Source organism: Nelumbo nucifera, chromosome 5 (assembly GCF_055504915.1).
Source record: "Nelumbo nucifera cultivar China Antique chromosome 5, China Antique-T2T, whole genome shotgun sequence".
Taxonomy (NCBI): domain Eukaryota; kingdom Viridiplantae; phylum Streptophyta; class Magnoliopsida; order Proteales; family Nelumbonaceae; genus Nelumbo; species Nelumbo nucifera.
The window spans coordinates 8,025,894-8,097,982 of NC_142653.1; the positions used below are offsets into that span (position 1 = coordinate 8,025,894).

Consider the following 72,089-nt stretch of genomic DNA (forward strand, 5'->3'; position numbering starts at 1 on the left):
ACTCGTTGATTGGTGGTTCCAGCACTCTGGTTAGCGATTAAAATTCTTAGTTCCAGAATCTCTGTTCTTCTCATTCGGTGAGTTGTTTTAAGCTTTTTCAATTTATTCCAACTATAAACTATCTCTGTCATAAAGATAAAATAAATTTGTTGAAAACAAAATTTCAACCTTTTTTCTTCTCTCTTTTATTTGCATGTAATACTTGGGGGTTGAACTTCGGTTGGAACTCAAACCGGTACAAATACCATCAACAGTGGGAGCAAACTGATATCAATGGATAATCAGTGAGACAATAGTCGTGGGCTGGCGTAACCAGAGCTAAGTACTCCTATTCAGATTACGGTTTTTTAGTTGCATATTGAATATGGCTAGTAAAGCTGTAGCTGTAGAATTAAGTAGAACTGAAAAACTTAATGGAACTAATTATCCAATCTGGAAAAGGAGGATTAGACAGATACTGGCACAAGATTGTTTAGATTACATATTAGATGATGATATTCCTCCAGTTCCTAGTGAAAATGCCACTCTTGCTGAAACTAGAAAACATAATAAATATGAAAAGGATAATAAGATAGCTCGTTCTACTATTCTGACTTTTATAGAACTTGATATTGAAATGTTATTTGAAGAATATAAATATGCCAAAAATATGTTTGATGCTGTTACTGAAACTTGTGGGAAGGTTACTGAATCTTACATCCAGTTATTGATAGAAAAATTTTATGGTTTTGCAATAAAAGAAGATGATCCTATTGTTGAAAATGTTAACAAAATGATTGTAATAGCTAAAGAATTAGCAGCTGTAGGAAATTCCATCCCAGACAAAGTACAATTATCTACAATTCTACATAGTTTACCTAAATCTTGGGAACAAGTAGCTATATCCCTTAACCTCTCTGGCCAAAACATCACTATGCAGAATCTCCCCATGTTACTTGCTGTTGAGGCTAAGAGAAGAAATAAAAAGAATAACTCTCAAGCCTTAGTTACTAAACCCACTCCATCTGAACCAACTAAATCAAGTGAGAAGCCTAAACCTAAATTTCAGAAGGGAAAAGGAAAGTGGTTCAAAAAGACTAACTTTAATAAAGGAAAAAAGAATGTGATTTGTTTCAACTTTGGTGCTCCGGGGAACACCAAATATAATTGCTCCAAAAAGAAACAAAATCCTGGTACTAACACCAAGGACATAATTTGTGTGGTTTCAGAGTCATTCATAGTTGATTCTGACTCGAGCTCTTGGTGGATTGATTCCGGATCATCTCAACATGTTGCAAGATCCAAAGAAGCTTTCCTTGACTTGAAAGAGATGCAACCAGGCTAACATAAATCATTTATGGGAAACAACTCTTATTGTGATGTCCTAGGGGTAGGGATTGTGAAAATTCTTGTAAAAGAAGAGACCAATTTTATTCTATCTGATACTTTGTATGTTCATAGCCTTAGGAAGAATCTTATTTTTGTACCTCGTCTTGATGAAAAGGGGTTTGAAGTCCGTTTTAGGAATGGGGAAGTATCCATAGGGAAACATGGGAGAATTCTTTTGTGGGGAACTAGAGAAGATGGTTTGTATCGATTGAATGTTAATAATAAAATTGCCAATGCTTCTGTTTATATTGATTGTGTTTTCTCTATTTGCTTAGATTCATATAAATGGCATTTAAGACTTAGCCATATGAATAGGGACAAATTAAAGAGGATGTGTGACAATGACTTGTTACCAAAAATGAATATAAACTTTAAGACATGTGAACCTTGTTTAAAGGGAAAAATGCATAGAAAACCATTTGGAAAGGCTAAAAAATCTGAAGAAATTTTAGAAATAATACATTCTGATGTTTGTGGACCAATTAATGTGAAAACCTATAGAAAGATGGAATACTTTGTAACCTTTATAGATGACTACTCAAGATACGGTTTTATCTATTTGCTAAATAAAAAATCTAAAGTCCTAGAAAAATTCAAGGAGTTTAAAACCTTAGTTGAAAATCAAGTAGGAAAGAAAATGAAAATACTTAGAAGTGATAGGGGTGGAGAATACACCTATGAATTGTTCAATGATTATTGTTTAGAAAATGGAATCTTACATCAGTTGACTATCTCTTACAAACCCCAACAAAATGGGGTAGCTGAATGGAGAAATAGAACCCTCCTAGATATGACAAAGTCCATGCTAAGCCATTCAAACTTAGGAAATCATTTTTGAGGGGAAGTAATAGCCACAACAGTCTATATTTTAAATAGAGTCCCAACAAAAATCAATAAACTAACTCCTTATGAACTTTGGATAGGAAGAAAACCTGATCTTACAAATATGAAAATTTGGGGATCCTCTGCTTTTGTATGGGTACCAAATCAACTTAGAAATAAGTTAGACTCCAAAAGCTCTAGAGCAACTTTCATAGGACACTCTGAAACATCAAAGGGATATAGATTTGTGAGACACAAATCTGATGGATCAATTGAACTAGTTGAAAGCAGGGATGCTGAATTCCTAGAAGACAAAGTTGACCCAAATGATCCAAAGAAATTAGTTGACATCTTTGAAATAGAAAAAGAAAAGGCTGTTGATAGTCCTAACACTAGTGAATCACCTAAAGTTGATACAATCACTAGAATTCAAAGAGAAAGAATTCCCTCTAGTAAATACAAAGACTTTTATACTTTCCAAACTGACTAGGGTTGTTCATAACAAGACCCAACCGACCAACCCAAGTTGGCCGGTTTTTCTTCAGCACCGGTCGGTTTCGGGTTACAAAAAAGCATAAACCGATGGTTCGGTTTGGTTTCAGTTTTCATGTGTGAAAACCAAAACCGAACCGACATATATATATATATATAATTTCTGATATATAAAATATCAGTTTTAATCCATCAAATCATTTTTAATTTCCAGGCATCCAGGCCTTTGCTTTCTTAGACTTGAATCCTTTACCGTTCACACCGAGAGAATCATTCACAAAACCGACCCAAACCGATTCAAACCAACCAGGTCGGTTTTACTTAGTATTGGGTCGGTTTTGGTTTCATTTCTAGGTAAACCGACCAGGTCGGGTCGGTTGGGAAAACGCCAATAAACTGACCCAACCCGACCCGTGAACGGCCCTAAAACTGACTACATAATTGATTATGAAACTGATCCTTTAAATTTTACTGAAGCAATGACTTCTTTTGATCATGAAAAATGGAAAACAGCCATGGATAAAGAGTTTGATTCAATGGTTAGAAATCATGTGTGGGATTTAGTCAAACCACCTAAAGGTAGGAAAATTATAGGCTGTAAATGGATACTTAAAAGGAAATAAAAATCAGATGGATTAATAGAAAAGTACCAAGCTAGATTGGCAGCTAAGGGCTACACACAAAAAGAGGGAGTTGATTTTGAAGAAACATATTCTCCAATTACTAGATTCACCTCTATTAGAATATTACTTGCTTTAGTAGCTTATTTTGATTGGGAACTATTCCAAATGGATGTAAATACTGCCTTTTTAAATGGAGAACTTAATGAAGAAATTTATATGCAACAACCAGAGGGATATGTAATAAAGGGATAAGAAGAAAAAGTATACAAATTAAAAAGGTCCTTGTATGGTTTAAAACAATCTCCTCGTATGTGGTATTATATTTTTCACAATGCAATTACAAAACTTGGTTTTGTTCCTAATACTTTTGATCACTGTGTTTATGTCCTAAATAGTGGGAGTTCCATTGTGTTGTTATCTCTTTATGTGGATGATATCTTGATTGCTAGAAACGATATGAATTTAATAGAAAAGACAAAGAGTTTCTTAAACTCTAAATTTGAAATGAAAGACTTAGGTGATGCTTCTTTTGTTCTTGGAATAAAGATAGAGAGAAATGGGAAAACAAGAACTTTGGCCCTATCACAAGAAAGATACATAGACTCCATCATTAAGAAATTTAGAATGGATGAATACAAATTGGTTGACACTCCAATAATTATGGGAACAAAACTAACAATAGAAATGTGCCCATCAAATGAACAAGAAAATGAAGAAATGTCTAAGAAGCTTTATGCTCAAGCTGTAGGCAGCCTTATGTATGCCATGCTCTGCACTCGGCCTGATTTAAGTTTTGTCGTTAGCTTGGTTAGCAGATTTCAAAGTAACCTAGGATTATCTCATCGGAATGCAATAAATAGAATTTTTAGATATCTCCAGGGAACTAAAAATACTAAGCTAACCTACTCTTGTGGTGAATTGGAACTAGTAGGGTATAGTGATGCTGACTTTGCAGGAGATGTTGATGATAGAAAATCAACAATTGGCTATGTCTTTCTCTTAGGAGGAGGAGCAGTTTCGTGGGCCAGCAAAAAACAAGGTTGTGTTGCTAAATTTACAATGGAAGCGGAGTTCATTACATGCAGTAATGCAGCCTCTGAACTTAAGGTGGAAGGCCTGAACTGTGTCTCAACCCTAATTTACAATGACAATGAAGCTGCCATTCAAACCATAAAGAACGGGAAAGTTGGCCCTAAGGGAAGACATATAGAGCTTCAATACAGATACTTGTTTGATATCTACCAAAGGAAAGAGATCTGGATAGAGTATGTGCCTTCTAGAGATATGCTAGCTGACCCTTTTACTAAGCCTATTACAGGTGAAAACTTCAAAAGGCATAAACTTAGTATGGGTCTCAAGTGCTAGCTGAAATCTCGAGCCTACATGGCCAAGTGGGAGATGTTGATCTAAGTGGCTAGATGCCCTCGATTCAGAACAACCTTGGTGTATGGATAAATCCTATGGTCGATGGCATAGCCTATACCAATGGGTAAATATTTTTTGTTTTTGACTCCCATTATTTGTGCTTATTTACAGATAAACAAATAATGACCACGTCAGCTATTTATTTGCTTGGTGTGGTCAGAATTTGGCAAGTTAGTTGAGAAAATCTGGGCGACTAATCCTACCTTGTGGGACACTTGTCCCTTGATGCAAGAGGCTGATCAAGTCAAGGTGGTTGGTGAATTGTCGGATAAGAAGGGCTCTCCCTTCTAATAGTAAAATTCTGTATTGTTGTGTGCTAGAGATACCAGTATAAATATGGCTCTCTAACAACATGTGCACAAGAAATATACCGAGAAAACTTCACTGTAGACGCAGCCTCCTTGGGTCATATTCACAATTCCCGGTTTTATATTGCAACACTTGAGCAAGTGTTACTGCCCGCTTGATTTATTCAGAGCTACTGTGTATGGTATTTGGGTATGACTCAATTGAGGGTATTTCGTATTTGGGTATGTTGAATGTATTGATATTGGGTTCCATATGGGTATGGGCCCCCAATTTACAATGTTTTTAGACTAACAGAGTGACAACAAGCAAGGAAACTTCTAAAAATTCCCCACACCCATAAACACCCTGATAGAGAAGGGAGAATGTGAAAAAGAGAAAAAAAAAATAAAGGAAGAGATAGATAAATTGACTTTCCCTCATGTCCACTTTTCCTCTTTTCGCTCAGTTTGGAAGGAGTACAAATGCATATATGTATAGTACAAATATATACAAAATAATACAAAATCTAAGATTTTGCACTCTATAAATTTGTATTTGTATTCCTTCCAAACTGAGCATTGAGGTAAATTCTAAATTCTTAGAGGTTTCTTCTCGTGTTCCAAATAAGAGATTGTTGAGTTAGGATCCCAATTTCAGGGACCTGTTTTGCCACTCCAATTTTCAAACACAGACAGACCAACCCATCCTCTTCTCCCACACACGGTTTTGCTGTAGCAAAAGTACGTAATTTGCTAGAGGCTTGGGAAAAGGCTACCCGCAGTTGTGTATCTCATATCCTGCATCCAATACCTCCGTATTTGAAGGAACAACATATTAAGGATGACAATTTTCATTCCCATTGAGTACCCAGCTTATGAGGATTGATAGTAATACTCGACTCGGGACCGGGATGGGAATGGGGAGTGAATTTCCTGCCCCTCTCTTGCGATGGAGGATATTTTGGTTTCATTTCATTTATGGCTGCAGGTGGTGTATTATCTTCTGTTGAAATTAAACAGTGAATATTAGGGGTGATTCATAGGCTGGGCTGGGCTTTGCGCTTATGATAAGGGCTATAACTTAGGTCTGGGCCCAGCCCGGCCCAGGGTTTTGGGCCAAGCTAGACTTGATTCCGGGCCAATGTCACTCATATATAAAATATTATATATCTATATATTAAATGATATAACATGTATATAAACTTATTTTATACATTATATAATATAAAATATTACATATAATATAAATTATACATGTCATGTTATAATATTTATATATTAAATATATAATATAATGTAAAATAGCATGTATACATTATACACAAAATGTGTAAGTTTAAATATATGTGAGTTGGGCCAGGCTTGAAGTATTAAGCCCAAGCCTGGCCCTAAAATTTGCAGGTCTGATGTAGGCTCGACCTTAAAATATGCCCTTAAATTGACTTTTCCAATGAGTAGGCGTTTATTCACTGCCTTACTGATGTGATGCCTAAGTGTCAATAAACAAATTCATTATTGTTTTTCTTGATTTTGCAAATAAATCAAATACAAATATTTAATGAATAAATGCCCACGATTCTAAACACACACAATTTCCGGATGATATCAAAATTATGTTGCGTTATTTTGATTATATTATGTTTTTTACTTTTTTTTTTCATTTCCCTTTTTGGCACAATGTATGATTAAAAAAAGTTAAGCCTATGAATTCAGTGCGAGTGGTGAGCTTTACCGCCTTAGTGGTTGTTCTTTTTTTCTTTTCCCATGAAAAGAGATTATATTATATTCTTGAAAATATTTACATCTAGCCCTTTGAAAGGTAGTTGAAACAGTAGCTGTGATCCTCTTCTACACACTTGCTGAGCTAGTGAGCTATATAGCATGAGCAAGTATGTTTTGGTTTCTGTTTATATAATAGTAATATCCTTGATTTTCCCACTTTTTGCTTAATGCATCGCGGAAAATAGTGATATCCTTAATGTTCCCACTTTTTGCTTCCTGTAATTCCAGGAGGATTGCATGCCACTCAGTATGAGATGGTTGGTTTGCTTGGATCGTAACTCCTGTTGCCAATACCTTGCAATCATTTTTTGAGTTAGTACATAAGCTGTTGAAGCTTTGTTAGCCTCATAGATAGGGCTGTCAATGGGTCGGGTTCGACTCAATGGATCCGATGGATCCAAATTGATTGTGCTGGTTTTAATTCCCGGAATTGGAACTGACGGGTCAATTATATATAATATATTAAATAAATAAATTATATATAGAATATTTAATATATACATTAAATATAAATATTTATTTTTTATTTATTATAATTGAGTCTATCGGGTCAGACCCGATTGTCCTAAGAACCGATTAGTTCGGTTTTGGGCCCAAAAATTATAGATCCTATTGGGACCAGTTCCGGGTCAGAATCCTCAACATTTCATGTTGGATTGGTTCCGGTTCTATCTAGCTCCGACCTAGACCCAACCCGTTGGCAGCCCTACATATAGATAGGGGTGTAAACAGATTGAATTCGAATCGGACCAGGCAATATTCGAGGTTGAACCCAATTAAAAAATCCGATATCTGAATTCGAATCGAATTCAACTAATTAATTATTTTAGGTAATTAGTAAATATATAAAATAAATATTTTATTTATATAAAATATATAAGTATATAAATTATTCATATAATTTAATTATTATATATAAATTATATTAGACATTTAAATATTTTATATATTATATATAAGAATTAAATAATCAATCAAATTTGGATATTTATCAAATCGAATTAGGTCATATCTGAATCTGAATCCGATTAATTATTCGGTATGAATAGAATATCTGAATTTAATCGATTAGACATTCAAATTATTTAAATCCGATTCGATTATATCGAATCTCGAATTCAAAATCGAATTTTCGAATACGGTTGACACCCTGTAGATAGGCTCCATCATTATTTAGATTTTAATTAATTTAAAGCAGTGTTCGATATATTCACATTGTATTGTCATTGTATTTTGACTCATCAATACAAATATATAAGAAATAATTGTTGTCACATCTTATATGAATATCATTTAATTAGAAAAATGATGTGAGAGAAATATCAAATATAACATTTAAATAGAAATATATATTGATTAACCCAAAACACAACAGCAGTGCAACACCACAGTATAAAACACCCTCGTTTGCCCATAAGATTCAACTTGGAAGGACTACAAATGCAAATTTATTGAGTACAAAATTTTCTGTTTTGTATTATTTTGCATGTATTTATACTATATATATTTACATTTATATTCTTTCAAACTGAGCCTAATGAAATTGGTTATTATCCGACCCATAAGTTGAACTGTCCATGTATCAAAAAGAAAGCTGAACTGTCCATCATTTATTTCTTGAATTAAAGGTAGACAACAGACGTGCATCACATCATATTGACTCAGAAGTCAAAATTTCTTATCGTAATGTATATCCTTTGAAACCCACAATCATTTATTTTGCTTTTTGGAAGGAAGAGGAAGGATCACCATCCATTACCCCACGTCAATAAACGCTTCTGCAAGTTAACAGTTAGGCAGGCGTAGAAAAAAAGAAACAAGAAAAAGGGAAAAAAAAAAAGAAACAAAGTGAAACAGTTATGAAGTGCTTTAGGTCAGCTAGTTGAGACCGCATCAGAAGTCTGATTACCAAAATTCTTTGTAATTTAATGGTTGAAGACAAAGAACCTGCATTTTGGTACGAGTATAATGTAAAATTGAGGACAATCTTTTTAAGCCAAAATTGATGAACTTCAATTCAGTTTTTACATCTATTTCTAAAAATGAAAGTCTGATGTTATTGCATTTAAAATGGGAACAAAATTTGTACCCAAAATTGGTCAATATAAAATAGTTAGATTGTTTTTTGTGATGGTCAAGTTGTGGGTTTCCAATGGGATCCCCAGGAGAAGAGTGGTATTTCCTATTGCGCATGATCATGTGAAGTTGGGATTTTAAGTATTGCCAATATTTATGTTATTTGGTCTGTTTGGACGGGGGAGCAGAGTCAAATTTCCTTACTAGAGAAAAATCCAACAAAGATGTTCTTTCGGGGAAGAAGAGAAAGGTTTTCTGGGAATAAGAATTACAAATTTGTTTGGCTTCAAAACAAACACAAAAGAATTAAGATCCCATGATAGGGATAAGGGTTGAACAGTACCACTACAAGGGTCTTAGAAGAAACTGTAGCACAAACCAAAAAAGTTAGAAACTTTTTGTTATGTAATGTTTCACTATAAAATATAAAACAAGTACAAAAAAATCAGGTAAAATATTTGAACTATATACTCCTCTCCATGAAAGTTATTCTTTCTTTTGCCCTTTAAAGAAGGGGGTAGAAAACAAAACTCTGGCTGTAAAAAATTGCAGAAGATATAGGTGAAATATTTTTGTAGGAAATTTGCCAGCACTATATAAAAAAAAGGGGTAAAAGACTTAAACATACCCTGAAGTTTTAAAATAGTCTTAAATATGCCTTTTGGGGGGCATTCTTTTTTTAGATTTTGAGAGTGGAAAGTAGGTCAATGGGATTTTGATTCCCATTGACCAAGAATATCATGTTCTTTTTTCAGATTAATGTGGGGATCTGGGAAAGTTTATTTTCCTAGGTATCACTTATCTAGGTAAGTGATACCCATCTTCTAGGTGGGTAAATAATTTTCCCACCTAGGGGGAGAGTTTCCAACACTTGAATGGGACAAAAATACCCCTTTTAATAATGAATTTTTATGGATAAAATGGTCATTTCCTTTTTTTACTTGGGAAATATAAGAACATGGGTAAGTGTTTCCCAAGGAAAACTTACCCAAATAATTGTATTTACTCGGGTAAATAACTTACCGAAAAGTGAACGGGGCCTTGGGATGACCCATTGGACTTAAATATACCCTCCATTTATGAAAACCTAACATGTGAATTAATTTTAAAATTTTAAAACCCAATTTTACCCTTTAACAGATAAGACTTGTATTGAAAATCTGATATAGGGATGGTAATTTTCCCCATTTCCAACGGGGACCCGATTTCCCCGGCCCGATGGGGCCAGGGATGGGGATTGAGGCCCCTGCCCCGCCCCGCCCCACCTCCAATTATATATGTTAAATGTTATTTATATCAAATATACTATTATATTATTTATATTATGTATATATCAAAACATATTTAAAACTTTATAATTTAAAATTTTTATACATTTCAGGAATTCGGCTCCGTACAAGGGACCCATCCCCGGTGGGGATTGGAGATGGAGGACAAATTTTATCCCCGACAGGGATCGGGGATAGGGATGGGGTTAATTTTAGAATCGGGGTCGGGGAAGGAGAATATGATCCCCGCCCCGTTACCATTCCTAATCTGATAACCGTAGTTGTTTGAGATTCCCCAGGTTTTTGAAGAATCTCTGTGGTACCTTTTTGACTGTTGATAGTTACTGAAGCTTAAGCTCCTATTTATAGAATTTCAGGAGGTTTGTTGACCATGCTGGTCTTCAAAAGTATGGAGATCTAGTCAAACAGGGATATAGGTGGTGAAGGCATCACAACATCATATTCTAGTAGGAATCTTCAAACCAAGCTTCTTCTCCTGGTGAATGATTGTGAGAAGAGGAATCTAAATTTACTTGGATTGTTAAATGAGAATTCAGATGGATTCAGAACAAATATAACTCTGTTGCATTGAGCTGCTTCAATCTGAGTTCGTTTCAACTCCCTACCAACATAGTCTGACACACATCTCATATATGATGGTCTCAGTCTATGAGATTGTGCAGTTTTAGATGATATTGGTAGGGGTTGGAACATGTTTTATTGGTAAGAGATTCCAATTCCTTCAATCCATGCTCCCGAAGGTACATTACATTGAAGTTCAAATCCAAAAGATTTTGTCCACAAAATTTCAGATCCTCATTTATTTAATTTTCCGGAATCTATGAAGGGTTAACTCGACAAGCACGGTAATTTATTTGCCAATCTGGATCAATCTGCTATAATTTGGTTTTGGACTGGAGTCACATTTTGCACTTGGTGCTAATATACCATCCCCTGGGGTGTAAATTGGATTGGAGTTCCAGTCTAATGTGAGTCCATTACAAATGGATCAGGTCCAATACAATCCAATGAATATTTTGGACCATTTTAGATCGGTCCAATTCAATGTCTGGACCATCCAATCTGTTCAAATTCGTTTTCATATAGATTGTTTTCAATCCAAACCATGTTCATTAATGCCTATATTCTTATCTTATATCAATGGACTAGATAATGGTTTAATCTAACCCAATCCAATATGAATTTATTACGGACGGACCAGGTCCAATCCAATCTAATAAGTAATTTGGACCAGATTGGTTTAATCTAATATGTCTTGTTGGTCCATCCAATCCATCCAAACTGATTTAGGACTGGATGGGGTCCAGTCCAAAACCAGTCCATTGACACCCTTAATTGCACCTAAGGCCTAATTTATTTACATGGTCTTCTCTTTGACTCTTATTGAAATTTTGAAAGGAAATAAAAGGTAAAAAAAATCACAAAATATTTTTAAATCTATTTTAAAACCTTCGGGTAAGTTTAAGTTTTTTTACCCTTTTATGTTGCAAATTATTAATTTTCTTTGAAACTTCATAGCTAAATTAAGGTTACCCATATAACCAATTGAGTGGAATACCATAATCTAAAAATATTGGAGATGGAAAATGTTATCAACATAAGAATAGCATCCTACTTTCGAGCCATCGTTTGGTAAAATCTTGGGCTGGCTAGCACAAGAATATGTCAAAGTTCAAACATAAAATCAATCACTTTGTGTAAAAAATGTCAAAGTTTTAGAATAATATTAGTCTATCCCACCTAAGACCCCAAAAAGCTATGACCGACGACATTGGGTAATAGCCTTTTTAAGAACAACTTGATATTTATTAAGCTTTTAGACGGAAGATTTAAGAAGAAATCAATCTTAATAACAAAGTTTGGATGCAACTAATTTGCCTCATCCTCCCTTATATATGTGTAGGGCTTTTTCTATTCTACCACCTAACCGGTAGCAGTCATGTGAATTTGAGTAACTACTCAAAAATAACTACATCCTCTTAGCTAAATGATTTATGGTAGCATGAGATTTTGGATATTATAGCAGAAATATTTAGAAATACAAAATACAAGGTTTTGTACAGTACATATGTATTTACACTCCTTTCCAAACTGAATCTTAATATTTGAGAATTGGGATGATCGGCCATTTTGTCATAACAACTTATTACTTGCTTCAGAAAGAAGTCTAATTGCTTTGAGCTTATTAAGGTTAGAGTCTTCCATCAATATGACAAAGAGCTGTTGTGAAGTATAATGCCATAAGGTCGCCATCAAAAAAGGTAAAATGCCCAAGTCTAGGAAGAATGATTTATATTTGAGAAAGGAACCATTGTGGGCGGAAATTATTGTATTTAAGAGATGACAAACTTCTAAGTTAACGGAAATGTACATTTTACCTCTTAATTCCCCCCTGTTTTATCTTTTGGTAGGTTGATATTCATTAAATGTGGGCCCTTAGAGTTGGACAGGATATCCCACAATCATAAACTCTTTTTTTTTTTTTTGATAAATCGAGAGATACAAAAGTGGCTACACAGCTTTGGGGTAGCACGTCCCCAATAATCCATACAACTGATAAAGGATAAAGCTCTAAGAATTGAAGCAGGTTATACAGAAGAAATATGGACTTGATTTGCTAACCAGTCTGCAAATTTATTGGATTCCCTATAGACATGCTGAGAGTCAAATTCTCATTGGAAGTTTTGGCATATCATCTTGTAGTCGTCAATGATGGTCTTCAATCTCCATAGCATCTTTATCCTGTTCTTAAGGCAGTCAATGACAGTTTGGAGTCTCCTTCAATTGATATACATCTATTGTTGAAAGTTCCTACTAAATTGTGGGCTTTCCAAGCAGCCCAAGCCTCAGTTAGGCTAATTGTAATTATCCCAATTTTATAGGCTTTTAAATCAATTAATTTCCCCAAATGGTCTCTTGCAAAGCAACCAATTGAGCAATTTCCATTCACGCAAGAGGCATCAAAATTAATTTTGATGGAATTTAAGCATCAAACCTAGAATATTTTATTGAGGGGGGCCAAAGCGTAATAAACATGGATAAGGGGCCAAAAGATGGGAACCATGGGTAGAAGGGGCAAAATATATGTGGGATTTAAATAGCTACTAGGGGGAGTTTCAAGGCATAGGGATGGAGGGGGGGGGATGGTTCCCCTCTACCACCCCTAGCTCTGCCCCATGGATTTCTCCATCTGGTTGGTATCCGATTTTTAATCTTGTTACTTTTTTTTCTTTAGTGACGCAGGATGGAAACCATGATTGAGATTGATATCGTGCAAGCTACACGCTGATAAGAAAAGACCTAGAATCCACTAGGTTGAAATTTTGGTAATGCGCCAGAAAATAAGAGAAACTCTCTAAAGAAATTGTATTTGAAATTCACTACTTGTAAACAAAGGCTTAGGGTCCCTTTTATATGCTCTTAATTACAAACTTAAACTAAGAAACCAATTCCTAAGGAAACAAATAGAAAATGAGACAACTCTACTAAGACTAGGAAACTCAAAAAATGAAACAAATAAGAAAGTTGCGTGTTTCCGTAGGACTATGCGTTTTCATCCTTTCATTCCTTTTTGGGCAATTTCTTCCTATCCAATTGCTCCATGTATTTATTTGCAAGATGCTCTGTATCATTCCCCTCCACTTGAAAGAAACTCATCCCTGAGTTAATCTCTAGATAAGCTGGACCATTAGATGGAAAGTACTCGTACAAATCAACAACATTGAAGGTCCTAGAGATATTCATGTCCTCAAGAAGATCAACAACATAAGTTTTGTCGTTGAGTTTCCTTAAGATCCAGTAGAGACCATACTTCTTCGGTTTCAATTTGCTGTAGGTACCAACAGGGAATCATTCCTTACGCAAGAACACCATCACCTAGTCTCCTACATCAAATACATTCGTTCATCGTCGCTTGCCAATTGCTGCCTTATACTTGGCGTTGGACTCTTCTAGCTTTTGTTTCACCTCCGCTATAGTAGCTTGGTGATGTTCAGCCATGGCTCTAGCTACGACACTCATGCCAAAAAGTTAGGCAACATTACCAGATCTAGAACATGCCTAGGCTCCTTTGTGTAGACGATGGAGAATGGAGATCTCCCCATTGAACTATAAACAATGCTATTAAATGCAAATTATGCTTGAGCCAAAGTGTTGTCCCACTGTTTAGGCTTGCTACCACAGATGCTCCTAATCAAATTGCCCAGAGTTCTGTTTATTACATCAGTCTATCCATCTGTTTGAGGATGTGCCATGCTACAGAAATTAAGTTCAGTATTGAACCACTTTCATAAAGTCAACTAGAAGTGAGCTATAAACTTACTGTCCCAATTTGAGGTGATGGACTTAGGCACTCCTTGCATGTGTACAATCTCCTAGAAGAATAATTTTTCCGCATGCGCTGCATCAGTAGTCTTGTGGCAAAGAATGAAATGCACCATCTTTGAAAATCGATCAACTACCACGAACACAAAATCTACTCCTCTTTGAATTTTGGGGAGTCCTAACGCAAAGTCCATAGATAAATCCTTCCAAGGTTCTAACGGCATTGGTAGAGGCATGTAAAGACTTGTGTTTTGAGATTGCCCATTTGCAACTTGGCAAACAAGACACTTTCCCACATAATTTTTGACATCCTTCTTCAGTTGAGGCCAATAATACCTTTCTTCCAAGTTGTTGATTGTTTTGTCTCTGCCAACATGGCCACCCAACATGTAATTCACGAATCACCTTGTCCTATAAGGATGTTCTAGGGAGACGCATCTTGTTTCCCTTGAATAGAAAACCATCATGTACAAGAAAATCACCCATATATTGTCTGGTGGTATATTTCTCCCATATGTTGCCAAAGTCCTCATTGGTTTCATAAAGCTCATTCAAACACTCAAACCCAACAACTTCATTACTTATAATGATGAGCAGAGTGGAGCGTTTGCTCAACGCATCAGCTACACAGTTCGAAGCTCCAGATTTATGTTTGATAACATAATGAAATTGCTCTAAAAAAGTTGCCCACCTGGCATGCATCTTGTTGAGGTGTCGTTGATTTCTGAAATACTTCAATGATTGGTGGTTTGAATAGATCACATATTCCCGCTGAATAATATAATGCTCCCAATTTTTAAGAGCTCGAATAACTACATACAGCTCCTGTTCATATGTTGACCACTTCTGCCGTGCCTCATTTAATTTCTCACTAAAGTATAGGAATGACAGCGGGGCAGGTTCGGGGTGGGGGTCATATTTCCCATCCCAGATCCCAATTCTGAACTTAACCCCCATCCCCGTCCCTGATCCCTATCAAGGATAAATTTTGTCCTCCATCCCCAATTCCCGATAGGATAGGTTCCCCATGGGGACCTGAATCCTCGAATTTTTTTAGATAATAATACTTTTTTGAAAAATAAATGAAAATCTTAAAATATATATAATGTTTTAAATATGTTTTGATATATACAATATAAATAATATAATAATATATATTAAGTATAAATAACATTTAATATATATATATATATAACCGGGCCAGGGCGGAGCGGGGATCTCAATCCCCATCCTCAACCCCAACCTCGACCTTGATCGAGGATTCCTATTAATCCCCGTCCCCGTCCCAGTCCCAATCCCCGCCCACTAAAACAATCCCCATCCCCGACCCCACTAAGTTGGGGAAGTCGGGTCCCCGTCAGGGATGGGGAAAATTGCCATCCCTACTAAAGTAGGCTATTGGTTTACCTTCTTGAGATAGAACACCACCGATTCCAACCCCATTGGCATCAAACATTCACACTCTAGCTCGAAGACTTTGTCAAAGTCTGGTAAAGCTAGTACCGGTGCAGAAGATAACCTATCCTTGATTTCAGCAAAGCTTATTTCAGCCTCTTTTATCCACTCGAACTTCTCTTTCTTCAAACAATTGGTGATGGGGGCCACAATGTTGCTGCTGAAATTTTGGATGAATCTCCTATAAAAAGTGGCCAAACCATGAAAGTTGTGTACCTCTGTCACAGTCTTTGGAGATGGCCAATCCCAAATAGCCTGGATCTTTTGATCATCCACATGTATCCCATCATCACCAACTATATAACCAAGGAACCTCAATTTATTAGTCATGAAGTGACACTTTTTTAGATTGACATAAAGCTCGTTCTCCTGTAGTACCATCAGTACTTCTCGTAGATATTGTATATGCTCTCCCTTAAATTTGCTATGTACCAAAATATCAATAAAATAGACCACTACAAACTTATCGATAAAGGGTTTGAGTACCTAATTCATTAGTCACATGAACGTGCTAGGAGCATTAGACAGTCCGAAGGGCATCACCAACCATTCATATAAGCCCTCCTTAGTTTTGAATGCCATTTTCCATTCATCGCCATGCTTGATACGGATATAATGATATATGCTCTTTAGGTCAATTTTGGAGAACATCGTGGATCCTCCCAACTAATCCAACATATCATCCAATCAAGGGATGGTAAATCTGTATCAGATGGTGATCTTGTTGATGGCATGGCTATCAACACACATCCTCCAACTTCCATCCTTCTTCGGTATTAGTAATGCAGGTACTTCACATGGACTAATGCTCTCTCGAATATGCCCCTTTTGTTGTAGCTCATGCACTCTCTCTTAGGATCTCACTTTCCTTTAGGCTCATTAGGTAATGCGGCAGATTTGGCAGGGTGGTAATAGGAATCAAATCAATCTGATGTCGGATGTCACGCATAGGGGGTATATGGTTTGGCTCCATAGTTAGGGCCTTGAACTCATCCAACAGGGGCTACACCTGCTTTGGAACTTCACTATCGGGCTCTGCCTCACCCTTGATCACCAAAAGCAAATGTCTCCTTGGCCTCTTTGGTATTTGCAAAAAAAAACACAAGTTTTAATGAAGATATTGAAAGGAAAAACTGCCCCTCCACTTTAGAAGCTTTGGGTGAGCCTCCATTTAGTACAAGAGCAATCCTCTTGTTCTCCCATCTAAACACATACATATTATGTCTACCCCTACGTGTAGAATCAACATCATATTGCCATAGACACCCCATCAACACATGACATGCACCCATATCTACTACATCACATGTGATAGTGTCTTTTATAAAATTTACCCAAGGAGAGAAGAACCTTACAAATTTCTATCACTTTAATGGCAGGGCCCTTCTTGATCCACCAAATCTGATAAGGGGCTGGATGTGGTTCTGTTGTCAGTTGCAAGTGATCAACTAGTGCCTTGGATACATAATTCTCGTAGTTGCAGCTATCTATAATCAGGTCACAAACCTTTTGGTTAACCGATTGCTTGGACTTAGGGGGTGGATTCGAGCCGAGCCGAACCGAATACTTGGCAATTCAAGCTCGGCTCACTCAAACTGTGTTAGGCTCGAGCTCAAGCTCGATTCGAGCTAGAGCTCGGCTCGGTTCAAAGATCTTAAGTTTGAGCTTGGCTCGTCTCGAGCTCGACTGCAAGCCAATTTTTTTTAAATAAAAATATACATATAAAAGTAGTTTTTTATTTTACATACAAAAAATTAAGAATTATAAAAATTATTTACTATTATACTTAAAAAATAAAAATATTATATATAAAATAATAATTATTTATTATGTATATGTATATGTATGTAATAAAAAAAAAATTTATTTATTATACTAGGCTCGCGAGCCGAGCTTCACTAGGCTTGAGCTCAGCTCGATTAGCAAATGAGCCTATATATCATGCTCGAACTCAGTTTAAACCGAGGCGAGCCAAGCTCAAATGGCTTGTGAGAAGCTCAGCTCATGGCCACCCCTACTTGGACTAGAAGATCTTCCGCTATTGTGAGATATCCTCATTCTTTGGTGTGTAGGGGATTCACTGCACCACACAAGTAACTGGTTCACTACTTGTAAACAAAGGCTTAGGGTCCATTTTATAGGCCCTGAATTACAAACTTACTCAAACTAAGAAACCAACCTAAGGAAACAAATAGGAAATGAGACAACTCCTACACCTTTACTAACTAATCTAAAAGAAAACAAACAAATTAGAACTCTAGTATGATTAGGAAAAAAGAAATAAATAAGAAAGTTGAGTGTTTCCGTAGGACTATGCATTTTCATCATTTCATTCCTTTTTTGGCAGTTTCTTCCTATCCAATTGCTCCATGTATTTATTTGCAAGTTGTTCCGCATCATTTAGACAAGCTTTAATTTCCAAAAAAGAGTTCATAGGTCTATCAAGTATGATGGCAGGAGGCAAACAAATATTTCTAAAGGATTTTTCTTTGAAGGAAGCTTATAACTTAAGAAAAGGTATAAGGAGGTCTTGTATTTTCGAGGGGTCTTCAGGCTCCAAATTTTTGCAATCTCAATGACTCCCCTAGGGGAATTGTTCACGAAATTACTGATCTTTGAATAGGTTGTTTTGATTAAAATTTCACCAGTCGTATTTGGTCTCCAAATCAATGTCTTTCCTTGGCAAGAAGGGTATGAAAGTGGTTCTAATCTTATCTCAAACCTGGGCGGGAATCAAATTTCTAATAACAGCCTCATTCCATATTCTTCTCTCCTTATCAATTACATCACTAACTTTCAAATCACTATTAGAAATTGAGGTTTCAATCTTTCATCAACCCTTTCCCTCATAGGAGTATCATTAGCCCAATTATTTTTCCAAAAGCTTATATCTTCACCATTACCCACCTCCCATCCAATGCTTTTCTTCAATAAATTTCTAGCGGCAAGTATACCTTTCCAAGCCCAAGAATTCTGTTTTTTCTTTATGGTTTCCCAAAAGTTATCTCTTTTTAATGCTTATTCGTGACCATTTGGACCCAAATAGTTTTCTTTTCATTAGGATTTTCCAACCAAGTTTAGCTAAACATGCTTCATTTACCCATTCAATTTTTTTAGCCCTAACCCAACCCATTTCTTAGTGGAACAAACTCGATCCCAATTTACGAAGTGAAGAGGTTTTCTTTCGGTGTTACTTGTCCATAAAAACTGTTTTTGGTATCTATTTATATCTTCAATCACACCCTTGGAGAAGAATTACTCTCATTAATTCTTCAATTAGTATGATGCCTCAATATATAATGAGATCATATAAAAGCCACAATCACATAATGAGATCATACAAATACAAATATGTAGAGTGTAAAACCTTATAATTTGTTTGTATTTGTACTGTAAGCTTAGTTTGGAACAGGTGCAAATACAAACATGTACAGTGCAAATACATGTTTAGCAAGGCTTTGTATTGTACATATTTTTATTTTATACTCTTTTCAAATTGAACCTTACTAACATCTCCTTACAAATTTAATATACATGTATCGGGTATATTTCCAATGTGTGACTAGATGTTATGTTTACAGAGGCTCTTTAGAACCAAGGAAAGACACCTTTTCAAGATGATCAACAATCAAAACTTCAAAGACCATGGTTTGTGACTTTGTTCTTCTAGGCTTCACCTTTTTCTTATAACCAGGGGTGCAACTTGGGTGGGCCCAGCCTGAGCCCAAATCGGCCCAACCCAGAATTTTACACAGTTCGGGCTTGGATTTTTGGTCCTTGGGCTAGGCTCGGGCTTTTTTATTTTTCGGGTCAATTGGGCTCAAGCCTAGCCCTTAGATAGCCCGAACCCGACCCAACTATATACATTTATACATACATATGTGTATATATGTAAATGTTGCATACATATTTACACACACACACTGACCCAGGCCCAAGCCCAACCCAAGTGCATCAAATTACAATTACAATGCTAGTTGGGAAAATCAGGCTTGACCTTGGGCTCAGACCTTAAACCCAAATTTTAGGGCTGGACCTGGGTTGACCATAAACCCAACCCAACCCGCCCCAACTTGCTACCCCTACTTATAACTAGTGTAAGAAAACATATCATACACATTTGCAAATAAGTATTAAGTATTAAATATATAGATATATAATATTTAGATTTAACTTTTATTATTTGCATACAACAGATAGATGATAGATGATAGATGATAGATACAATACATTTATTACTTGCATACAATACATTTATACATAGTATATATGCAAGTTATCGTATAGAATAGATAGATGATAGATAAATATGGTTAATTAAGGGCGTTAGGGATTTGGGCTATTCTCTTAGCCGACAAGGCATCCCAAGACTAAGTTCCTTTCTTTGGCATAAAACTGAAACTGATTCTTTGCTCTTGATACTCTGGTTCGGATGGGCTACAAACAAGGTTGTGTGCATTAGGCTACAAGACCAATCAACACAACAATGAACTCATCAGTGTTTGGTACACAAGATGTGGGCTCTAAACATTGACGTGTCCACTCTTGATTCATCGGGATATTTTCTTAATGCACAGTTGCAAGTGCGGATGTGAGGACCATTCTGTGGGGATGAAATATGGATTCTATTTTATTTATAACAAGGTCCATGTATGCCGAAAGTGAATTGAGGGCCCCTTTGATACAACTTCTACATTACAGCTGAATTGCAACCCTAGAGCCATGGTGGTTGAGTACTTGCTTTCCAAAGAAGCTACCTAGAGTAGCTTCATATTATAGGCGTTGCTTAGTACCATGATGACCATTTATTTTGACAAATACTTTGTACTTTTTATTTTGAAAAACGAGAAAGTGGGTAATAGTTTGACATTTAGATGCCACATAAACTCAACAGTAAAGAAATTACTGGGTGTTGGGGTAAATACGAAAAATGGTATCCCTTGAATCTGCTGAATTTTCAGGGGTAACCCTGGTTTTATTCTCTCTGTTTCGAAAGAGGTTTTCTCTCGAGTTTTCTCGAGGTTTTCTCGATCTCTTTGTTCGTTGTCCACTTCCCGCCTTAGAAATTTCTTTTGGGGTGGCTCCCGGGGAGTCCCCTTTCCCATTATCCTTTCTTTCTCCTCATTATTTTCTCTTTTTAGTTCATTTTCTTCCCTCCTCTCCTACTTTCATTCTTCGTTCTTCCTCCCATCTAGTTTTCTCCTTTTTTTCCTCGCCTTTCACTCCGTTTGTTTGTTCATCTCTTTCCCATTGTTCTTTTTTCGCCTCTTTTTGTGCTTTCTTTTCTTTGTACATGCATTTTGACGAGGGGATTACTTCTCTTAGATACTATATTGGGCGATCAATGCCGGTGGATGTTGCTTTACATTTTGCCATCCATATCGCGGTTCTCCGGCAAATGTAGTTCATGGTCAGTTCTGTTCGTAGTTCTCCAATGAAAGTAATTATGGATGACAGTTACAATCTTTGGTAGCCGTTGTAATGTTTGGGACTTTGTAGTCTTTTGCGGATCTCCTCCAATCATACTATTATCGATTCTTTGCCGTCTCTTTTGATGACCTCTCCTATCAGTTTTTCTCGCCATTTATGGTGGATTAGAGAGGTGTTTGTCTACTTCTGTTGATGATTTTACTTCATCTTTGTTTAATTGCAAAAGGTTTTTATGTTCTCCTTTATCCATTTATATATTTTATTCTTCTTGAGAAATTGTATCTTACTTTTCTGATCGGCCTTGACAATTCTCTGTATCAATTTCTTGAATGAATGAAATATACTGACTAAGGGCGTTTTAAAAAAAAATGGTATCTCCCTACTAGGCTGTGGCACCCTTTTCAAATAAACGGTCATAAAACCAAACACCATTGTGGTTCTCACTTCTCACCTATGAAGAAGCGCAGTGACATGCTTTCTCACCTAGCTTTCGATGCTCCTGTATGCGCCCAGCTCGGAATGCCAAAAGCCACGAATGGGTAGTGATTAGGTTTCCACGTGGTAAATGCAAAAGCTGATAATCTGATATCAGCTATGAAATGCCCACCTAACACCAAAGAATTCACATCGGAGTCCCACATGCACATCTCAGGTACTTCTCATTGGGAGATATTCCCATGTATTGGTTGGTGTGGGGCGCGCGCTTATGCAAATAACCCTCCCTTTCTTGTAGGTTCACCGGCAACACTTTCCAACTTTCAACTTTAGATGATCTACTACCGTAGGATAAGGATCGCAGCAGAGGGTTACAATGGGAAAAAATACATTAGTGTAATGAGTTAGTTAGGTAACTCAACTGTCGCCTATACTGCGTTGGAGTTGGAGGCTTGTGAAGGTGATGGTATTTTTCAAACACCAAGATGGCCGTGGGGCAGAATCCGAGCCCACATCAGTATAAGCAAAAGAGATGCAAAGCCTTAGAATATGCTTTGCTCTTCTCTTCAAAATCCTCCCTCTCCCAAACAAAACATCCACCTCCGCTTTCTTTCTTTTCTTTCCTTCTATTCTCAATATTAAATTAGGACAGCAAGAAGACGAAGGAATCAGTAGCCATGGAATTACTTCTGGAACTTTTCTTCACTGGTTTTCTTTCTCTTATCTTCACCTTTGTCGTAGCCAAACTCGTTTCAGTGGCTTCCGCTGGGGATTTAGAGGAGCGGGAGTCGATGTTAAGATCAAAAAGGGAGTTTGATGGTGAAATGGTTACAGAGGAGCGGAGTTTCGAAGGACAATTGATCAATCGAGTTTTAGAAACCAAAGAGATAGTTGAATTTTTTGGAGAAGCTGCAATGGTCGTTGAATATGAAGGACAGCTGGTTCAGGAAAAGTTGGAGATGGTTCATCGAGTCAATGAACTCGAGAAGGAAAGTCGTGAAAAGGTCGAGATTTTTGAAGACGATCGTCTTAGAACGAAGGAAGAAACTTCAGAAGAAAACGAAATTAAGGTTCTTGGAATATTAAAAGAAAAGTTTATTGAGGAAAGGCCTTATAAGGAGGAAGTGATAACCCATGTTTCTGATTCAGTACATGCTAAGGAAGAAACTTCAGAAGAAGATGAAATTAAGGTTATTGGAATATTAGAAGAGAAGTTTATTGAGGAAAGGCCTGATAAGGAGGTGGTATCCTGTGCTTCTGATTCAGGGCATGCTAAGGAAGAAACTACTCCAACTGAGGATGACCGGTTGGAAGACGACTTGGTTGAAGAAAGCCTCGAGAAGGCGGAGGTTCGTGAAATAAATATCGAATTGGTGGAAGGCGATAACATTCTTGCCAAGGTTGAAAAGGACGGAATTGATAAGCACGAACCGTATCAGAAGAATGTAACTGAAGGAGCAGAAGGTGGACAAAATGATGATGAGGTGTTATTTAGTGACGAGGATGATTGGGAGGGAATCGAAAGAACTGAAGTGGAAAAGCTTTTTGGTGCCGCGGTGGCATTTCTTTCATCTGGAAATAACAACGATCACTTGTCAAAGGTTGATAGTGATATTCAGATGCAGTTGTATGGACTTCACAAGGTTGCAACAGAAGGCCCTTGCCATGAGCCACAGCCTATGGCGCTTAAGGTCTCTGCCCGTGCAAAGTGGTACTAAACTTTCCCCTCTGCAATTCTCTTTGACTATGTATTACAGGGGCAACTTTATAACGGCTGAATTGGCTATACTTAATGGCTTATATTATAAATACCCTAGCATGCCATTCATCCATTAAGGAGCTCTTTCCCTTCTTCAAGATTTATTCTCTAGAAGGCGCCCAGTTCAGCTAATTCAGCTGTTATCAAATGGTTCCTTGTATACTTGCTGAATTAACTAATCCCCTTAAAAGGTTGGGTGCACTTAAGCTTTTAGAGGCAAGTATTATTATATTGCTGAATTGGTTAAAATAGGCATTGCAAAATAGGGCAATGCCAACCAAAACAATGTTGTTATAAGTCCAATCGTTTACAATTTAATGGAAAATAATGGTTCATGGATGCCATACACCATTCTATGTGGATATCCTAATTCAGGAGGCAAAACTGCTTTTGATTTATCACTTCATTAGTTTGTTTCATCTTTGTCATCCTTAACTTAGAGGAACCTTCAAAATTTGGGAGGGACATGGTCCTCAACTTAGGAACTAATGGTTGTATTTGAAGATAGAGTTTTGTCATCAATTCTATTTTCTGCCTGAGTTTCTCAAACTCAAGCAGGACAATGTGCAGAACACCATCACCTAGGGACCGACCCTTGACCAAAACTTGGTGTAGTTTGATTTCTGGCTATAACAACAGGGTTGAGAGATGCTATTTATAAGTGATGGAGGGCACTGATTTCATTGTGCAAGGAATGCTTGGCAACAGCTGGGGAACATGACTCCAGAAGTTGCAATGGAGCAGTACATCACTCTTCTTTCAGATATGGTTCCTGGGTGGATGGAAGAAAGTGCTGGAGTAAGGGATTTTCTTCTAAGACATGAGAATTTTTTTCTTTCATTTCATTTTTCATTGATTTCTCCCAGGAAGAATGTCGTGGTTCATGCTTTGAATTATTGCAGGGAGGCAGTAAAAAGGAATCTTTTGAAGGTGGAGCTCCTGATTTAGGAACATTTTTACATCATGAATCAGGTTCTGAAGATGAAAGGTAGTATATGAAATTTTAATTCCACACCATTTCTTACCAAGGACTGATATGAAAATTTCTCACCTGCTATCCTATTTGGTTCTTTAACTATTTTCTTGCCATAACTTCTCTTTCAGTGAGCCAGAAGAACCTCAATATTACATTGAAGGAGGGAATGGCAGTGGTGGCAAACTTTGTAAATAGGGTATGCCTGTTAATTCATTTTATATAATCTTTCTTTTTTACAGAATGACATGCAAGAAAAGGGGAAAAGGGGACAGCAATTGCATTCTGTTATATGGTTACTGCAATAATTGCTGTTTCAGTATCTTCTAAAATTTCCTTAATGATATTCTATAAGAAACTTTATGCAGGACAGCATGAGGCATTTTGAAGTGAACATATTTGTGAAACATGGGACAAGCTGAAGGAATGCAGTTCTCTTCAAAGAAAGCTGGCCATTCTTTTTTGGATTTCTTTTTTTTTTTAAATCTTTTTATGCTTGTGTCTTGAGTCCTACCCCAGACATTCAAATCTTGATAAGAATTCAGAGGTTTCTGTCAGCACTTGTGTTGGAAACCACTCAAACCAGTTACTGTAGTATGTGTGCGATTTAGACCGGTCTTATTATAGTCCAGGGTTACAGGTGCTACAGAGGCATAATAGACATGGAACTGAGGGAGCTATACCTAGATTGTATGAACCATCAATACATAGAATAGAATTTTTTACATGAAAGCATGTGTTCTTCATTTCTCATTGGTCTATATGGCTTTTCTCTAGAAAGTGAGAGAAAATCAACATAAAAAAAATCATATGTATACATCTGGTGCTCGCCTTTCAATCTCCCTGTATTGAATATGCATGCTTTCTCTTTTTCTTTCTCTTAAATATCGAATTATATTAACTGGGTTCATACCACTTCTTATTTCTGATGGGACAAATTTGAAAAATAATAAGGTATCAACTAGCCCCTTGCATCTTTAAACATAAAATATATGATCTGAGACCTAAAAGGTTGCCTCTTTTTTATACATTTGCATGAGGTGTAGATACAAAATGCAGCCATTAAGTATAATTGCTAATTTAAATACAAATACAAGGTTGAAAGTAGAAAATTTAAAACCTAATCATCTAAGCAAAGAATGGTCCATTACAGACTACTGCAGGCCAATAATTTCCTTCCATACTCATTTCATCTCAATGTAGTATTTTGATAATTTCTTTGAAATGTATTCCTATTTATTGAGTTGTCTCACTGTGCAATGTCAATGATGACCCATTGAATATCAACCGTTGGAGGTTGATGATTGATTATCCTTAGGTCATGAACCCAAGCATCTTCAGTTGATTAAGTATTATTTCCAAGGGCATTTTGGTTAGGGGTGCAAGTCGGGTAGGTTAGGCCGGGTTTATGGTCAGCCCAAGCTTGGCCCTAAAATTTGGGCTTAAGGCCCGAGCCCGAGGTCAAGCCTGATTTTCCCAACCCGAGCCCAGCCTGCCCTGTAATTTGATGCACTCGGGTTGGACTCGGGCCCGGGCCAGGCTCGGGTTGGTCAATGAACCCACTCTAAATTATACATATGTAAATGTATTTATACAAATATATATACATCTATTTATGTATGTATGTATGTAAATATGTATGTATGTATGTATGTATATATATATATGTATGCAACATTTACATATACACACATATATATCGGTTCGGGTTCGAGCTGGGCCCGCCCAAGTTGCACCCCTAATTTTGGTGGATGATCCTGGAGTACCACTTTATTTTTACCGATTCAGGGGCTTTTAACCCCACAGGTTGTCCTTTTGTATTGCTTTACCTCAATGTGATATTATTCCATTATTCCTTTGTCTGGCACTTCTATAAGCAAAAGTCGTTGTATTTGGTTCTTTATTTATTTGTCAAGAAAGTTTTTAATATTGAAAAGCCACTACCCTATGTCATCTTAACAAATGTACCTTACTTGACAATGAGATGGTTGACATTCTATAGGGATTAATTTACGATTTGAATTCCAAATGATGACTTTATACTTGGGTTTCCCTTAATTAGTATGACATTATAGAATTCTTTACTATTCAATAAGAAAAATATGTTTTCTTCACTAACTCTCACCAAACAGTTTGCATCTAGAATATTAGGCAAGTGAGTCTGATCCAGGAGCCAAAAAGTCGAAAAAAAAAATGTTTTTCTTTTTCGTATTTCTGTATTTTCAGATACTAAGGATATTTTTATCATTTTACATATCATCTTTGGGGTTCAGTCTAATAGTTTAATTTGTCTAGTCATAGTTTAATTGGGTTTAAACTTTAGAGTAATTGGTTTAGTAGTTATTGAGTTTCTTTTACACAAAATATGATAATTGCAATTCTATAATTTCTATTTTCCCTACTTCTAGTAGGATTTGGCACAAGTAGTGTCCATATATATGTATGATGAAAAACTACAATGCTAGATCAAGTGGCTCCACCAAGCTCTAGCCCAAGATCCAGATCACAGTAGCATACATTTCGTTTTCTCACTTGTTACAGTAAATTTCATGTATTGGTGCTCCATTGCTTGTTGCCCCCTTTTCTCTCTAGTTTCTTTGCTTGGTTTCAATGGCTTCCATGGATCAATCTTTTTATTGTTATCAATGGATGGGTGATAGTGTTGTTATTGCTTATGGTGAGTGATTCCTGTTTTAGGACCCCATTGTGTGATTCTGAGTTTTCTGTCTTCTTTTTCTTTCTATCTTCTCTCAAATTCTATTGGCAGCTGACAGCTGTTACAGCCATCAACATCTTAGAAAATTCTTTGTTGAATAAGTCTATTCAACACCCCTATAGGATTATAAGTAGTTTTGGTATGATTTATTTGAGTTTATATTAAAACCCAAAATTTTTGCATTTCAGTAGATTTCATCCTTTTGTGCTAAATCGTCTTCAAATGCCCTCATATTTGATTGCCCCCATAAGTTTCAGGACTGTTCGATAATAGATGAAGTGACTTAATTGAATGACTTATTGCTTTGCCTTTTAGTGGATAAAATAATTAAATAACAAAATATTCAAGGGTATATTAATCAACCCAACTTTGGCTTCTAGCCATTAAGGAGCTCTCAACCTCCTTAATAGCTAACTTATTCACTAAAAGAAAAAGTAATGTCATTCAGTTCAGCCTTCTCAGCTATTATCAAGTACCCCTCAATCACCTTTCATCCCACCAAATCTCATTTCAAAATTTCTCCTAGAAGCTAGAACCTTAGATTCTAGAATTTTCAGCTTTCCCCTTCCTTCAAAACAGAATTTTCATCATTTTGTGCAAAACCCTACCAAACTTGATCACCCCTTACAACTATATATTCCAAACCTACCTACAAATTTCCATTAAAATTTTTTAATCATAGACCTATCTTTCTCTTTCAATTTACAATTTTAGGACAGCCTCAATTTTTGTAGTTAAGTTTTGAGATCATTGTTAACCTAACTGATCTCTACCTTTGGTCCTCAACCCATCCCTAATCCCTATTTTAGATAATTAATACCTTCCTAGACTCACCCTTGGATCATATTTGTCTTACATCACTTGGTATCAGAGTTGCTGGCCCTTCATCAATTGGTACCAAAGGAGACAGTCACATTAATGAATCTTAGAGTGACTGGTCCTACTTCAGTTCTGAAAAGTACCACATTGGAAACATCAGAATCTGTTTGAGCCCTTTGTTTCACTTCATAGCAACTTTTGGGATATTTTTTCTCCTATATTCCTATGCTTATCTGCATCGAAGCTTAAATTAATGGTTAGTACATGTGACATTATAAACATGTGGTTGACTGCTGACTCAAGATTTCAGTGTTTTCCAATGTGGATTCACTGTTTTCTAGAAAGCAGGGCATGAGATAATTTATGCTTATTCAAGCATCCAAGTTTCTTTGGTTATGCTGACTGTTAGAGAATGTTGGTGTTTGAATCCTGCTCTTTCTTCTAACATGATGTTGGCATCAGAATTACAATCCCAATCTCATAGAACAACTTGACAACTCAAGATTTACTATAACTTTGACAGCCATCATTTATAAAGTTGGATATTTTCTCTTTCAGATATACAAACGAATTTCCAGAGTTTCAATTCTCTAAATTGTTTTCTTTAACTTCTTGACAATCTCTCAATTATCATCTATCATGAGTCTTGAGGAGAACAAAGCACTTAGTATGGTTTTTGATTTAGTCATCACCAGTTGAAGATAGATTACACATGGTTCACGTTTTATATATAAGACAACTATGATCTGTGTAAGTAATTTTGGCATTGCTATTAGAAGATTATCTCCAATTCTTTATAAATATTGTTTGGAGGTTCCAATCATTCACTATAAGTTTGAGTTAATTTGGCATACCAATATCAATGACTTGAGTGGTTCTGAAAACGGAAGTCTGCTTTCTGATATGTTTTAATCTGGCAATGTTCAGGCAACTTGGTTGCACCTTGTTTTTTGTGAGTTGAATCTCTATCAAGAAAATAGAATGAGCAAGAATGAAGAGAAATAATCAGTTGACATTTATGAAAATTTCAGTTTTTAAAGAGGGAAAAACACATAATTACATGTGTTTTATTTCCTAACAAGAAATAGATGGTTAAATGGTAAAATTTGTAATACCAAGTGAACTGGATTGTTATGCTTTTTTTTTTAAGATACATCTTAAATATGTTAACTTATTTTTGTCCTTTTTATGTTTTATTTTGTTTGGATGACACTGGTGAGCATATTCCTTTAGGTTGCTACACTGGAGATTGATGAAGGAAATAACTGAGCATTTTCTGGTTTCCTCTTCTCACATTACCTTGTGCTCTATTTCTGGTTATTTGCATACATGCAAAATCTATTAATACCAAAATATTACTTATTCGTGGTATCTGCTACCAAATAAGGAATACATGTTTTTGGTAATTCCTACATATGTGCTCCCGAGACCCCTCATAGTGGTTAGATCTGTATCTAGTCCACACCCCTGCCAACACCCTAGATAGAGGTAGGACCAACATTTGGTTTAGGGTAATGATCCTTGTATTTTTTCTCCCTTGGAAAAACAATGTCATGTGCAATTTACTAGGGAATGCAAATAGATGAATCATACAATTACAGTATGTAAATGAGGGGATTGAACCAAAGATTTTTTTGTAGAGTGGCATTTTCATCTTCAAGTTGAACTGGGGAATGAAGTTCTCTTAGAGCTTTATAATTGGTTTGTTGTCTTAGACTGTGGCTCATCGTTTTAGACTAAATATTGAATTAGGAGTGCAACTGCAAATGGGTGTGACTTAAATTGATTCTGTTACATTTTAATCATTCCATGCTATTTTAGTCAGAGAGGATGGTTGAATTTTTCTGTATTGCTACTAAAATGCTTATCTCAGTTGCATGTTTCACCATTTATGGTCTCTCCGTATTTTTATGATATCTGCAAGTTGTGCTGTAAGATTGAGTGGGGAAATAATTTTAGCTCTTTTGATTTACATGTATTCTTTGGTTATTTACTTGAATATTAGGACCCAAATCATTTATGTAATCACAAAACAATATCCTTTCTGATGTTGATATAAGCTGGTGCAAAATTTTCAGGGGAAAGACAAATTTGATGTATAGTCCTGTACTGCTTCCTCTCACCAACACCAAGGGGCATTCTCTTGGGTTCTCCCAAAAGAAAACTGGACTAGCTCTACTGCTCTAGTTGTCGAAAGTAGAAGCTTGTTTTGAGGACTGGAGGCTTTTATGGTGGTTATGTTACCTTTTATTTGTCCTGATAATATTCCAATGTTCTCTGCTTCAATAAGAATTAACATTCAGACATGTAAAAGATATTTATAGATGTGTTCTTTGAGTGTATGCCATACATTTTCTCTCAAGACTCGTTTTGGTACCTGTGGTTGATGGTAAAAAAGAACAGATTAAATGGTACTTACACGTAATTGTTAGTATGGCTGGCAGCAGAATGCAATTTTCTTCTCTTTTCTCCTTTTGTTGGTTTCATTTTGTTTTCAATGCTAACAAATTTTCATAAATTTTCGGATTTGGACGGAGCAAGGATTAGCTGAATGCAGTGGAACCAATGATAACGTTCGACGCTGGTAACAAAATATATGAGATTCATACCTTTTATAGTAGGGCCTATGAATTCATTACTGATGTAGAACATTAGCATTGGTTTGAACAGCCCATTTCGTTCAGCTAATTCGAATTAATTAGGACGGAGACTCAGAGCCACCAGCCCACCAACATTAAATATGAAAAATGTCGGGAAATAATTAATAAAATAATACAATCAATAAATATGAATATGCTATAAAATGTTTTTTTAATGAAATATACTGTGAAATATTTTTTATAATGATTAATAAAACAATTAGAGTATCGAAAAAATTTGTCCAAAATTCTAAGATTTTGAAAAAAAAAATCATGGACCAAGAGCCGGAAATGACAATAAATGAGTAAAGCTAAAAAAGATTAAATTATACCATTTTGAATTGCAGCCGAAGAAGGGACCCAGGAAACGAATCGTGTGGTGGAAGATATGGATGGATGGTCCACATAAAAACCACTGTATTCGGTAAATACTACGGGGTGTTTGGTACAGCGCTGTTGCGTTGCAGGTGTATTTTGGGTTTATCAATATAAATTTGTGAAAAAGTGTGATTGATCTATCTGAATATTTCTTATATAAGGATAAAATGATTTAACATATTAGAAGGATGAACAGATTAAATGAAAATTTGTATAAATAAAAGAGCATTACAGGTACATGAAAGTTGTATTATAGGTATGACATAACACATATTTGTATTATAGGTATATGAAATTTGTATAAATAAAAGAGCATTATAGGTATATGACATAACACATATTTCTGACAATTCGTATTCATCAGCCCAAAACACAGCAACAAGCTACAGCATCCCACAGTATATCCCGACCTCCTATTGGGAACATCTTCTGATGATGTCTCTCATACTATCATCGGGAGATGTTCTCAATACAAGATCGGGGATGTGCTATGGGACATTGTGGGGCACCCCCTTTTGGGGTGCTGATGTGAACTCACAAGCAACCTACAAACGAAATCACATCTGCCCTCCATAGAATGTGTCCCAAAAACGTTCCACAGCACCTCCCAACTGTATATGAGAGATGTTCTCAATGCACGGTGAGATGTGCATGTGGGGCAGATGTAATCTCCCTACAAACTGTACCAAGTGCCCTGGTATACTTGAATTGGGATCTCATGCCAACAAAATAAATTCTAAACCCTACCAACTTGATCTAATAATGCATATCTCATTATAAAACCGGGGCATGTTATAAAAGTGGGACCAATCATGTATGAGATGTAGTATCAAATGATGTTGGTAGGGTGTTTGAATGTATCTTGTTGGCAGATGATACAAGCTCGGTATACTTGCTCTCTCAACATTTTTTGTCATGGAAGTCCCTATCACAAAAAACCGATCAACATTCGTTCTCACGGGAATTTTTTATGGCAAAAAACTGATCCAACATGATCTGTGTCCACACATCTCACCATGAGACATAGACCTACCATCCTGAGATGTGGGGACACATCTCTTGAAAGAGGGTAGCTGGATGGGAGGAGATCCAACTCTTGTTGGGCTCTACTAGGCTCAGATCATCTACCCATAGGACATAACAGTTGCGCATTGGAAATATCTTCTCTTTCATTCATAGGGAGATGTTCCTAATACATGGTGGCAATGTTCAGTGGGTAAGATGTGGGAACAAGCAGTGGGTAGCAGATCCTTACACATTACTTGTTCTCACATCACCCGTGACACATAAAAGCTATGCATTGGGAATATCTCCCTTTTATTCATAGGGAGATGTCCCAATACACGGCGGTGGTTGTTTGTGGACATAGATGTGGGGAGACCGAATCTGCTACTCACAAAGGACGCCTCACACGCACATCCTACCATGCATTAAGAACATCTTCCGTACTTATAAGTTATTATTTACGGGAGATGGTGGATGTACCCGTTAGGCGCCCATGTGTGAGGAGCAGATCCGGTGTCAGATGTGGGAACCAGTAGTGAGTAGGAGATTGGAGGCACTCTTGTCATGATGCCTCGGCTCGGCTCGGCTCGCTCGCTTCATCGCTTGAAGTTGAAGCTGGGTAAAGTGACGACTGACGACTTACAGGTTATAGCTCTTCTGTACCTGAACAAACATGATCTAACAATCTTTCAATTGCGGAGCCATCTACACTGTCAAAAAATCTGGAGTGGAGCCAACCTCTCACCATTATTCGAATTCTTCCCCCTCGGACCTAGGTCGCTCTGCACTCTGCAATCTCGATTATCATTGGCGCGGTTTTCTTCAATAGTTCTATTTGACATTGCATCTTCTGAGGTTTTGAGATCCAAACACCCTCAATGGGGGTTGTGATCGAGACCATCGTGTGGGAACCAAAACCTCACTTGTATATCTTCCTCTTCTGCATCTGTTTCCTCTCACTTTTCTTAACTCCGTATTTCTCGAAGAACTCTAGCAGGAAAACCGGTTTTCTCGAACTTGGTACCGTTTCGACCTCGATCCCAGCTTCATTTCTTCGTTTCCAGAGAAGTTTTCTGCTCGTCTATTCCCTTGCTTCAGGTCGCTTCTTTATATCGTCATTTATTTCTTTCTATAAGTATCTATATTTTTTAAATCAAACTTATCATGTTTACTGCAATTTCCACTAACGAGAATTCTTGGTTTTAGATGTCAAATGGTTTTACTAATCCTTTTCTTGTTGGGTAATTTCCTCTTGCTTATACTTTCTTTCTCCAGTAATGGAAGGTCTGGGATCAGTCTTTGGGGAGTTTGAGTATGCATATTATGGTCTTAGCAAGGAGCAGATGGTAGTATCTCTATGTATTGGATCCGCTGCTTCTCTTCTTGTCGGCACTTCATTGGGCATACTTTCTGATGTGATGTGAGTAATCTCTTTATATATTCTTAAGTGCTACATCTCGGTTTCTGTAATTATCAGTTTGCATTCTGGTCCCGGAATGACACGAATGAAGAGTTATATTTCAAGCTTCTAAGATTACTTCATTTTTTTGAAATCAGCTATTACTAAACTTCTATATGTTGAAATGTCATCTTATTTTTCTAAAATTAGATAATGAGCAATGATGGAAGTGTGGTTTTACCAATCCTTTTGGTCTTTCTATTTTAATGTTTACTGAACTAAACAGCTCAAGCAAATTCTGACTGGTGAATCATTATTTACTTGTATGCAGAGGTCAAAAGAAAGTCTGCCTGTTATTTTGCATCCTTCACCTTTTGATTGGCATCTGGAAGGCTGTTTTCACGCATCCAAGTTTTTGGATGACAAGCATTTGTTTATCTCTTGCTTCTTCAATATTTTCATTTGGTTTTGAGTCATGGATGGTTGTTGAACATGATAAGGTTTGTCTTAAAAAGTTTTATTCTTCAGTTTTCATTATACAAGGAAAATTGTTTGGGGCAGGCAATGCACCATTGTCAAGATAAAAGGAACTTGGCTGTTGGGTGACTGCCCACTTCACTAGCATGTCTAGGATAGCTGTCGTGCTCTTGCTTTAATGCATGTTTTCTTTCTTTGCAGGTAGGTCATCGGAAGGATTTATTGAGCGACACCTTTTGGCTAATGGCTTTTTACGAGTCTGTATCTCTTATTGGAAGCCAAGTGCTCACGAATTGGCTGATTGACAGTAATGCTGAGAAAAGAATTATTTTTCCTTCCACTGCTGTTGTATTCTTGGCAATGATGAGTATTATCTATATAGTTAAACTATGGAAAGAAAGCCCACCATTAGCAGCCATCGAGGGGTACAAAGTGTCCTCTGTATGTATTCTTGGTGGTAAGAATGCATATCCTCAGGGAGCTCTCTCATGCTTTCTTTAGTAAAGCAGAGTAAAAAGTAACAAATAGTTGAGTTGTGGAGACAATGTGATATATAAAGAAGGGAAGAATGTATATAACATATAAATGGTGCACTTATCATCACAAGAATAATGCTGTAGAGAGAGATTAGGTTTTTCACATGGTGTTCTGGACATCAAACCAAGACAAGCATCGTATAGTAAAAATATGGAAGTACTAAATATTATTGTGACATTAACTTCTCAAAGAATATGAATTTCTGTCTTTTCTGTGAGCACATCTTGTAACTGATTCACTTGAAGGAACTTGATATACTTTTTTTATCACTATCTTGACTCTGCTAAACAATATAACTTGTATGTCTTTATAGAGATTCCAACTTTGTCAAAATTATTGGAACAATTGGCAAAACAATTTTTGCTTTCAGTAATAAATTTTGTTGTCTTTTCAATTTAGAAATTTCATTGTTTTTTGTCTTCAAAAATAAAGTTGTCAGTAAATGCTTCTTTCTTTTTCCATGTTCAAACCCTTTCATCTAGGGGTGCAAAAAGACTAGATCATGATCGAATTTGAATTCAAGTCTGATCCTTTCAGATATCCCTCTCTTGGATTTCTGGATCGGGTTGAAAAAACAAGATTCGTTTAAAAATCGATTTGTACTCGGATCACCCCTATCCGATCTGAAAGAATATGGCTGATATATATTCATATTATTTTTAAATATATTTATACTCCACTTTTGTAATTTGATTTTTTATATTATTTATGTTGTTTTGTAAAAAGACATGTATACCCTCATTTTATTTAAAATATAAATGAAAAAAAATGCTTGTGTTTTTTTCTTTGTAAAGACTAGACTTTTTTTTTCTGTTAATAATTTGTTAAATTTTACAGACCTATGGGTAATTAAACCGGATTGAATCAGATTCGTATATCCAACATCCTTGGTGAATTCAAATTCGGATTAATCTTTGTATGATCCACCGGGTCATCAGATCAGATTGGATTCGGATATACCCCAATTCTAGTCCAATCCGGTCCGTTTGCATCCCTACTTCCATCCTCTCTCTCTCTCTCTCTCAATTATTTCCTTTCATGAGTTCTTATTGTCATGTCTCATGATGATATGTCCTCTCATGCTACTGAGACTTGTTGGAGTGTATTTTCATCCTCCTAGCGGTTGTAGTCATGGGTGGTTGAAAAGGGGAAAGGACCCTGGAGTGGAATACAGTCTGGGAGAAACTTAGTTGTTGGGCCCACTGCTGTGCCATCCCATGGGATGGGGCATTCCTCTGTTACCCTGTACTGAGTTTTGTGAGCTGGAATCTTAAACTTTAGAGAAGACAATCTTCAAATTAGAACATCCAGGGTATTTTTGTAATTTCTGTTTCTTGGGACATTGTTGGTGGCTCAAGGCCGTTGGGTTATTATTGTAATATTCAGTCTAAGACTGATTTAGTTTTTTTTGGTACATCTTTTTCATCAATGAAAATATCAAAGAGTAATCAAATGAATGTTAAGAAAGCAAATAAGGAGAAATGCAGCCTTGAAATATAGGGGTTGACACTCAATTGCACATATTTGCAGAAAGATAATTTGGACATACCATTTTTGTTGTATTTATAGTTGACTTGTTACATTGTTCCTTATGCTTGACAGATAAAAGGGTGTGGCTATTGGTGTGGTCACAAGCATGCCTTCAATTCTCTGTTATGGTCTTCTGGATTCTATGGGCACCGATTATAATGGTACTCTCTTGCAAGTGGACTTTGATATAATGTGCTCTCATTTCAAGTGATTGTTGTCTTATTTAATTCTTGCATTTTGGAGCTGGATCAAGTAGGAAGCATGCTAAAGTAATCTGGTAGAGAGCACCTTGCCCTTTAGCCCCTTTTAAAAATTATATAAACAGGAGATTGTTTTATGGATAGATTCTATAAACCCTGCTGGATGACTTCCCCTTATTTTAGGGGAACTTTGGGATGTGATACCAGAAATCCTGTCCCCATTTCTATATTATGCATAATGAAATGAAAAATTTAGTAATACCTAATGTTGCTATTGTCAGTCCATGTATGTCAGCTTCTTTACTGGTCTGGCATCCCTTCCTGTTGTGGTATTTTAAGGAATCATTTCAGATGCATAATGTCAACTTCATATGATGTATAATCAGATGAAAATTAATGTCTCCAAAGCCTAACAATGACAATTATCAAAACCCATATGTTTAGCACCTTTTCTGTTTATTTCTTTAACATATTAGGTTCAATTGCCATTTATCATTTGGATAGTTTTTTAAAAGCCAAATTTCAGTGCCTGCTGGTATTGTTGCACCACCTTAAAGGAGAATCGTTGGATATCTTAGATTTATAGGTTCTTCCCCTTGTAAAATATTAAAAGAAGCACCTTTTTCTCATTTCTTTTTTGTACGATTCATATACAAATAAAAGCCTGAATCTACTTATTATCTTGAAATCCACATTACATATTGGCAATTCATGCTCTATTTACCTGATACTTGCCAAAAAAGCTCCAATTAGCTGCGAGGATTTTGTACTCCCTGGAGACAATGCTGGGTGTATTCTCTACTGCCCATGAAGTAAAACATTCTTTTACATTATTCTTGCAGTTTATGTGGTAGAACGGGGAAGAAAATCAAAACAATAGATTCTGTGATATCTTTTTATTTGTGGCAGATCAACTTACAATAGTTTGTATGCTTCTAATTTCTTTACATTATTTTGGCCTGGTTTCAGGCTGATGGACGAAAAGTAAATCTAGGAATGATATATCCATGTCTGTTGGGTGCAAGAATGCTTGGAAGTACAACAGTTCCATGGTTTTTTACTGGACCATCACCAGTTCGAACTGAGGATTGCCTGCTATTTGCATTCATTACCACAGGTTTTGTCTTGTCTGCAGTAGCTTATGATTACCAGGTATGGATGTAATGAATCCTATGTAGAAAAATCTGATCTAGTGCTGGAGCTAGGTGTTCACAAATCTGAAGTCTGAACTGTTTAATTTTGATTTGCAGGAAATCGGGTTCTTGGTAACCCTGTTTTGCTTATTCCATGTCTGTATTGGCCTGATTGTACCTTCACTAGCAAGATTGAGGACCATGTAAATAATATCAGGGTTTATCGTAATACTCTTATAAGATGTCACAAGTGATGCTTCTTTCTGGGAGTCTTAACATCTTGCCTTCTAACACCTTTTTTGCAGGTATGTACCAAATCACTTCCGTGGGGGGATGATAAGCCTGTCTGCTGCTTCTGCAAATGCAGCAGTTCTGTTTGTTCTGGTCCAAGTGCGTGCCTTTTTATCTAGAGGAACACTCGGGGAGAGGGGACATAGAGGGGACAAATGCAGCCCTACCTGTGCTGCAGGCATGCACTCAAAGTTAAAGTTTTGGGTCTATTTAATATCTTGGACTGAGGCAAAAAAGTTCAACGATTGGTGATGCTACCATGTAGACCTTCAAGCCATGAAAGCTTAATGGATTATTAGAACAATCTATTAAGCTATGTCGGAAGAATGTCCATAAATTGGGCAATTGTGATATGCAGAGACAGATTTTTTAATCCATGGATCTCTGTGAGATTTGACCTGACAAACTGAGTGCATGTCTTTTATGTGGCACTAAACCTAATTGAATAGCAAAACATGCATGATTACGAGTGCATGTCTTCTATGTACCTTATGGTAGATGTGACGAATGGTTTCTTCCTGATCCTGGGTTCTCATGAAAGTTATCTAATGCAAGTATTTTTCCCTAACTGACCTCTTATTTTATTTTTTTCAGAGAGGCTACTACAGGAACATTGGGAATGCAACAATGATGGCTTTTGCTGCTTTTGGTTTGTTCACTGCAGCTGGTTGCATGCATCTGCTGAAGCAGTGGGCGAAGCAATCTCACCATAACTGGCATAGGTCGTAGTTTGTACTCTTCTACAGACTAAATCTTCATGCTAAAATTGACCTGGAATACTGGATTCACACCCTCCTATTGCTGTTATCATTCATCAGAGGCTGATGGAAAGCAGTGAGGTAAAGAGGTTTTCCCTGAAATTTTTAGGGGAAAAAAAATCGGCTACGGGCTACCTCAGTAAAACTTCCATCCAAATCCAAGTAGACGCATGGATGGCTTCAAACCTTTGGAGGGTAGGATGAATCAAAGCACGGTCATCTGGGGATGTATTGTAGCAACTCTAGTTGAAGGGATCCAGTGGTACAGATATTGCTATGATATTGTTGGCCACAAAAAATATCTTGGTGCAACCAACAGCCACAATAGTATGGTAAGCTGTATCTAAGCATGTCGTCTCAGATTCTGAATGAACTTGTCAAGTAAAATAGAGTTACCCAGTCGTGATGAATTCAATTTACTCGTCTCATTTAGTGGGAAGCACAAAATTTTCGTCCTTGTATTGAAAGTATATGATTGGAAATTTGGAAATAGCATTTTTCAAGGGGTCATTTTTCTCTGAACTCGGAAGAATGGTGGATCCTTGTCCGTGTGATGGGTATTTAGTTGCACTTTGTTTCCTTAATTCTCAAAAGAGGCGGTAGCTTGTTATAATGATCAAATATTGGGACAGCAGGCGAATTCTGCCCCACAAAGCACAGCGACTGGATCTGCTCCTCACACTTAGCGCCTCACACACATCTTATCATGCATTGGGAATATCTCCCATACTTATTAGTTATTATTCATGGGAGGTGTTTCCAATGCACGGTGGATGTACCTGTGAGGAGCAGATTCCATCACCAAAGCACTCCATAGGCGTCCCACAGCACATCTCAACTGTGTATTGGGAACATCTTTCAATGACAGCTACAGGAGATGTTCGCACGTGGGGTGCCAATCTGAACTCCCAGCAAGCATGAAAATGCGGGTTTGAGCTTAAAGAAGCCACTTTGTACCAAATAAAATAAAAATAAGGCATAGACTATAATTCGATCAGATTTTAGCCAATCTGAAGTTTTTTTCTTTTTTATAGAAAAGATCTTTATTCCAGGAACCAAAGAACAGAGGATATAGAGGAAAGACACACAATAAAGACTTAAAGAGGCAACGGACCCGAAAGCCACAGAAAACAAACAACACCTCTAAAAACAAAACATAGCTACTAAAGCCCTTATAGTTGGGAATGCTTATTTTTAAGTACTTATTTTAGGTTGGAGCCAAACTAATAAACACTTTTGTGCATTTGGGGAAAAGGCCAAATAAATGCTTATTCTAAAAAATCTCTTTTGAAGTTAATACATTTGGCTTTTTTAAGTGCTTTTTCTTTAAGTGCTTAATGTGTTTTTGGCCCATCTTGGCTAGTCAGTAATTTTCAAAACACCTATACTAACTCCATTTGAAAGAAATGCTTTTTCATCATAATTATACACGTATTATCCATGTATATGTATATCTATATGCATACACGTCGGACTTAGAAACTTATAATCCAAGTCCAAAATAATCAGATTGGATCGTCAGACTTTCAGATTCTGTTGACAGTTCTGGTCATGGTTTTTAAAACTGACCCGGAAACCAAACCAGTCAGGGTCCAATTACCGGGTTGAACTGACAAAAATTTAAAAATTAAAAAAATAAAAAGCGTTCGAACTGTTCAAACAGTTAACCACCCGGGTCAACGGTTTGCTGACCAAAATCAACAATTTTTTTAAAAAAATCCAATTTTAGAAAAAACAGAAATGATCACCTGACCGGTTCCCAGTTTTTCCGGTCCAACCATCCAATCCAATCCGGTTTTGAAAACCATGGTTCTAGCCAAAGGTTGTGTCCATATTCATTCTATGTCAGAATCCGAATTCTTTAAAATGATGCTCAAAACCCCCTAAATAAATAAATGATGCTGTTGAAATTTTCTTTGCCATCTTCAGAAGGCAAGTTTATAACGATATAGGTTGATCAATGGGGATTGACATACTACTGTCATTTGAAGCCGTTTATAGTTAAAACCAAGGTTCAAAGTATCAATACAAGGCAATACGCCAGTAGGGCGTATCGGTACTCTTTTATTTTTTTTTTCCAAATCTGGTTCAGAAGGGCCGGTTTAAGACCGGTCTACCCTTGAACCACTTGCCGACCCGAAACACCCCCTGTAAGGAGGTATCGGGAAGGCTCCGATATCAATACTTTGGACCTTGGTTAAAACAAGCATACCTTAAAAATGCATGTATAAGAGGCTGTTTGTAGAAATGTCAAATTGATGCTTCTTGTAGAAACAGCAATCGTAACCAAGACAACCTTAAAAGAGTTTCATGAACTTCATATAATAGTTTCCATTAAGAGGAAATAGAAAAATCCAATGTGGCCATTAGGTGTACCCCCTTTGGATCCCAAACTAAAAAATTTGATGGTACAACCTCTGTACATAACCAATGTTGTCTTATGGCACTACGAGGATAAATTACTTTGTAGTTTGTACCTCCCTGTAGTTTAGATAAAAAACAAAGACCTTCGCCGATCTCCTCAGGTTTACCTAATAACATACTAACATCTCCTGCCTCTAGTTTGAGGTTTAGTATTCTTTTACAAACACCCTTTTTTATAATTCTTAAAATGAATAAATTAACGTTAAGACAAAAATGAAAATTGAAAATAAATAAGTTAATGAAACAAATAAATTCGAGATCATAAAACTATATTTTGTATTTATATAAAAGGTTACGTTTACCAATTCCAAAATATTTCAGAGGCAAAAATGGTAATTTATTATTAAGGGCATTTCAGTAAAATATGTCTTAATTGTCTCCATTAACAAACCCTCTTCCAAGATAAAAGAAATTAAATACGAAAACGGAACCCAAGAAGATAAATAAAAAGAAATAAACAGACCATTGTACACATTTAGGGGGTGTTCAAAACGTGGCTTTGGCTTTTTTTTTTTGGTTTTGAAAACAAAAACTCACTTTACACCACAATATGTAATGTTTTTAAAGGAGTAAAATTCTTTCTACCGGTATAAGCATGATGTGGCGTGTGATTTAAGGTAAAACTCCAATAAAGTGAAATACATCTGACATCGTTGTTAATTCCGTTTATTGTAATTTAAATATTTTGTTTTTTGCACAGCTGTTCATACAAGAAATGAATTTTAATTATGTGGTTTGGACGGTGAAACAAACCATTCCCAGAAAACATTTCTGGGTTTATGGTTAAGCAAGAGAAAAAAAAATCTAAAGCACATGTTTATGCATTTTGAGGTTAAAAAGCATCCACTCGGCTTTACAAAAAGTAAGACCTACTTAGAAATGACCTCGAAAAAACACAAGTACACGCTAAATACCGCCCCTTTTTTAATAAATGCTATACCACCTTAGTCATCTTGTTCTTGATCTCTAATCCATTTTGTTGCCACCCACTTCTCCCCCTTAATCACTGGACAGCTTCCGTGAAGGGATGTCTGCATTATGCAACCAATGCTAAGATGGGGGGAAAGGTTAAACAAGAATTACAAGCAACCTATGCTACAAAGTTTGTTTGCTAACAAGATCATGGCATGTTAGTATAGACCATCTTGTGCAAGAAAATGAAGAAAAAAATCCTCTAAGCTTCCAAACCAATTTCCACAATCAATTACTAGAGGCATTAGAAACAAAATTTCCATAGCTGTTGACTCTGTAATTAGATAAAAGCGCATTATCAACTTCCAGAGAAAAGTAATTTCACTTGTAAGCATCAGGTGCAATGCACTAACCAATTAAAGTCGTATCTCCACAAATTGCTTTATTCATCCTTAACACACTGTTACTATCATCATCATCATCATCATCTAAGCATGACTTTGGCAGAAATGTGTATGCATAGATGGATAGATGGTAAAACTAGAAGGATGGGATCATAAATGAAGTCATACTAAGGAAGCTAGGAGTAGCTCCAATAGGTGATAAAATGAGACAAAGTAGACTGAAGTAATTTGATCATGTGCATAGAGACCATCTACAACACCAATTAGAAGAAGTGACATGTTACAAGTTGAAGGGGCTAGAAGAGCCAAGAGCAGACCAAAAGGGACTTAGGTGGTAGTAAGAAATGATTTAAGTGCCCATAATTTGATGATGGATATGGTACTGAACAGAACGGATTGGCGAAACAGGATTCATGTAGCCAACCCATAGTTGGGAATCATCATCATCTAAGCTCTGTCCCAACATTGGATATGACACTAAACAGAATAGAATGACCAAACTATATGAACTTAGATTATGATAGCATGCAGCTGAAATATAATGATAACCATCTTAGAGTGGATTACTTAGGTTGCATCAGACATATCATTACATTTGAACCTGTGGTTAAACCTGTTATCCGTCATGCAACAACCTTGAGGTCACAGGTTAAATCCTGGGCCATTAACTAAAAGGATGCCCCTCCCCCTGGAGGTAGTAGTTCAGCCACTCCAAAATAAAGCTATGTTTGCAGGATTATAAGAAGGCCACTTCGAAGCTGATTTCAATAAGCTGTTTCTAATGATGGAAGAGCATCCTTTATGAAACAGCCGTTAGGAATTGCTTGGCTAGGATATTTTTTTTACTTGTTGGTACCAAGGACTAATTAAGGATCAAAAGAGAGATAATAAGCCCGGTGCATGGTAAAATCTCAGGTTGACAAATGTGAGAATGCTGGTTTGAGCCTAAGAGAAACCGTTTTATGCAAAAACAAGATGTCAGAGGTTAGGTCTGTATCCAGGACAAGCATTGAGTAATAGACCTTCAAAGACAGAGAATATACCATATGTACAGCCACATCCAAGAAATGAAGCAGAGAATTGCTCACAAATGAGAGAAATAAACACGCCCACAACCCAAGAACCAGTACAAAGTAGAGCACTAGCATGGAGTATGAGCTCCCCAAAACAAAGTAGGCTCATAGTCAGAGACCCCTCACCGGCTCACCTAGAGAACCATCTGATGATGAATTAGTGATTATTAGAAAAGGAAGTTTTGCCATAACTAAATCCATTAACCTAGCATGTCCCAACTCCCAGATTGAAAACAGTTGGAAAATGTTTTGAATCATCAGATCTTTTTAGGTTTTCAACTTCATAAACTAATAAAACCTACAACTTGTCTCATGTTAACAAAATATATGTTTCAACTTTTAAATTCAGAAGGCTATAGTTTAACTTTTAAAACACTAATTTTATGGCTAACAATTTCCATACGTGGTTCTTTAACGTTTTTTTTCTATCAAATGCTTATTGTTACTATCAATAACGATCAAAAGAAATCTAGCAACAAATTCTTTCACAAACCAAATCCAGAAATGTAAACCACAAGAAAACAAGCAAGTATTTCATATTTCCTAAAGATCTATGTTCAACACACCTTTGCAGACCATAATTGAAAACACTGAAAACTCATCTTTGTCTTGACTGTACATGCAGTCAAGAATGGGAGTTCACAGTTCACACACATTTAAGATGCTTCACCTTGAAAACCCATATGGTTCAAAGAAAAAGAGGAAAATACCAATGAACAGAAGAAAAATACCTGATCAATTGTACCATTTGGGAATACTGAATAGAAAAGAAGCCCATCTCCTCTTCGTGGCTTCACTTTCAACCCAATACACTTTTTGTAATCATAGCCACCATCCATGTTCAAACCATTCTGCAAATCAAACACAAGCAATCATCTAGATACCAATGAACTGAAACAATAATTTATACCGACCACCCACACACATGATCCCTGATTATCTTACCTCAAAAGGGAACATGGTTTCCCCTCCTTCTTCAACATCAGATAGATACAATAGGAAGGAAGCAATCTGCATGAATTTGTCATGTTTGATGTTATAATTCTTAAGTAATATAAATTCATAAAATATAATATGCAAGCAGGTTATATTGGTTTTTCTGCAGGTAATAAATAAGAGGTTGGTTCTTCTGAATAAATGATCATGAGATATGGGGACTATTGACTGGGCATTGCATGTGAATTTTGATTTGAACTATGTTGCAACATTATCAATTGATAGTTTATGTTGGATGCATTTCCAAATATTTGGAAAAGTAAAATACCTCAAAACTAGAATAAAAAATGTTTGCATGTTAGGTGGATTCAAGACATATCTCACCCCCATAGGCATGTCTTATTGCACCAACAAAGAGAAATTTGGAGTAAAATGATGGGTCCAGGTATTATAGATGAATCATAACTCCACTCCCCCCGGAAGATAAAAATGCAAGGAAAATGGTTAAATATGTTAAGCATAATTTCTGTACATCCTACCAGGCAACTGAGTTTGTTAGTTAGAATGTACCCTTTGGCTCTTTTGTGGGCCATATTCAGCCGGGTTGAACACATCATAGTGAGAATTATACTTCTGCCCAACCTCATAGCGCAGGATATTAAATGCCTGCAACATTGTGATATCCCCGTGTTACTCAGAGAAGTTTAGAATAGACCTGAAATAAAAGGTTAACTAATTCAAACCAAAGTAGAAACAAGTGACTGAATATAAGAATCATTAAAAAAAACTTAAAAGATACAAGTTCCAAATGGTGTTAGATTACATTCAAGAATAGGACCTTGCATCTTATTGTCTCCAATTTCATTTAATCACTTAGTTCAATCAATTGAATATATTACAACTATTTGACATAGATTAGCTGAGTCAGTTATAATCTATTCTAACAGCCAATGATCAATGCACTAATAGGATTTTAGGTGGCCTGGAAGCACGCATATCTTAAACTCTTTCTCTGATTAACCAATTAAGATGAAAAGAAAATACGGAGGTATGATTGTCCCTTCCTGTTCATTAGTGATCCCTGAGAAACAAGTGTCGAGTTACAACTTACTTCAATTAGCATAAAAGGTGGTGGAAAAGGATAGAGTAACCTTTTATCATGTATTAAATTTTTTGTATGCCACCAAACCATCTTCATTTAGTTAAAGAACTTAATCAATTCTTCCATCCTTTCTTGTTTGAGACAAACGCTAGAAACCACGAACATGGCAAATCAAATGTTGAGCCACAACAAATTAACAAGAATTGACAGGAGCATTTCCACTAAGCAAGAAACAACCCCACTGGACCTGAGTACATAGTGATGACATCACAGTGACGATGAGGATGGCAATGAAATCATTAATCTAGTAAAGTCCTAAAAACGGACTATTTTAATAGATTTTCAACATAGTAAGATTTCCACATTTTTCCTAGAATATAATGTTTTGTTGCTTGCTTGAAGATTTAAATAGCTTAGAAAAATTTTAAAGAAATATTTATTTGAATTGCAGTCGATGCATTCTTTCTGTTATCATTGGGTCTAAAGCCAAAAGGCATTTTTCCAGCACAAGTTGGGATGATATGGTGGAACCAGACTGTCCATTTGATTTCCAGACATTCCAGATGTCCCATCCCTATCTGAAAGGACAGCCTGGATTGACCATATCATCTGTCCACAAGGCCAAAATTGCATTAACTTCTCTACAGAACCTAATTCAGCTGGATTATATATATATATATATCTGTGTGTGTGTGTGTTCAAAAGAAGTGCCTTTTTTTTCTTAAAACATACCTCTCCATGGGTCCACGGAATCATTGTAACCTTTGCAATTTTTTGCTCAATGATGTCTAAGGTTCCAGTTTCATCTTCTGATGCACTAATAAATGTTCCTGAACTGTTATGAAAAAACACATGAGCCAACAACTACCAACTTATATAAAATGCATAAATTTGATGCTTTAGCAAAATATATTACAGAACTAAAAACATTACTTGTTTCCATCAACATCAAACCTGTAACGGAAAAACTAGATACCATGCTGGAATCATGCTATTGATGTCTATTAGATAGCAGTAGAAGGCTTAGATAAATGTGACAATACGTGCAAAACTAGCACATAAGTAAATGATGGTGTGTTTATTTTTTGGCATCCAAAGTGAAGATCATTCCGATGGATCTCAGGATTTGCTAAATTGGTAATTGAAATCCTAGCTAGGGGAGGATGGGGAGCGACTCGTTGGAATACTGCTTAGCCAGGTTATCCGTCTTCCTGTGGAATCTTTTGTTGTCTCTTGAGTCTTGTGCTGGGTTGCATCACTGGGTCTTTTTGATAACTGTCTTATACCTTCCTCTCTCCTTTATCACAAGCCTTTTGGGGGACAATAGGGTGAAGCCAGGAAGCATATTTTCCATGATTCAAGCTTATCCAATGAGAGGTTTTAGTAAACAAGCCATCTTCCATGAAACCTGGCCTAACCATTGTCTTCCAGTGCATTCAGAAAGAAGGAAACAACAGATTTTTTATGGCAGAGAATCATTGTGAATTCAATAATTGCAGGTATTGGGTGGAAAATATTCTCCTTGTCCCCAACTTATTGCTGGAATGAAATGTAGTAACTTCTGTAATGATTAGCAGAATATCCCACTCCTGTTGTTAAATTGCTGAATATATTGGTATACAAGTCACAATATCAGACCTTGTAGGCTGTTTGACTTTTGCATATAAGGTTGTGCTTATTTGTAATTTTTTCTTAATTAAAATCTGTCTGTTTATAGATTTCATCCCCCCTATTGAAGTATGAGAAAATTCAGTATTTAATTGCCTCAGTTTCTTTTAATGTATTTAAAATCTCTTGTGGAATAAATCTTGGTTGGTACTGTAGACAACCTCTGTGCCTATCTTGAAAATTACATGTTTATGGGCCCAACAGAAAAGGTACAGGCAAATAGTAGAAAGAAGTTACCTTGTTCTTATTCCTTTGGTGTTTTCAGCATTCTCTCCTTTTCGATAAGCTAACGATGAGGGTTTAAGGTTGGCCCTTGCCATTTCAATTATGCGTTGGCATTTGTTTGCAGTGGCAAAATCAGGAAAATATAAAGCACGAGGTGCCCAGCTTAAAACCTACAGTAATAAGTTACAAGGCACAAAGATATAGTAAAATATGGCAGAAAAAATCCTACAAGTAGATTTTCTGGAAGAAGAATCAGACCTAGCTACTAGATAAACTAAAATGCAATCATGAGAACATAAAGGAAATTGCAACTACTAATACCAAATTAGATGAGAATGAGATGTGATGAATTCATCACTGCATGATTAAAATGGTTTTAGATAAAGGCATGAAGGTCTGATGTAAACCATGTAAAAAGTGAAGTTGTTCTAATACTCAAGGAGAAAAAAGGAAGAATCTTGAGGCTCCAAGCATAGCTGTCAGTTATGAAGGATATTTGGCATAATTCTAACTCTGGTACGCACCAATGGGACTAATAACTCATTTGTTGAAACATTGACATGGAAACAAGAATAAGAGATCATAACAGAAGCCGGTTGCTGGTGACTCTCAGGCTTTTCTGTGGAAAGAGGTATGGCTCTCTCACATTCCTTCTAAGGTCTCCTTCTTGGTTTGGACGGCAGCTCATGGTAAATGTCTCTCTAAAGATCAGCTGACCAAGAGAGGTTTGGTGCTGGACTCTCTGAACTGTGTCATGTGTAACAAGGAAGCCGAGTCTGTTGATCACCTGTTCATTCATTGTAATGCTGCTGAAAAACTATTCAGTCACTGCTGTTCCCTATTAAATGCCAGCTGGTGTCTGCCTGATTTATTACTCTCATGGAAGTTGCCGGGCTTAAGTGGAAGAGGCAAGGTGCTTTGGTATGCTATTCCTCACGTGGTGTGTTGGGTCTGTGGAAAGAAAGAAATGGAAGGATTTTTGAAGGAAAGTTTTGCTCTTTAGATGATGTGGTGGTTCAGGCTATAGCTACTCTGCATTCTTGGTTGTCTGCCAAAGATTTCTTCAAATATATCCCACATCATCAGTATTTTGATCATGGCATTTTGTTTATCTAATGTCAAAGTTTGTGTTTTGTATTTAGCCTTGAGAGCCTAGCTTCTTTGGGTGGCTTCTCCGTAAGTCTGTATAGTTGCTGGCTGTACATGGAGCATACTGGATCGATATATGTTATTTGTTCATTACAGTATAATTTTAACACAATACCTTACTTCTTTCTCAAAAAAAGAGTTGATAACAGAAGCAGCAAACAACTAAAAATTATTTAAGGGCCTTAAGACTATTAGAATACCTCCAACTCTGATACACATGAAAACTACAAATACCTATAGGTAGATCCACTATTCAAATGTCATAGTAGAAATAGAAATGAAGAATAAGTAGTAGTCAAGTGGAACCATCCATATTCTACAGCGAAGATTAGCAGAATTTTACAAGACCATCCACCATCAGTTTTTTTTTTATTATTATTACCATCCAGCATTAGTATTCACATTTTTCTATAAGTGTATTATGTATTACCATGAAGAGGGAAGCCCCCTCAGGGCCTCAAGGCATATACAAGGACTATAATAGAGTATACTCAGATATCCTTTTCTTTTTTTCTCAAATACAACAATGGAATTATATATAAAGAACCTAATAGAGGATCATTAATGGATCAAATGTTTAAAATACGAAATGAATGTTTTTCTCCATGAGATGAAGACATGCAATATCTCTGTCCAAGGGAACAAGGAATTGGAAATACCACTAAGAACTACATCTTTAAGCCACAAATGCCAAAGGAAAAGGAATATATAGCGTAATGATAGAGAATCGGGATTCCGATACTTCCAAAAGACTGAAATAGGTAAAACAAAAAAGAAACAGAACATTCGCTCTTATTGTTCAACAATGAGCTAAGGGAGACGTTGTGCTGAACAATATCATTCACCCCAACTTCAATTGATCTGTGGCCGGGGTCCAAAAGGAAAGTCGGAGAGAAGTTTAGAATGGTACATAGTACATATATAAATTAAGCTCCCTCCCTCCCTTCTCTCTTATTTATTTAGACAGCTAAGAATCAAAAGGGGAAAAAAGAATAATAAGAAAAACAAATTCAGAGGTTCAAAGAAAGAGAACCCGTAATCTAATAATGCAATATCTAGTGCATAAGTGAAGGAGTTCAAATTTGAAACTACAAATCCAATTCACTCCTGACCCGCTTTTAGCACATTAATCGTTGTATTCGTTACCAGCCTACCAAAAATGGTGATATAGGTGGTGGTTGGAGAAGGTTGAGCACCTGAAAGGGGATCGAATCAATAGAACTTTCCCCAGTATAGCCGTGTGGCATGGACTCGTACTCTTCATCATCGACTGATTCGAGTGTCCTCGAATTTGGTCGGAAGCTGGAAATGTCCTGCGAGTGTTCGATGGAAGAGTCAACCCAAAGCAATTCGGAACAGTGAGTTCCAAAGAATTCGATAACAAAGCAAAAGAAGAAGAAATTACCTGAGAGAGAAGCATGGCTCCGAAGAAGCCGGCAAGGAAAAAAACAGAGCATGAGAGGAAGACGACCGGCAACCCTACCTTTTTCCCGAGACTCCATGGTCTACCTTTGCCTTTCATCGCCGACGACCTTCAAACGCTGCGACTTTTGCTGAGTACAGCTTCCGACCGATCCAGAGAGGTCGGCCCTTTTTCTCTCTCCTTTTATGCCTTGCCGGTATAAATGAGCACATTCAAAAACCAGTCTACGTTTCGCAAGACTCGCTGAAACAAACGGCGGGAGGTTTTTTTCCCTTCTTCTTTTTTTTTTTTTTCTACTCTTCAAAGTACAAAACTACCCATATTTGCATGGTATAATTGCAAAACGTGTTAATTAGCGTGTGCATTAGGGCCATGTTCTTCTAACTGTCAGGTATCACGTAACGAAGATGAAATTGCTTCAATTATAGGGGCATTTTAGTCATCTGATGGCTTCGTTTGGGCATTATGTTAGAGAAGAAGAAAGTGATAAAAAGGCCAAAGTCAGTTTCCATTTTGCAACTAGAATACTTGATGATGCTGTGTTGCTGTTGCAACGTTCATTGTCGTTAAAAGACTCTTTTACTTATAGTTGTGCCTAACTTTGGGGGTGCAGTCATTTATATATTTATTTCTTTATAAGAAAAGGTTGGGATTGTAATAATTTATGCCCCGCGATTTTATACTATCTTCCTGCGCCGATGGGCGATGGATGGATGGTATATTCCGTATCCAGGATTTTGTTTATCGCCACTTAATGATAAAAAACGAATACATCAGAGATAGGGGGGCTCCCCACTAGCGTCCCAACATGTAACATCTCACCGTATATTAGGAGCATCTCCCGCTTTCACATCTGCGCCCCTTAAGGGGAGACCCTGTATTGAGAGTGACGGGATCTGCTGTGAGGTGTTTTCAATGTATGACAGGATGTGTGTGCGAGGTGCTTGTGAGGCATCAATTGTGAGGAATAGATCCAGTCTCGTATTGAGAATATCTCTCGGTGATAGTATTAGACCTGATGATGCCATCATCGGGAGATATTTCCAATACACGACAGGGATATGCTGTAGAACGTTGTAGGGCACAGATCTGAACTTGCATCTCCCTATCACGTATTCATGTTCATAATTCGAATACATGGCTGGGAGTGGGAGGTGCTGCAGGAATTGGAATTTGTTCCTCACACAGGGCACCTCACAACAATCTCACAGGTACATCCCACCATGTATGGGAACACCTCCCAAAAATAATAACACATAAGTATAGGAGATGTTCTTAATACATGGTGGGATGTATCTGTGAGATCAGTGTGAAGCGCCCTATGTAAGGAGCAGATCCGATCTCGTGCTGAGGGGCGTTTGTGGGATGCATTACTGCCACACAGCACATCCCAATCATGTATTGGGATCATCTCTCGATGAAGTACAAAAAAATGTTTCCCACTGAAGATGTGCATGCGGGGTGCACTCTCTGTGGGTGAGCATGCGAATTCAAATTCAATGCACTGTAGTTTGTCTTATATGCCTTTCCATTTTTTTAATTATTATTGGTTTAATTATATAGTTCAGTGGTGCAAGAAAATGAGTCTCAATTTGCTCCAACTAAATATGTTCTAATGGATGCATTTAGAAACGATGCAAATAAGTGTGAATGCAAATATGAGTCTCGATTTGGGTTAATTTTGCACTGACGATTTTACCTTCTTACCAAACAGATTTTTAGTTGTAATAGATGCAAACATGAATTCCAATAAAGCATATTCTTTTTTTTTTATCAAAAACCCACTTGAATGCAAATTTACTTATTTTTTAGTGATGTAATTTTACATCTTATTATCAATGTAAATATGCATTGGTTTGTAATTTGTCAATGCATAAATGTAATGTTGCCAAACACAGGCAAAAGTGAATCAAGAGTGTAAATTTACCCTGAATCGGGATTTACACTCCATTTACATCTTTTCCAAACAAAGCCAATATGATTTGATACGCATATCACATACACGTTGGTTGAGTTCGAATCAGCTACTAACACAGTGCCAATAATATCCCAACCAACCATTGTAACGGTACATCGGAATATCTTTTCATGAATGATAAGGGAAATGTTCTTAATGTGCAGCTACAATGATCTGTTGGAACAATGTTGGGAGCATATCCTAACTCAAATAAGATAGAAAAGAGATATGAGAAAAGTGCAAGAAAATAAGTGGAGAGAGAGAGAGAATGTGTGGACAAAGTTGAAAAAGTTATTCTCATGTAACACACATAACAGAACTTTGTTGTAAAAGTTACAGAAATATAACATATGAACTTGCATCTATGCCCTAAAGAGTGTGTTCCATATAGCACATCCCAACCGTGTATTGGAAATAGGTGGATTTGAGTCAAGCCAAGCCGAATACCTGGTTATTCGAGCTCGACTCACCGAAACAATGTTAGGTTCGAGTTTGATTCAAGCTAAAGACTTAAGCTTAAATTTGGCTCGGTTCAAAAGCTCACAAGTTTGAGCTTGGTTCGACTCGAGCTTGATAGCAAACCAAGCTTCCTATAAAAAATAAAAATTATACATATGAAGTGATATTTTTATTTTACATACAAAAAATAAGAATTATAAAAATTAGTTATTGTTATACATAAAAAATAACAATATTATATATAATATGTATGTATGTATGTATGTATGTATGTATGTATGTACGTATACATAAAATAAAAGCTATTTATTATATATATTAGGTTCACGAGTCAAGCTTCATTAGACTTGAGCTCGACTCGATTAATATACGAGCCTATATACCAAGCTCGAATTCAGCTTGAAGCTTGGTTTAAATCAAGCCAAATCGAGCTTTCCATGAGCCAAGTTCGAATAGCTTGTGAAAAACTCAATTCATTTCCACCCCTAATTGGAAACATCTCTCAATGACAACTAAGGGAGTTCACATTAAATGTCAAACCGACCAAACTAGCCCGACCCAACCTGAGTTGGTCGTTTTTTCAAAACCACTGGTCAGTTTCGGTTTGTGTGAAAAAATAAACTAACAACTCGGTTCGGTTTCAGTATGAAAACCGAAAGCGAGCCAATCCAACCCAACCCTATATATTTAAATAATTATTAATTAGTCCCTAGTTAGTACTCCTTAGTTCTTCCCAACTCCTTATCATAATTAACTTTAAATTTAAGTAAAATTATTTATTACTTTTATTAGTTTATTTATTATCTTTTTGGGTTTAGCAAGCATTGATGTCAAGGAGTCTTGGAATGGATAGACTCATTGGACTGTTGGAGTCTTCACTCTTCAGTTTTGGAAAGAGAAAAAAAGAGAGGTTAAATAAATATCTATTACTATAAACACGTTGGACTGTTTAAGTGATTGTTGGATACTTGGAGTCTTCGATTTTTGCATGTTGCCTATTGGAGTCTTGGAGCCAAACCGGCTAGGGGTGTTCACATTGTATTGTTTAAAACTAACTATTTTAATTGTCATATAAACTAACTAAACCGATAAATCAACCCAAACTGGCCCTTCATGTTTGGGTCGGTTTTGCTTCATGGTCGATCAATTTTGATTTATTCAATAAGTAAAGTGACTAGATTGGGCTGGTTGAAGAAAATGACTCAAACCGACCCGTAAACACCACCAATGGCAACTACAAGAGATGCTCTCAATGCATGCTGTGATGTGCACGTTGGCACCAATGTGAACTCCTAACATATTGCATGAAAGTAAAGTGAGAAACATACAAATTCATAGGGTGGGTGGGGTTCATGATTATTTTCACATCATATGAGGAAAAAAAACTTTTTACACACGCTAGCATTTGCCTAAAAAATATTGAAAAAAAAATAGATTCTTTGTTAAATCAAATAGAGAGTTTCTACTTTCTACACAACTTAATCAAAATTTTGATACATGGAGATGACGTGATGAAATATAACTATATGCTGTAGTGTAAGGCATGTGCCATGCATGTTGCAAGACAAAACGGTTAAAAGAAATACTTTGATTCTGAATTATTATTTTATGTATTTCTTTAAATGTCTTAACGATTAAATATATTTAAATAATCATTATTTATAAGAAAAAATTTATGATACCAAAAAGACATGGTATTAAAAGATTTTTTAGTATACCCATGAATTTCATGAATTTTGATAATGTCTCCTGATTGATCATGTTTTTTATGATACCGGTTGATTGATTATATATAGTTTTTGATACTATGTCTTTCATCTATCATAATCAAACCTTATTTATAAACATTAACATTTCATGATGCTATTAAAATATTCTGGTTTGGCCAAATGTGAAACAAAGGCAAGTATCATCAATTGTGATGCGCTTATGGCAGGTTGCTGACAAAGTTAGCCAGCTTTTCAAAAATCGAAAAGTCTAAAATTCCGGGTTATTGTGCTCCACGCCTCCAACTATAGGGTCCTGTCTAAATTTAAAATCCTGAAATTCGGATTCAATCCTCACAAGATATTAGAAATGTAAATATTAGAAATATCTCTCAATGAATAAAAATATAGCTGTGAATATGATGTGTGTACGGTCTTATTCCAACCCATCATTGACATGGACGGTCAGAGCAGTTATATATCCAATTAAAATCTTGATTCGGGTACAACTTTAACTTGCTATTTAGAAAAGCCATTAACTAGGGCAATAATTTATTTACCCAAACAGTTGAGCGAACTGTTCAAAATGATGGAGCTGTAAGCAAATGTTTTAAAAAAATGCAAATACGAATCAGATGATGCTTAATGTACGTAGTATGGCTAACAAGTTAAATTGGAGAGTTGAAACTTTGTTCAAACTATGAAAAGATATTGCCTTCACCCATTGCTTTAGAGAATCAAATCGATGTGCTGACAGGCTAGCAATTTTTTTATTATTATTATTATTTTTTTGAACAAAGCCCAAGGCTACTTCATTGTTCAGAATCTGGGGAAAGGGACCAAGTATAGGTTCTAGATACAGTACATGCCCTTTTAGTTAAACTATAAGACGCATTATTTTCTGTAAAGTAGATCACTACGGTTATGTTTGGTTTAAAAGAAAAGGTAAGAAAAGGAAGAGAAAGGTAGAAAAACTCATATAAGGTTTATAAAGGTTTTTCTATTTTTTCTTTCTTTTCCCTACTTTTCCTTCAAACCAAACACAGCCTACATGATTAAATTTACACAAAAAAACTCTTGCAATCGGCTATAATAAGGTGTAAACACCAAGGAATAGTAGAGTTTTGGTTCAACATGAGAGATATTATCTTTTGAACAATGTTTAAAGTATCAGCCAGTATCAGCCGATATATATTGTGCCGATGACTACCCCTACAAGAATGGTATCGGATCATACATTGATTCATAGGATAATCAGGACTTAAACCAACCTCTCTAAACCGATTTTAAAAAATAAATAAATAAAATATAAAAAAAAAAACCAATATAAGCCAATATGCCCGTATCATCCTATGTCGACCTTGATTTTGCACATCTCCTTCTAGATGAGTAGAAATGACAATCACAACTCTATAGCAAATAAAATGACATGAAGGCAGGCTAGGCCTTCAATTTTTCCGGGAGACTGCTCTTTTTTTTTTTTTTTTGATCGACTATATGTGAGGATATAATGGAGGTTATGTGATGACTATATTTAGTTAATATAATATATAATTTTGGATAAAAAAATGGGCCGATCTAATAGTGGATGGTGATCATCAAAGACATGTATGGAATGTGACATGCGGGTCAGACTCCAGACTCCTCCATTATATATCCTCTTTGCAGTTCCAATAAATTAACGTTGGGATCTGTTAGTTGCCCATTTGGCGGGGATCCTCATGCTGGATCCCACAATAGAAATGCACATGCATACAATGATACAAACCACGCACTGTATTTAGGCGGCATTCTGTGCTGACACGCTCGAATGAATGTGAAGGGATTTTTCTTTACAAATGTTGACTCCTTGATGGAAAACGGGAGAAGAAACAAAACCCATTTCAGATGGATGAGCTGAACATTCAGCAAACTCATTCATCTGCTTTGAAGTGCTTCTCATAAATTAATACCATTTGAGAGGGATATGAAAGCGCAGAGCTTCTGAGTTCTGAGCTTTAAAAAAAAACGCAGACTAGGGTTTCAAATAAGTTAGATGAGATATAATCCGAATTTGATTTGACCCCGTTCAATCCATCAACACCCAATCCAATCCATTAGTTATGAAATATTTTATATTATATATATTATACAAAGTTGAAAGTATCGGAAACGTTAAGTGTATCAAAAAGGTAATTTTAAGAGATGTATCGGGATACGTTGGATATGTATACATATCGGAGAAAAACTAAGATACGCATAGATATATACATTTGGAAACACTATAAATACTTTAATAAATCATAAAAATATATTAACAACACTAAATATAAGATCTCAATGAGGTGTATATACATTAAATTAATATATTTTAATGGTTTTATGAAGAAATATATTATAACTACTTATAATTTTATTAAAAATCCTATGCTTAACTATAATTTATAAATTATAATTCTTAAGTTTTAATGTTTTATGGGATGAGAAAAACCCAACTCTCCTATCCAACCATAAAACATGCATTGACACAACTTCTATGTGAAAATATAAATAATAATTATTTATTATTTATTTCAAAAATTATAAAAAATAAATAAATGTTATATTATATATTCAAAAAATATTTATTAAAGAAGAAATTTTAATTGCTTTGTGGATATGATAGATCATCCATAGAATTATAATATATTCAATCATTGTGATCAAATGATAAAATATAATTAATTAATTAATTTTTAATTCTAAAAATATAAAAATAAAAAAAATAATTATTAAAGAAGAAATTTCAATTGCTCTATGGATATGATAGATAAATCCATAGATCTAAAACATATTTAATCGTTATAGGTAGAGAAAAAATTACATTTTTAAAATTTTTGTTAATTTATATTTCCCTAAATTTCTTCATGAAATTTCCATAAATATATTGATAACACAAAAAAAAATGTGATTTTGAATGTAAGAAATGTAGATCAACATAAATTTAAACATTCAAGAAAAAAAGAAATAACAAGATATTATAAAATATTGAAAAAAATTACCTATTTTTGCTATATTTTTTCAAATTTTGAAAAATCTTTAAAAAAATTAACGATTCACACTTGTTTCTTGCAAACTTTTGCAAATATAGCACTCTAGGAATGAACTTTGGAGTTTTAGAGTCATTTTGGGGTGAAAGAAAGCTTATTTCAAGGAAAAGAAGCTTGCTTTCCCCCTTTAATTTTTTTTGCCATATCTTTTTTGTCGATACGCCCCCGATACAGGTCCGGTACGCATGAAAAAAGACAAAACGTCTGATTTCCATGCGTATCTTGTATCGATTTTCCAAAGATACGATACAATATGCCCCGTATAGGGCGTACCATATCGAAATTTTAAACTTTGATATTATATGTATTATATATTATTAGTGGGACTCATGCGATGTATGAGCTTTGTTAAAAGAACTTGAGGCAAAAGAAGTTAGGGGTATAGTTTGAGTAAGTCTAATTCGAACCTGACCTAACACAACCAAATATTTGTTGGAATAGGGCTAGAATCAATTTGATGGATGGTAGAACCCTACTAGATGGTTGGGAAAAATTTTTAAATTTTTTTGCAAACCGATTTCCCAATAAATTTGAAATATGAAATTTCATGATCGTTTTTGCATTAAATCGGACCAGATTTGAAACCAAGGAGAAGGGAGATTATACCTGATACAGAGACCATAAATCACAGCTCCTAAGGTGGAAGTTCACGCCCAATATAAGTACTAAAACCGGCCTCCAACTGAAGATGGCATAGTGTATAGAGAACCGATTCAACAACACTTGATTTCAACAAATTTGCTTTCTTGCAAACATAGAGAAGAAAACTTATCTAAATCAGTTCTTGAAAGTCTAGGTCATGATAGGGTTTCTTGGGAGACAAAAGAGAAAAAGAGAGAACAAGGCATCCAAGTCTAGTTCGCCCTCTTCTTCTTTTATCTCTTAATGGGGCACTCTCCTAATCTAATCAGAAGATTATCCAAATCTAAATTAGATCTACACTCTTTTAACAATTAAGCATTATCCCCTTAAGAGGATAAGTGTTCCATACCCAATACCAAACCCAGATTCGACCTAGAGCACATGACAATCTTAGTTGTCATGTGACAACTTAATTAATCTTTATTAATTTTGGGCCTTTGGCCCATTTTCTTCAAAGGCTCACGACCCTAGGTGCTACATGGCCAATTTAGGCCTAATATTGTATGGCATGGGACCCCACAAATGTCTTCCTCAAGTCCACTACCGATAGTTTAGATTTCCATCAGAAAGAGTGTAAACCTTGATATTCACTTTGTCTGACAAATGGACTTATCCTATCACTATGATCACCCACTCAGATGAATTCCCAAACTACCCCAACATGCCCAGGTGTTGACCCTTGATGGATTTCATTGATTGGCGCATTAAAGAAAATCTAGTTCAACACCTAGTGTAGTATCATAATCAAGTCTGGGGTTCTGTGTAATTTTTCAGTTTTGCCCATCTATCTCCAAGGTTCAAGGTATAACTAGAATTCAGTATGTGTTCACTGTTTCTTCCAAATACACAGCCTATGCTTGTGGTCTATCCCTATCATTTTAGACAAGCTTTTTCAATTGTTTGATTGCACACTTGTGTCAACCTTGGTAGGATAAACTCCCTAAGTCTATCCAACAACCGAGAACATTCTAAACTAACATGAGTCTCATAAGTGTCCAATTTAAGGGGTAATTCACAAAAAACATACCAATATCAACATTAAACAATAATGTACTTTATTCAATTACAAATAAATGTTCATGTTCATTAGTTCAGTTGGAGCTAAGGGCATATACTGTCTAACAAGATTTTGTATAGATTGGGCTTGATTTTTTAACTTCAAGTTGGGCTTAGGCCAAAAAAACTCAAGCCTAACCTAAATTGAGGTTGGGCTTGAGTAGCCCGAGCCCGATTTAACCAATTTGAGCCCACCCAACATTTAGTCATACACATATCTACATATTATCAATATATTCTACCTAGAAATTGGGCTACAAAGCTCAATATTCCAATCCTATGCCCAATTCAAGATGTTGGGTTAAAGCTTGGGTCAGGCCTAGGTTAGCAAGAGAAAAATTACTGGTAATTTTCAATAATTATTAATAATTTACTAATATATAACGCAAATAGAATAACAATAATTACTAATAATTTACTAACTGCCCAAGTTTACCAACTTAGGCCCAACCCAAGCTTAACCTAACATCTTGGGGTCTAGACTTGGGTTTGGGCGTATTGAACTTTATAGCCTAATTTCTAGGTAGAGCATATTGATAATATGTAAATATGTATATCATAAAATGTTGGCACATGCTCAAATTGGGTTAGGTCGAGCTTAAGCTATCCGAGGCCTCAACCCAAACCCAACTTCAGTTTAGGTTAGCCTTAAGTTTTTTGGCCTAAACCTAGCTTGAAGTTCAAATACTCAAGCCCAAATTGTGCAAAAGCTTGGGTTGAACTAGGTTAGGCTGGAGTTAGCCCACCCAACCCTAGATACACCCCTAGCTCCTTTTGCATCAAATTCTTTTAACAAAACTCGTGCATCACAGGGTCCCTACTAGTAATTAATAGCACCAATTTTAATTTATAGTTATTAATAGTAATATTAATTACTAAGAATAGTAATATTTTATGGCATTTTTAATTATTCACAAAAATAAATAGTTAATAAATATTTTTAATTTTTATAATTAGTATTTAAAAAATTATTAATAGATTTATAATTATAGTTAATAATTATTAATTATGAATTAATAAATTTTATAATTCTTAATTTATAAAAAATATTACTATTATTAATAATAATAGTTAATTTAATAATCAATTTAATTATTCATGAAACATTTTTTTTAATTTTTAATATTAATAAAATAATTAATGATTATTGTAATTAATTAATTTTTTAGTAATATATCACTAATCAATTAATCATGAATTATTATTACATCACTAATATTAATTACTAAAAACAATAATATATTTTGTATTAAATTTTGGAAATTTTTAATAAATCATGGATATAAATAATAAACTTTAAGTGAATTTTGGTATTTTCAATTAGTCATGATCAAATTAATTTATTTTGGTAAACTATTAGTAAATTGCTGACAACATCAGTAATTAATCCCAAAAATATTACTAAAATGAAAATTATTAATTATTAAAAATAGTAATATTGTTTGGGAATTTTGAACTAATTATGAAAATAATTTATTTATTTTGGTATGATTTATAATAAAATAAAATGAAATTATTAGTTATAAACAATAGGTAATATACCATTCAAAGTAAATGGGTCAGATTAATAAAAACCAAACCATACCTGATCCAACAAACCACATCACTTTAGTTAAATGGATCGAATAGAGAGAGAGAGAGAGAGAGAGAGAGAGAGAGAGAGAGAGAGAGAAATAGTTTTAAGAATGCTTTTATTAAGGAGATGTCTCAATAGAATAATAATGCTCTTAGGAGAGAGTTGAGCTAGTTAAGGAGAGTAGTTATTTGGGTAGAGAGAGGTTTTTGATAAAATATATTGAGCTAATTAGGAAATGGAGATAAGAGGGTGTTGAATTGGCTTAATAGGAGTGGTGGGAAGGGGAGAGTAGAGAGAGTCAAGGAAAATGCAGGGTTGGGGTAATGGAGCAAGGAGAGGCATGGCAAGGTGGACCGTCGTGCTATATATATACTAGCGGGGACCCATGCAATGCATGTGAAAATGTGACATCTAATTTGATGACAAAAAAGTATCAAAATGATTTATTAATTATTTACATGAGGACTCATGAGATGCATGGGATTTGTCAATGGAAGGTAAAACAACAAAAACTGATAAATATTATAAGGAATGCAATGTTGTTGAAAACATTTAATCTTTATTTAATAATTTGTTGCAAAAATAATTTAGTAATATAGTAATTTAGATTAATTATTAATATTTTAACAAAAATAATTAATTATTCATAATTATTTAATAAATAATTATTTTTTACATATTATTTGTTAGTTTTATATTTTAACAAAAAAGATCAAAAGAAAATCCAAATTGTTGGCCACTAGAAAATTAATTTCAACAAATCTTGATTTCTTTTAAGTATTTTTAATAGTTTTCAATTAATATTCAGAATAATTTTGCAATTGCGGTATTTCCAGTATTTTTTCATTAATTTTCAGCAGTTCTGAATAATTTTTAGTAATTTTTGCATTTTCAATAGTTTTTCAACAATTTTCAGTTATTTTCAATAATCAAAATGTGCATTTTCATAATTACCGTGGGTTTTCAGTATTTGTTTCATTAATTTTTAGCAAAAATGAATTTATGAGTAAATTTTGAATAATCTTTATTAAATATTCAAAAATTTCTATTTGATTTTTAATAAATTTTCACTGAAAATTTAATTTCAGCAAAAAGTAATTTATGATTACATTTTCAGTATTTTAATTAATTTTCAATAATTCTCAGTAATTTTTTATAGTTTTTACTAATCTTTCAATAATTTTCAGTTGGAAATTAACTTTTTTTGTCTTTTCAATATTTTTCATTAATTTTTTGTTAGTTTTGAAATTTCACTAATAAAAATATTCAGTTAAATTTCAATAATTTAAGTTGGATTAATTATTAATATTTTTAACAAAAATAATAAATTGTTGACGATTATTTGAAAATAATTATTTTTACATATGATTTGTTATTGTTATATTTTATGACAAAAAAAGATCAAAAGGATATCCTAATTGTTGGCACTAGAATATTAATTTCAACAAATCTTTATATCTTTTAAGTATTATTTATTAGTTTTCAATTAATTTTCAGAATTTTTTTGCATTTTCAGTATTTCCAATATTTTTTCATTATTTTTCAGTAATTCTCAATAATTTTTAGTAATTTTTGTATTTTTAATAGTTTTTCAACAATTTTCAGTTATTCTCAATAATTTTTAATAATCAAAATGTGCATTTTCATAATTACTGTGGGTTTTCAGTATTTTTTTCATTATGCTTCAGCATTTTTTCATTAATTTTTAGCAAAAATGAATTTATGAGTAAATTTTGAATAATCTTTATTAAAAATTCAATAATTTCTTGTTAATAAATTTCCAGCAAAAAATTAATTTCAGCAAAAAGTAATTTATGATTGCATTTTCTGTATTTTATTAATTTTTACTAATCTTTCAATAATTTTTAGTTGAAAATTAACCTTTTTTTTGTCTTCTTAGTATCTTTTAATTAATTGTTTGCCATTTTTGCAATTTCACTAGTAACAAATTTCAGTTAATTTTCAAATAAAACATTAATCTAAAAATTAATTTTCAGTATTTCCTAATTAATTGTTTGTCATTTTTCAGTATTTTCTAATTAAATTTCAGATTTTCAGTATTGTCAATAGAGCTGGTTTCTATCAAATACTATTGTTAAACTAACAAGTTTAATAATATTGGTTGTAATTATTATAAATTTAAGTTGGTTGTAGATATATATAGATGACCTGTATTATACACGGGTCATGGAGGACCCATACAGTACACGGGTTGGGAGTTGGGACAGATGGCCCGGCGGTTCAAATTAAGGTTTATCGAAAACGGGTCACAACATACCCATTTCGGTTGTCTTCTTCGCCTGAATGGTAAAACGGGTCACACATCGACCCGGTTAGTTTTATTCTTTATTTTTTTTTGTGTTTTTAGTTGTTTTTTTTCTAAAAAAGGGGTTGGCCTCTTACATGATGTTTGGAAGTGTTTGAGAGCCGAAAATCTGCAAACGGAGAGAGGCTGTGAGAATTGGGTTTGAGACTTTGAAAAATGTTGGTTTTGAGAGATTGTGAGAGTTGGGTTTGAGACGTTTGAAAATGGAGAATTTGAGAGTCTGTGCTATGAGTTGGTTTTGAGAATCTAATGTATAGTTTTGAAATGTTTGGTCTCCAAAAATGTTTTGGGAATCAAAACATAATTATGTCCAATTTTAATCATATTTTTGAAAAATAAAATAAATAAAATCTAAAAAAAAAAGAATGCAGAAAAATGGGTTCTCAAAGCAACAGAAGAGGAATAAAATGCACTCTCAAGTTAACTACATTGCGATAATGTGCAAAGTCAGGACATTGCGGTGTAGTGTATCTATCTACAAATCAAGTCGTTTATTACAATTTAAATCAAATCAGGTATCCAATAAGATATTCAAATTCGAATTCAAATCATAATTTTGAAAATTCGATGGATTCTTATTGGATTCGGATATTTTTACGAATACCCATCCAATCCAATCCATTTACAACCGTATGGCAAAGCTTTTGGCTTTTTAAGGTGGCCTTATATAAATAACCTTTAAGCTATACACCTCTGTATTGGCACTTTGAATGATACTTCCCTCCATTTACTTAGTTTTTTTTTTTTTTTTTTAAGTTTTAGTTTCAATATATATATTAAAAAAGGATCATTTATTAGAACATCATCTATAGTTTTATAGTTTTATGGATTTAATTAAATCTACCATATAGTTTGCATTTTACTAAAGCACTCCCTATATAGTCTGCAACCTATTTACTTAATGAACCTTTCATTAAGAACTCTTTATTTTGCCATTTGATAATAGTAATATGATCACTTAAATTAAGTGGACAATGTTTAATAGCATGGACCCATGGTTGTTTATTCAAAAAATACCCCTAAACTGTGTGAAAATGTTAAAGGGAATGGATCCATGGTTGTTTATTCCAAAAGTACCCCTAGCACTTTTTGCATAGAAAACAAAATTGATCAAATAGAGAAAATATAGTGGTTGTCCATGTTTTATTAGGGGCAAAAATGACATTTTTGTTTTTTTATTTATTTTGATTAAATTTATTTGAATGGTTGTTAGGGTTCAAACTGTCATTTTCCACTTTGATCTAATAGAAGGTCAATTAAGTAAATAGATTGCAAACTAAAGGGGATGTTTTAGTAAAACACAAACTATGGGGTAAGTTTTAGTAAATTCATGAAACTATAGACAGTGTTTTAGTAAACAGGTGTATCGGGAACCAAATGTATCACAAGATTTTTAAAACTGATCCGGACAACAAACCAGTCAAGGGTCCGATTTCTGGGTCAAATGGTCCAACCATTCAAACCGAATGGACAGCCCGTTCTGTCAAAAAATAAAAAACCGGCTAAACCGTTGAATGATTCGACCACCCAAGTCAACTTACTGACCAAATCAACAGTTTTTTAACAAGTAACGGTTCTGGGGTAAAACAGAACCAATCACCTAACTGGTTCTCAATTTTTCCGGTCCAATCCGGTTTTAAAAACCATGATGTATCATATCGAAATTTGTATCCTTAATTCAGTCACTTTATATAATTTCGAGAGCGTCTCTAAGCAAATGAACCAGTTGAGCTGAATGTTCAGCTGAACCCTCCTAAAACGAGTTGGGTTCTCCTGCAAACAGTATACGTCCCAAGTCCCAACACCCTACCAATATCTCATACATGGTGGATCCCAATTCCATGGTGAGATATGCGTTTGTATTCAAATAGATTTTCTCTCCTATACAATGAGTCAATGAACACAATCGCAATGAATCTGGAGTATATAGCCGACTGGGTTATCCTGAATCTGATGTATCCCTTGAAAAGCCATAAGCCGCTGCGCTTTAGCACCTCCCAGAACGAACATACTCGTGAGCGCGGATCAGCTGCACACTCATTCTGTCATTCAATATCTAACAGCTGTCCCATTGCATTCGTAACGCTCAAAAGGAATAAGGATGGCTAGCCTGGCTCCACGTCAATGATCAATGTTTGTGCCGTACTTTTGTCCTAAGACGAAAATTTTACTTGACTTTTACATCAAAGAACATCAAAATATTCAAATCTTCTACATTCTAATTGTAGACCATGTGAAGGAGACCGTCCAGCGATTTTAACTGAATGTCGTGGTTCTCTCTGCACGGGAAGCAGGGAAGACCATGGAAACATGAGCTGAGCACAGAAAGCACCGTGCGAAGAACGACCCACCACGTTCACAAGCTGCGCCTCCCACTCCTGCATTCTCAGCCACTAAAAAAGATTGCAATTATACAATAACAAAGAAAGAAAGGATATTAACAGAGTTTGAGCTGAGTGCTGAGATTTGGATAATAACATAATAAAAAAATGTAAACATTATTTTCTGAGCCAATATTTCTCTCCACGTAAAAAATGCATGGTCGCGAAGATGGCAGTCCTCCCAACTAGAGACTAGAGAGTTCATAAACCTCCTCTCTCCTCTCTTCTTCCTTGACTAGAGTTCCCGGCCGGGATCAACTGTACAAGAAAAAAGATGCTCAGACTACAATATGTTTCTTGCCACATAATATCTGATGTCAAGCCCACTACGATTGGAAGCAATCCAGGTTCTTGGCTCCTCCGGCTTGGGGGCATTCGATATCCATTGCGTTTGATTCGCGTCAAGGCCTTGAAAGATGAGAAAAATGGTGGTGGAAGTGGATTTGCAGGTAGAAAATGGGATCCTGGGCTGGAAATTGAAGTTCCTTTTGAGCAGAGACCTGTAAGTATGGAGTGCCCTGAACCATTTGTAACCACTCTGTAGTCTGTGCAACTACTTAATAGATGGATGTAAGTCTATCACTCTTAAGTATTATACTATTACCTTTAAATTTTACAGTGGCAATATGGGAGGATGAACTGAAAGCATCAGTTTTTGTTTTGGTTGATTTTAAACGGATTGAATAGATGTAAATCTGTCTAGAACAATATGATCAGTGTCAAGTGATTATTCTACCAAGCAATTTCGTAGAAATAGAATGCTAAAGAGACTCAAAGTAAACTGAAAACCTTTGTACAGTTACTCTGTTAGGTGAGGTCCTGATTAGGTTTTTATTTTCTAACATGTCCCCTCACCATTGGCCTGCCTATACTTGTGCCGAAATTTAATTAATTAAAATGGGGCAATGAGGATCGAACACTATACCACTTGGTTAAACAGGTTCTGATACCATAGACTCAAAATAAACTGAAAGACTTGTGTATCTCGTTTCTATTAATGATATATATACTATTACATTGAGATAAAGTTACAACAGCAAGAAATTTAAACTCAAAAAATGGTTACAACATGTTCGGTTGGAGCCCAATGCTTATCCATATTACGTTGGTGATGTGGCTGAAGAGTTATCCTTAACAAATGCCAGTATAATCAAGACATGTAGAAGAGTGACAAACTAAAACCACATGATCAAAAATATAAGTCGTCTGAGAAGTGTTTTTCAAATGGGACCTTATGTTAAGCAATGGCTTAAATTTGAAAATTTAGCTGATTCCTATCTGATTTGTCCAGTAAAATACCATAATTATCTGATTTGTCCAGTAAAATACCATAATTTCTATTCATTGAAACCCAACTCCTCTAAAAACTACATACTAAATTTTGTTCTATGATGTGTATGAACACATGAAGACTGTGAACAGAAATCCTCTTCCCCCCAAAATAAATTGTATTAGAAAGTAAGTGATATTCCTAGCCTCCCTTCCTGAAGCAGGTGTCAGACTTCAAACAACTAATTGATGCTCTGTATGCATATATTATCATGCATTCATACTTACAGTTACCTGGTCTTATAACAGGTAAATGAGTACTCAGCTCTGAAGGATGGACCATTATATTCATGGGGCGAACTGAGTCCAGGGTCTTTCTTCACACGTCTTGGAGGTCTGTGGTTAGTAGCTTTTACAGTTCTGGGAGCACCAATAGCAGCTGCAAGCTTTAATCCTTCTAGGGTAAGCTGAAAATGAAGACACTCTCCTGCTACAATAGAATGCCAAGTGGGAACAAAATATTTTATCTGGAAAATTGCATCTTCAATATTTATATTTCCATATCTAATTATTGTAATCTAAAAAGCTTACAAAATCTCAAATAGTGGTCAATTGATTCTAACCAGTAGATAGGATGATATAGGATGTAGATGGTATTGATTCCAAACCAGGCAAACTCTATGAAATGGTATCATCCTTCACCCTTAAGGAGGTGATGTCCATCATCTACAATTACCATATAAAGTCTAACATATATATTAAAGTAGAGCCCTCGTGCAGGTCTTCTTCAACAAACATGTGGCTAGCCTCCCACTGAGAAAAAGGAGCAAATAAATTTTAACTCAGATTAAAAAGTCACAGGTCTTCTTCATCAAACATGTGGCTAGCCTCCCACTGAGAAAAAGGAGCAAAGAAATTTTAACTCAGATTAAAAAGTCACAGGTCTTCTTCATCAAACATGTGGCTAGCCTCCCACTGAGAAAAAGGAGCAAAGAAATTTTAACTCAGATTAAAAAGTCACAGGTCTTCTTCATCAAACATGTGGCTAGCCTCCCACTGAGAAAAAAGAGCAAATAAATTTTAATTCAGATTAAAAAGTCACAAGTCTTCTTCATCAAACATGTGGCTAGCTTCCCACTGAGAAAAAAGGAGCAAATAAATTTTAACTCAGATTAAAAAGTCAGTTCATATCTTTTAGTAACAAATCATGTCTAATTTAGTTTCCTAACTCAAATAAAAACCCAACATGAAAGCTTTCAATATGTCACATGGTGTGGGTTTGTTCTTTTGGATAAAGTTGGTTGTTAATTACAAATCAAATCTAATTTGGTCTCTTAAATCAAATAGAAAAAAGCAACCTAAATTTACTGCATGGATAGTGGGTCCCAACAAAATTCATAGGTATAGTTACTCTGTACTACAGGGTGGTCATTAACTAGTAATTAGTGTGAAGAGATCCAATCCAGTTGATACATTTCCCCACTATTTCTTTTTCTCCCTAGTCCCCACATCCCCATCCTTTTATTTTCTGGTGAGCAAGTGGGTTAGCAATTTGGAAGTCCACAAACAAAGGATCCAGGTCTGTGGCACAAACCAGACCCTTCCACCTCAACAAGCTGACATCTTCATGAAAAGCAATCTGGGTAAGAGAGGTAGTTTGAGACAAATAACATGTTTGGGGGTTCCAAAAGGCAACCAAAGACCACTAGTGAAACATTAGTTTGAATCACACCTTATGATATTTTAAGTTGGAAACCTTTTCTTTTTCCTTTAAGGAAGCATAAAAAGATAACTTAGAAGCATAAATCAGAGGTTAAATTGTGAGGTTTTGCTGAATAATGGACTGAGTTTCTTTAATGCTCTGTTAGAATTTGATTTTGGGTGCCAGCCTGTGCATTCCAAGCTCCCCATATGTTCCATTTCAAGTGATTTATCTTCTCTGCTTCTTATGCTCCCTACGAGCCTGTGCATTCCAATCTCCCCATATGTTCCATTTCAAGTGAGTCATCTTCTCTGCTTCTCATGTTCCCTGAGCAGAGACCTTTGGTAATGACTGACCATATATAAACGCTAACCAAACACATAACAACCAAGGTTGCCTGATTTCAACATGTTTAAGGAGAACAACCAGGGACTATTATTTTCTAAAGTTTAGCTTAGCTTTATGCAAATAGTTACCTCAAATTTCTCATCTGATTAGCCTTCACACTGAGCATAAGAATACCTTCAAAATCCAGAAGTAGGCTGAAGATGCAAATTTAACATGGAATTTATGTCTGAAAAAGTTACTGCAGTGCCCTCAGCTTAGAATGAAAAACTAAGAAAAATTAAGGAAAGATTTTTTCTTATTTCTTTTTTTTCCTCCAATTATGGATCTAAGTCAATCCTAGACAGGACCATTTACTACCAGTTGATACAAGATGTTTTTAGGCAGTTGTGTTACTTCAGAGTCTATTGTGTCTCTTAAAATCTCAGAAAGTACATGTTCTCCATTGTACTGGACAACATAATGCATTTAAGGTTCTGGAGCACAGCTCATTATTACAGATAGATCATTTACAACCAGTTGATCTGAGATATATTTGTGCTATTGTGATACGCCAGTCCATTCCCTCTTTTATAATCCCATAAAATAGCTTTTCTTCTACCAAACAGGAATACAGCATATGCATTTAGGGTTCTAGAATAAAAATAGCTGATAACTGCAACTAGAGTTTTGAGTCTGCCTTTTTCTTATCCTGCTTTCTTTCTCTCATTAGCTTTCTATCATCACATATAGAATTCCAAGTATAGTTAAAGGTGTATTAGGGATCTAAGATATGTACAAGGAAATGTAGGAATTGATTATTTATATGGATAAACCTAGTAAGATTTTGGGTCACACATCTATGATTATGACTAAGAAATGGAGAAAAAACAAATTTTGGTTCAATATTTCTAGATAGAACATCATATAAAGGGCTTCACCACATGCCATCATCTGATACACAATTAAATAAATGGGAAAAGAAAAACTTATCACTTCTCTATTTGTAAATTCTCATCAATCCTCCGTCTCTCTAGTTTGTTCCTATCCAAAATTTAGTTTATTGCCTTTTTTGAACTGATATTGATATGAATTGTAATTAGGTAAAGACCAGTGGTTCATATATGGTTCATGATTCTTGAGTTTATAAGTGCTTTTATTGCAGACTAGGGGACACAATTTTACCTCAGAAGCCTACTTGGCTAGAATTCTCTTCAAAGACTTGCATCTTCCAGAAAAATGATCATATATATTTTATCATGAAAAGATGTAGAATCCATCTTGTTTTCAATGATAGAAATTCAAATGAATTCAGTATGTTGTATCACTCAACAGATAAAGCTATGATGCAGATACAGACATGAACATGGACACAGATATGGGAAATGGGGATATCCTGGACGCTGATATGTATATCCCATGTGATATGGTTATGTCATGAATTTGTATCTAATTTTTGAAACCAAATGTCATTTTGGAAATTCAATAACATAATTTGTTAAAAACCATTTTACATAATATAGAAGTGTTAATGCTACAAGGTACTCTAAAGTATCCATGCAGTATCTGGCATTGTATCCTACAAGTATTGCATCTGATACCTCTATGCTAGGCATGGATAGGTATTTGGGTATCTTGGGTATAAAGCATGGGAGCCTCCATCCACGTGAAGATGATCACATAGTATGTTGATCATGTTCCTCAAATAAAATATCTAATTTCCTTTTTGGGTATTCTGATGCAGCTCTGGCTCTCATAGAGGCAAACAAAATATACAAGTCAATCGCATACTTGTATGATCCCTCGTTATATTAATATTGTAGATATATACATTACAAACCTTTCTTGTAGGAAATTTGTATGCAATGTACACATTTAAAAGATCACTCCTTTCCGATATTGCAGGAACCTCTAAGGTTTGTGCTAGCTGCTGGAACTGGAACTCTGTTCTTGGTGTCATTAGTTGTCTTGCGGATATATCTGGTACCTCCTTCTCCATGTTAGGTTCAATTACTTCTGAGATTACATGCATGAATTTGTAGAGATGATATTGAAGAATAAATAATGTAGTATCTCACCTACTAAATCTCTAATTACGACAAAGGAAAGGATCTCCGAAAAGAAGAATTTTAAGAGCTAATTTCTAATATAAAGTGAAGATCCATAGATTATTTTGTCCTAGGGAATTGGATTTATGACTTTATGCTTGTCATTTGTTTACATAAACATGCTCAAAAAGAGATGGGTTGCAAAGGTACTATGGCTACAGTCTAGTGACATGCCCTGGTTGAAATATAACCTCTCCATGTTTTTAATTGAGATTCAAATCTATCAGCAACAACTGACAGTGTAGAACCCTGAGATATTATAAATATAATAAACATTGTTTTTTATAGGGAAATTTGTATGGGAGGAGAAAATAAAAAAAGTTCCAACTTCCAACATCAGCCCCCAGAAGCCAGCATTTGAATAGATTCCTAAACCTTCAAAAAATACAGGAATGGCTTGAAAATAGAATCCCCACAACCAAGATAACTCAATTGAGGTGCCCCCGCCTATCACTTTACCAAAAGCCAACGCCAACCTAGCAGTCTTGCTCCACTCAAAGAATTAATTTACCACTCCTAGAGCCCCTACCTATCCCTCTAGGCACAATAGATTTTCCTTGATCTCTTTCACCCTTCTTTGCTTTCATAGTTGAATCTTCCAATTCTTCCACATGAAAACCTGCCTTGTAGCTTCATCAATTTCCTTTTACCTAATTTTGGTTGATCCTTTATCACCTTTTCCCTTTCAAAATCCCTTTGCTTAAGGCTGTTAAAGTATTTATGTTGTTCTGCTATTTCCTCCTGAAAAGAAAACCATAACTTTCTTGCCGAATTCCACCATCTGGCGAACTTAGGATTCACCATTTTTTTTTGAGTTGCTTTATATCCAACATTGCCAACTCAACTGAGCATGTGCCAGAGTTCCCTGCATCCCCTGCATTCTCAGTAGCAAGTCTACCCCCTTTTCAGCCTTTTTTTACTCAAAACACAGTGCAAATTGGACTATCTTGATTGGATAAATTATTTGTACGAAAAAAAAAGCTAAATCATATTTCCATACATTATCTATTGATCAGTTTATTTTATATTAAATAGAACAATAACCCCTAGTTCTCATTATTACTTACAACCACTCACTCAAGTCTTGCATGCAGAGTTGTTTTTCTACACATATTAAATTATTCATACTGTCAATTATTGCAGGGATGGAGTTATGTTGGAGATAGACTCTTATCAGCAGTGATACCTTATGAAGAGAGTGGATGGTATGATGGACAAATGTGGGTCAAGCCACCAGAGGTCAGTGCTATAGAGACTCCATGATGCACTAATGGGAAATAAACTTAGCATTTTGTGGCTTTCAGTATTGACGCATATTACCTTGGTGGGCTTTCTGATGATAAAGCATCCTTTCTCATCCATCATAGGTATTGGCTCGAGACAGGCTGTTGGGTTCTTATAAGGTAAACATTACATGCGTTATTGATCCCTCCCCAACCAAAAAAATGTTGTTCATAGAAGTCTATGTTTAATAGGAAGAAATGTTTCATATTAAGTAATGACAAAAAAGTGAAAATATTCCACAGTAAGCCAAGTGACTCAATGGTTTATGGTTAATTTTTTTTTTTTTTTTATATATGGATTGTTAGGACAAATATGCTTAATGTTAAAATAGGTAGTGTTAGGTAATCACATTTTATTTCATACATGGATAGTATGATAAGTAAATTGGAACTTGTTGGCACAGTTGTATATCTTTTGGGTACAAAACCTCCAGACTGTTGAGCATTGGCACACATCTAGCTTTCTTGGTATCAAGAAATTTCATTTATAATCAA

At 35.4% G+C, this 72,089-nt stretch overlaps 4 protein-coding genes across 12 annotated transcripts in view; 3 read left to right on the forward strand and 1 right to left on the reverse strand.

The window, feature by feature from the left end:
• The first annotated feature begins 20,894 nt into the window (after nt 1-20,894).
• LOC104607916 (uncharacterized) lies at nt 20,895-30,489 on the forward strand. Of its 5 annotated transcripts, none has more exons than XM_010273693.3 (6): nt 20,901-22,024; nt 22,106-23,518; nt 24,259-24,364; nt 24,469-24,554; nt 24,671-24,738; nt 30,153-30,489. In XM_010273693.3, exons 2-5 carry the CDS (start codon nt 22,485-22,487, stop codon nt 24,735-24,737), a joined length of 1,293 nt encoding a protein of 430 aa, XP_010271995.1. In that variant the 5' UTR covers nt 20,901-22,024; nt 22,106-22,484; the 3' UTR covers nt 24,738; nt 30,153-30,489. The 5 variants fall into 5 exon arrangements, with proteins under 5 accessions (XP_088743090.1, XP_088743089.1, XP_010271995.1 ...); XM_088886962.1 differs by having other exon boundaries at nt 20,901-21,544; nt 21,759-23,518; XM_088886963.1 differs by lacking the exon at nt 30,153-30,489 and adding an exon at nt 24,908-25,271 and having other exon boundaries at nt 20,900-23,518.
• A 2,258-nt stretch (nt 30,490-32,747) lies between these two features.
• On the forward strand, nt 32,748-38,943 carry LOC104607903 (uncharacterized). Of its 4 annotated transcripts, none has more exons than XM_010273675.3 (10): nt 32,748-33,194; nt 33,372-33,516; nt 33,827-33,995; nt 34,174-34,429; nt 36,112-36,200; nt 37,209-37,391; nt 37,490-37,575; nt 37,678-37,841; nt 38,258-38,385; nt 38,482-38,943. In XM_010273675.3, exons 1-9 carry the CDS (start codon nt 32,975-32,977, stop codon nt 38,374-38,376), a joined length of 1,431 nt encoding a protein of 476 aa, XP_010271977.1. In that variant the 5' UTR covers nt 32,748-32,974; the 3' UTR covers nt 38,377-38,385; nt 38,482-38,943. The 4 variants fall into 4 exon arrangements, 3 of the variants coding, with proteins under 3 accessions (XP_010271977.1, XP_010271967.1, XP_010271985.1); XM_010273683.3 differs by having other exon boundaries at nt 32,750-33,194; nt 37,678-37,762; XM_010273665.3 differs by having other exon boundaries at nt 32,749-33,194; nt 38,258-38,943.
• A 2,552-nt stretch (nt 38,944-41,495) lies between these two features.
• Nucleotides 41,496-50,016, reverse strand: LOC104607893 (putative prolyl 4-hydroxylase 9). The gene is made up of 8 exons (XM_010273652.2): nt 49,720-50,016; nt 49,511-49,627; nt 47,178-47,335; nt 46,005-46,107; nt 44,741-44,836; nt 44,180-44,245; nt 43,966-44,085; nt 41,496-41,876 (listed from the first exon to the last, which is right to left on the reverse strand). The coding sequence occupies exons 1-8, from the start codon at nt 49,834-49,836 to the stop codon at nt 41,790-41,792; spliced, it is 864 nt and encodes a 287-aa protein (XP_010271954.1). The 5' UTR covers nt 49,837-50,016; the 3' UTR covers nt 41,496-41,789.
• A 14,893-nt stretch (nt 50,017-64,909) lies between these two features.
• The window catches only part of CGLD27 (DUF1230 family protein (DUF1230)), an 8,176-nt gene continuing 996 nt past the window's right edge, over nt 64,910-72,089 (forward strand). Inside the window, exons 1-5 of one of the 2 annotated variants that reach the window (XM_010273643.3) lie at nt 64,910-65,410; nt 66,487-66,639; nt 70,109-70,186; nt 71,455-71,550; nt 71,679-71,714. In XM_010273643.3, the coding sequence (XP_010271945.1) occupies nt 65,183-65,410; nt 66,487-66,639; nt 70,109-70,186; nt 71,455-71,550; nt 71,679-71,714 (591 nt within the window). In that variant the 5' untranslated portion in view covers nt 64,910-65,182. Of the gene's footprint in view, nt 65,411-66,486; nt 66,640-69,419; nt 69,614-69,947; nt 69,997-70,108; nt 70,187-71,454; nt 71,551-71,678; nt 71,715-72,089 lie in introns of those variants that run through there. The other variant, XM_088889067.1, reaches the window with a different exon arrangement.

Bases quoted from the DNA above. Each gene is read 5' to 3' on its own strand.
- LOC104607903 (XM_010273675.3), top strand. From the start codon at position 32,975: ATGGGGGTTGTGATCGAGACCATCGTGTGGGAACCAAAACCTCACTTG. The intron at 36,201-37,208 runs GTACTCTCTTGC...GCCTGGTTTCAG, and splicing joins TATGGGCACCGATTATAATG to GCTGATGGACGAAAAGTAAA. The intron at 37,576-37,677 runs GTAAATAATATC...CCTTTTTTGCAG, and splicing joins CTAGCAAGATTGAGGACCAT to GTATGTACCAAATCACTTCC.
- LOC104607916 (XM_088886963.1), top strand. From the start codon at position 22,485: ATGGAATTACTTCTGGAACTTTTCTTCACTGGTTTTCTTTCTCTTATC. The intron at 24,365-24,468 runs GTAAGGGATTTT...GAATTATTGCAG, and splicing joins GGATGGAAGAAAGTGCTGGA to GGAGGCAGTAAAAAGGAATC. The intron at 24,555-24,670 runs GTAGTATATGAA...CTTCTCTTTCAG, and splicing joins TCAGGTTCTGAAGATGAAAG to TGAGCCAGAAGAACCTCAAT.
- LOC104607893 (XM_010273652.2), bottom strand. From the start codon at position 49,836: ATGAAAGGCAAAGGTAGACCATGGAGTCTCGGGAAAAAGGTAGGGTTG. The intron at 47,336-49,510 runs GTGCTCAACCTT...TTATTACTGTAG, and splicing joins TTGATTCGATCCCCTTTCAG to GTTTTAAGCTGGGCACCTCG. The intron at 46,108-47,177 runs GTAACTTCTTTC...TTTTCATAACAG, and splicing joins ACCAAAGGAATAAGAACAAG to TTCAGGAACATTTATTAGTG.